Raw genomic sequence first — 56,600 nt, forward strand, 5'->3', positions numbered from 1 at the left:
TTAAGAAAAAAAAAAAGAAGAAGAAGAAGAAGGTAGCAGGAGGGGAAGAATGAAGGGGGGGAAATCGGAGGGGGAGATGAACCATGAGAGACGATGGACTCTGAGAAACAAACTGGGGGTTCTAGAGGGGAGGGGGGTGGGAGGATGGGTTAGCCTGGTGGTGGGTATTGAGGAGGGCACATTCTGCATGGAGCACTGGGTGTTATGCACAAACAATGAATCATGGAACACTTCATCTAAAACTAATGATGTAATGTATGGGGATTAACATAAGAATAAATTAAAAAAAAAAAAGAAAAGATCCTGTCCCCATCACGAATGCCTTCCCACTTTCCTTCTTTCACCCACTGTTCCTGCTGATCTTCCCCAAACAGGAACTGGGTTTGTGGAGAAGCCCAGCAGGCCTAGGGAGGCCCTGCAATTAACACAGACCTGGCGGGTGCCCATCCCCCCAAGTGCACCGCTACCCCTCACACCCACCCCCTCGCACACACGTCTGCCCGGTCCAGCCGTCCAGCTGCAGCGCTAACACCCACTGGCAGGAAAGCCCTGTCACAGAGGGAGGGCAGGGGAGCCCCTGCCCCAGACCAGAGGCGACAGCCTTCCACCTGCTGCCCCAACTGTGGGCCTGATTCAGCCCGGAAACCAGCTCAGTGTGCCAGACACAACAGGACCTCCTCCCCTTACCTACAGCCCCTTGGGGTTTGCAGAAGTGATAACAGGAAGTTTCCGTGTTAGGGGTTTTCCATCCGGGATCTGCTGCCGCCTCCCTCCTCGGCCACTGCTGCAGAGTGTGTGGGGTGCCACTTCCTGAAAGGATAAACACTTGAAGACGTAGGTCCCCTGAGCCTGTCCTGAGCGCTTAGTCTACTTGATACATCCAGAGCAGAATGGGTTCCTCAGCACGAGTCTAAAGCAGGAGCTCAGAATGAGGAGCCTCCCAAATTTCCTAGACTCCAAAGCTCTCCTGTTGGTCTCTCTGTAATTCCACTGGTGTCCCCTCTGAAGGAGCTAGATCTTGGAAATGAGACAGTTGCCCTTCTGCTTCCCCAGAGCACCCAATCCTTTGACAGAGGTGGCCGGTGCAGGGCGGAGGGCTCAGGAGGCGGGAGAGGTCTCCAGCCGCAGGGCCCCGAGCTCCCGCCGACCTTGGCATGACCCACAGAGGTCGTCTGGGTCTGGGGCCAGCCCTCCAGGGTGGTGAGCTGGCAGGTTGGGCTGCACTCTGGGAAAGAGGGAGTGTGCCTCAGGGAGCTAGTTGTCGGTTCAGGCCGTGAATAACGGGGGCCTCATCACCACCCCAGAGCTGCAGGGGCAGGAGTACCCGGCACAGGGACTGACTAAGAGAGCAGGTCCGGGCGGGTGGGTGACGGGCAGGGAGCAGGGAGGCTCCACCAGGAACCTGCACACAGGGCAAATCCTTCGGCCTGCTCTTTGGTGTTCTCCCTTCCCAGGCCCTTCTCCCCACATGACTCTGCTTCTCCAGGCTGACACGACCTCCCTGTCCTCTCCACCGGGCCCCTCTGCCTTATCGCAAAGGTCAGGCCCCTGGACCCTTCGCTGCCTGCCCCAGGCCTCAGATCTCACTTGGCTGGATGCCTGATTTCCTGTATCACTCAAGAGGCATTTGGCACACCCTTTCTCTGAAATCCTTGTCTTTATGACTGCCTTTCTCCAAAACAGGGCCCTAAATCCCTCCAGGGCCAAAGCCCTATCTCCAGCCCCAGCACATTTACCTGCCCCACGGGCAGAAAGGGCAATAAAAGCAGCTCTCCGTGAGAGCTTGCTGATGACAGTTAGGATAGTGACATCTTGCAGATCCAGTTCGCGGGCTGGCTCTCACAGGGGTCTTCCTGAGCATTTCATGTGTCCCTCTTCTAAGGCATTCGAGGCCCGTTCTGGCTTCTCTGGCCCTGAAGTTGAAGACAGTGCTTCCGTGCCTGGGACCAGCTTTTCATTTCCTCTCGGCCTTCTCCACCCATCTCAAAGTCGAGCCTGAAGTCCAGGGTCAACAGATAACCAGCCCACAAACATGAACGGCGCCCAGAAAGTGCTAATGGAGCAGATGGGTCGAAGGACAGTGTGGCACATCCTCCTCCCCAGCCCCCTCCAGAGGCTACGGCTCCCTGTCACCAGGCGACCCAGGTTCAAGGCCTCGGGGAAGAGTCAGGCAGATTCTTTCTAGTGCGATGAGATCCCTTGCCTCCAAAGGCCACCTCGGAGCCACAAGGGTCTGAAATTGCACACCACTCGCTGGGGTGGTCTAAGGTTGTAATCTCGATCCCAGGGAGGAGCCAGTGAAGACAAAACCAAACCAAACCAGCATCCCAGGATTCTGATTCAAGATTCAAATCATCAGCGGTGCGCCTGGCTCTCAGGACTTTTCAAACGCTCCTGGGTAAGCCTGAGGTGAAGCTGGGGCGGACAGCCACTGGACCAGACCAGAAAGTCACCATTCCCGAGCAAGTGTGGCTGGGGAGAGTGTGAAAGCATCACGGCTTGAGTGGGAACCAGTTCCTTGCTCAGCAGCTGCTCTGGGGGAAGGAAGGAGCCAGGGGTGAGAAGGGGAGCTGTGGGTCATAGTAAGGGAGAAGCCTGGGCCCATCCTGGGTTGGGGGCTTAGGGGAACAGATGTGCAGGGGACCCCAGGGGGACAGCTGAAGCACTGAAAAACAGTATGGAGGCAGGTTAAGAGCTAGGGGTGCTGGAACCAGCTCCTCTCGTTAGCTGAGTGACCTCAAGCAAGAGATCCAGCACCCCTGTGTGTGGGTCTCCTGTGGATCGGGACAGTGCCCCTCCTGGTCTCTGAGCCGGATGAGAATGAACACAGGTACTGAGCATACAGCAGGGCCTGGCAGACAGCCACCCCTCTGCACAACTTAGCTAGCGGTACCGCTACAGTATGGGGAAGGGACATTTCCCCCTAACCTCTAAAGAAGAGGCATACAGACCCCAGCGCCTTAGGAATCAATGGATGTGCAGGTCAGAAACTGCCTGAACCCATCAACAGGGGCACCCACGTATCCAGACAGCCTGGCAGGGGTTTTCAGACGCTCAGCATCCTTCTTACCCCAGCCTCACCAGCGTGGGATGCTGGCATGCATCCCAGGGGCACTGCGGTGCTCTTGGGATGTCTCTTTCCGTCTCTTTCAGCTGCCAGTTGTTCTGGGCTCTGAACAAAGAAGAAAGCTCGCCCTCTGGTGCACACAGTGGGGGACCCTAAGCTGGCCTCCACACTGGCCTGGCTTCCTTCATCCCACATGGAGCTCCCACAGGCTCCGATCTCCACAAATCCTGCCCTAGAACCTAGAGTTGTCTTACTTGGTTTCCGGCAGCCCCCTGGCCATTTAGGGCTGGTCTTCTTTGCCAAATACTCTTTCAGTTCTGCCTTTGGCCTCCCTCTGATCTTCCTGACCTTGACAGGAGATCCTGTTTTTCCCCTGTAAGAGCTCATCTGCCTTAGAAGGCCAGAAAGGGGGCAGGGGGCCATTTCTCCCAGTTGTCCCAAAGCAGGACCCAGACCTCTAGCTTTCCATGCCAGCATCCCTACCTGGAAGACAGTTCATGATGGGGCTTCCCCGGGCTGGGGGTTGTTTACCTGCTTGGGGCAGGAAGGCCCTGTCCCTTTCCTTGCCCCCTTGCTCTCTGGAGGGTGACTCGGTCTCCCGTGTATTGTTTTCTTTCCGGTGGAATTTTGCTCTTGAGGACTCAATGTTCTGTGTTACTACTCCGTGGCTACCACCACCACTGGGCCTCACATCCTGGTTTCCTCCTGTCCAGACAGCCCTGGCCGCCGGCCAGGACCTCGACCATTCGTGGCGAGGACAGGGGTTGAGGACAGTGAAGGGGGAAGCGGGAAGCGGGAAGCTGACCATCCTCCTTGGTCAGGGCCTCGGGCCTCTTCTGTGGGGCCTGCAGTGTGTCCGCTGTGGGTGGGCAAGCCCCCCCACCCTGCAGTGGGCCGTGTGAGCCCAGGGAGCAAGCCTGGGGCGGACACATGAGGAGGTTTCACACAGATGGGGACACACCTGCAACCTGGGACTTCATAATCCCCAACTGGTTTCCCCTGAGATTTGGTGCAAGACGCCTCCTGGCTCTAAGGGAGTCAAGGAGGCCTGCTAGACAGGCCAAGACTGAGGCCGGTCTCCAATGGGGGTCGCAGGGCAGGGGGCGGGGGTAGAGGTGATAGACAAGACTGTCGTCCGGTCTGTGCCGACTCCCCTGCCCATGGCACTTCCCGTGGGGTTGCATAAGGTCAGGAGAAGGGGCAGGTGTGGATGGGGGGGGTTCCTGCCTCCTCTTTGCTGCCCTAGACGCTGTCCCACACGGTGGCTCCAGGAAAGAGCCCAAGTACGATTCCTGGGGTGTTAAATGCACCCCAGGTCAGCCTGCCCTGCCAGCCCCGGAGCCCTTGTCAGGTCTGAACTGCTTCACCTTGCCACCTCGGCTCCCTTCGCCCCTGCAGCTCCGGCTTCTCCCGCCAGCACCCCTACCCCCAAGGTAGAGCTGTGACATGAATAAGTTACTCACTCTGCCTGCATCAGCCTTTACTCCCAGTCCTGCTATTTCCTGACACACTTGGGGCGGGGGGGTGGGCACAGCAAGGCCACCTAGGCAAGGGACTCAGGAGGAGGGCATGGTATAATTCTGGGTCCTGGATGAGGAAAGACCTGCTTCAGAGCCAAGTTCTTAACACGGTGATCATGCTTTCCTCAGGCATCCACGGGAAGCCTGGTCCTCTCCTGCCAGTGCCAGACATGGGCCAGAACCCTTGATGGCCTTCCTTGTCCCAGTGGGGGTCTTGTCCAACCCCACCTGCTGAGCTTCCGGGGTTCCTTACCTGAGGGCCCGATGAGCTGACCCCCCCCAGCACAGGAGTCCCAGTCTCCCCTTGGGAACCAAGGGGCTCAAGAGAGGACACACAGGAAGAAAAATGGAGAATACAAGTTTTTATTTTTATTTATTTATTTTTAAGTAGGTTCCATGCCCAGTGGAGCCCAACGCGGGGGTTGAACTCACGACCCTGAGATCAAGACCTGAGCTGAGGTCAAGAATCGGACGCTTAGCTGACTGAGCCACCCAGGCGCCCCAGAAATGCACATTTTAGAGTCAACTGAAACCTACAGACCACTTTCTCTGTATGGACAGATACACTCGATCACTTCACCCACGCCATCCTTTGAAATCCTAACGACACTATCACGAAAATGGCATCATCCTCCCCACATTGCCAAAGAGAAAATGGAGGCTCAGAGGAACAAGGGAGGCTCCTGCTGCTCCTCGGGCCACGTCTGCCTCTTTCTACACAAGGCGTCTTGTTCCAAGCCGTGGTGTCTATCTTAGGGAGATGGAAGCTCTAGGAAGGAAGTGTGATAACCAGAGCCAAGACTGTCTGGTCACACCAATGACCATCAGAGAATCCTGTGTCGAGAGAGAGCACCCTGCGCCCATTCTCCCAGACCCAGCTGCAAATCCTGAGAAGGTGATGGGAAGGGTTGTGGGCCCTGGTATATCCAAGGACACCAGCAGCCCGAATGCCTTACTGCTCATCAAGGCAGCTGCTTACCGAGTAGCCCAGGGTGACTCAGATGGAAAGACATGCAGAGAGAGTCTGCTTCCATATGGCAAGGAAGTGAGGGCGAGGAATGGTCAGTGACTCGAGAGGCCCCTGACTCTCCGGTGGCAAATTCCATCTGTGTTGTATCACGTAGGCTGCTTCATCCCTGGGACCCCTGCCACCCACAGGTCCCCCACTGACCCGGGGTCACTGTTTCTCTGGGCATTTGCTCAGTAAAACAGTGGTGTCCAGGGCCAGGAACAAGACTAGAACAAAAACATCTATTTCAAGGAGCCAGAAGGCGGGTACAGAAAGAGCAGAGGCCTGCTCATCGTTGGGAGGGCAAGACAGAGACAAGAAGCCTCAGCCAGAAGAGAAAAAATTGCTCCCTGGAGAGGAAAGCGTGGAGAGAGGGTGGGCGTGTTTTCTTCCCTTCCCCCCATGTGGCTCTGTGCCCCCTGGGCCCACCCCATCCCTATGGACCTCCCTGCTTCTCCACCAAGGCCATGCTGTCTCTCTCCCTCATAACCCAGCACCAGTCCCTCTGCCTCTGGGGAGCCTCCCGCCTACCCCATTCGAGCCTGCGCCTCACAGCCTGGCCCACAACTTGGCATAGAGACAGTTTTACATTTTAATCTAATGATCGCGTGCACATTAAATCTTCCGCTCCGGTAAATGTGTCTGTTCCTTCAGGGAGGGAGAAATGTCTATTTCTCTAAATCACACCGACGAGCATTCATTGTCAATAAATATTTGGCCATCTTGGAGAAGCAAGATTCACACAACAGCCAGGGTAAAATAAAACAGGATGTGTCCAGAGAAAGTTACAAAGGGAGTTTCAGGAATTCAGAGAACGAGGAACAAGTTCTGGTAAGGATGAAAGAAGTGAATCAGAGCTGGACAATCCACATATGTGAGTAAAGAGAAATGGAAGGTGTCCCTAGGGTGCCCCACAGGCCTGCACTACCTTGTTCTGGCTGACCCCAGCAGACTCGGTGGTCACAGCTACCCCAGAAATTGCACACCCCACCCTTCCCTACTCATCAGACTTCCCCTTATGGCCACACTGGGCCCCATTCGCTCCCTCTGCCTCTTTCCCCCAAGAGAGGAGGCTCATTCTTGCCTGGGGGGTGTAGTGGTTTTGGTGCTCATTGAACAGCGACATTATGAGAGAGCCCCCAAGGGGATACTGTGCCTTGGGCCCCCCAGGACATAAAAATCAATGAGACGGGGCAACAGCACAGTAAGCTCCCCAAGTACAGACGTGACCGCGGGACAGGGGAAGTGTGTGCAAGGGGTGAAGCGTCTGGGGACTCGACAAGGGATCGGGGATGTGGGTGGCAGAGAATGGGTCAAGAGGGCTAGGACTAGGGGCGCCTGGGTGGCTCAGTTGGTTGAGCGACTGCCTTCGGCTCAGGTCATGATCCTGGAGTCCCTGGATCGAGTCCCGCATCGGGCTCCCTGCTCGGCGGGGAGTCTGCTTCTCCCTCTGACCCTCCCCCCTCTCATGTGCTCTCTCTCTCATTCTCTCTCTCAAATAAATAAATAAAATCTTTAAAAAAAAAAAAAGAGGGCTAGGACTAGAAGAGTCGGTCAAGCTCAGTTTGGTTTTTACCTTTTACTAAAACAAGCTCCCCTCCTTCCCAGTATGTTCGGGGGATCGGGACGAGTGTCGAATGTCGGGGAGGTCCATGTGTGATTCCACAGCCCAGACAGCAAGATCTTCCTAAGATCTAAAATCTGCAAAATCAGCCAGGAGTTGCCCATCAGGCCGGGGGCGGAAGTGGGAAGATCTGGTCCGGAGCGGACAAGGGGGGCTGGCATTTGATGCCAACACTCACCCCAGGCCAAGGGAAGCGAACAAGAACATCTAACATCAAGAAGCTCGCATTGTATCAAAATTAACAGCTCGAGCCGTCTGGGTTCCTGTTCTGGCTCTGTCCCAACCAAGCATGGCTGGCTGCCACTTAGTGAGAGCCTAGAACACGCCACACGCTCACAGACAACATTCCATTGAATACCGACAACCTCGAAAGATGGGGCTCATTCTCAACCTCTCTATAAACTGTCATCTACATGCCTATCTACAAAAAAGAAAACCGAGGCATCCGAAGGTTAAGTTTTGCCTAAGGACACACAACCAGCAAGGTTTCAGATCCGCGTGCCCGGGCGGGTCTGACCACTGCAGTGACTGCTTTTCTCCCCCACCGGACGGCCCCATGTGGCCTCACACACCTCACGCCCCCTCTGTGGACCTCAGGGCCCGTGCCTGCGAATTTGGAGGACCAGACTAAATGGTTCTCAGTGCCCCCTGCTCTGAAACACTGGGATAGAACTGCAGAAAAGAAGCAGCCGCGGACAAGCAGGGCTGGGGCTAGGAGATGGGTTGGGGGCTTGCCCTTCTGCCTTCTTCAGGCTATAGGTTTATAGGAGTTTAAGGAAAGAAGGCCTGCAGTGGCCGGAGAAGGGAGAGGGGGTTGTGGAGGAGGAGGGGACATCGGGCATGGCACCAGTGTGAGAAGGGACCCTGGACACGCCAAGGTGGCCCGTCTCTGTCGGGGTCCCAGGGGCATGATCTTAAGCAAGCAGAGGCCAGGAGACAGGGCACTCACCCCAGCTCACTCCCGGGAGAGGGGCCGAGCCAGGCCAGCCCAAACACAGGCTATTTTTGGTGTTGTGTTGTTTGGAGAGCAACCAGGCCAGAAATAGTGCTGTGAGTTACTAGGACCCTGTCTTGCTCCCGCCCCCTGCTCTCCCAGTGAAATCACCAAGAATCGGGAGGCGGGCTCCAACATTCCAGGGAGCCTGTGTAACTGATAGGGGGCAGCGCTTTCCTCCCCACAGGAAGACTTGGAGCACAGCATTTGACTGTAAAAGGGCTTCTGCAAGAGGAGAAGCCAAGGAAGGGGGACTGAGTCAGAGAGAGCGGAAGAGAGAGAGAGGGAAAGTGGGAGAGATCTCCCGTGGTCAAGACTAGGGGCAGAAACCTGTTGACCAAGGGTTGAACAGGGAAGTCAAGAAGAGGAAGTCCTAGGGAGAGGAAGGGAAAGTGAAAAGGCCAGTGGGTGGTGGTGTTGGGAGAGCAAAGGAAAAGCAAAAAGGAAGAGAGGAGAGCAGGCCAGAGGGCAGCTGGAAGCCAGGAGGTGAAGGGTTTCGGGGAAGACCCGCTGCTCTGAGGCCAGAAGCGAACCAGGGCTGCTGGGGTTTGTGGGCGTGGGATGGGGGACAGTCACAGAAAGTGTGACTCTGGTCTAGTCACGAACCACCCGCTGATGGACAGATAGCAATATCTTTCCCAATTGGTTGGAACTGAAACTTCCCCAGAAATCCACACTCTTACAACTCACCCTCTTATCTCTGACCCTCTGGGAATCAGAGATGGAGCAATTTCAAAAGCAGGGACTTTTCTCTTTCTGTCTGACCCCTTACAAAAGAGCTACGGCTTGAGCAAGGTGATTGAATCAAGGCTGTTCGCTTGGAGTTCAGGAAAAGGAGGGAAAATGATGGCTTCTTGAGTCAGGATGGATTCTGAGAAGGGCGTCGCATGGAAGTCCATCCAGGGGCAGCGGGAGATCCGGCTGCACCGTGATGTGTGGAAGGTCTCCATAGGGCAGACAGGGTGGAAGCAAGCCCTGACCGCACAGAGGAGTGACAGGGACCACGGTCAAGTCTGGGTTTAGATCACCTAGCGGCCCTAGCTCTTCAGAAAGTCAAAGGAAGAGTCAGAATCCCCAGCATGGGATCCAGTGACACTGGGCCTTGCCTCAGTTTCTAATTCATACCCACCAGATACCTATGAGTTCCCTCCAGTTTGGAAAAAACCCTTTATTAAGTCGGCCCTTTGTGTTTCCAACATAAATCGTGTCCCCACTCTCCCCAACAGGACATAGAGCTGCTCCCTTCCATACCTGGGAACAGCGTGTCTTTTCTGGAATGGCGTCAGGGTCATCCATCAGGTCCAAGAGCAGGGATGGAACCAGTCACTGCACTGGCAGGACCCAGCTTGTCCACAGAAAACAGCAGGGGCTTTTACAGCTAAGGCCTGGCGGGGCGAGGGACAACGGCTCCCAGTATGGCCAACGGAAGAAGGGAAGGAGGCTCAGCTCCAGCGGCTGCAGAGGATGGGCAGCGCGGTGCCTCCAGGGACCCCCTTTCAGCCACTTCTCCACCCACTGCCCTGCTAGCTTGGGGCTTGGCTCTCCCAACCCCTCGTCCCCCTTGAGCCCCCAGGGGTGGAGGGCAGGGCACTGGGGGCGTTTCCAGGGGTAGGAGATGGATTGAGGGCTGCACTTCTGTCTCCACTTGAGAGAGGTCAGGGGTAACCACCTCCTCATGCTTAACCACTCTCTCAGGGACTCCAAACCAGACCAGCAGAGGAAAAGGACATAAACAAGAAGTTACATGGAAACGGTCCTGTACTGGAAAAGGGTGGGTGATCCTAACTTTCCGACTGAGGTTTGCTCTTCTTTCCCTACCGCCCCCTCCCCACTTGACTCCCAAGGACAACAGAGAAAACAAACGGAGGCAGAGACAGAGTACAAGTGGGAAAAGCCGGCCAGCTGTTGTTGCCCTTGGCATCTGCTTACTGAAAAATCCAAAACAAATATTCCGACGCTTCCACCCACTTAAACTTCCTGTGGTTCTGCTATCGGCTGTCTCCAAGGATACTCCCAGTCGAACCCCACCACCTACACCAAGCAAGACAGTGTGTAGACCAGCAGGTCAAGGGCTTCATCTCCCCACCCAGCTACCCCCTCTGCCCACAACAGCCTGGGCACGTGGCCTGACCCCGTCGAGCCCCCAGGTGCCCGAGTCCGGTCCCACACACCAACTCCCACCTTTCTAGCATCGTTGGGTCACTCCTCCACCTCCAAGCCCAATGGCCTAGAGGCACACCCCACAAACCTGCCACAAATTGACTCTCTCACTGGTGCTCCGGCCCTGCGGGTGTCTGCGTCTCGAGGAAAGGATAAGGTGCGCTTCTCCCCAGGCTCCTAATTCCTTGCCAAGACTTTACCCCGTTAATCCCTGGCCCCTTTCATCCTCCATCACCCCACCCAGCACACTCACACCCCCTCCAGACATGGCTGTTGGCACCCAAGAGAGCCCCGGAGGCACCGTGAGAGTCTGAACACGTGCGAGAGTCAGCTGTGTGTCATCGACGGGCTGGCGGGCCCTTGGCAGGGAAGAGGGAAAAAACAGAAGGGAGTCCTCTGCGTGCTCATGTCCTAGACAGTCAAAACCCAGACAATCACATGGCACGCTCCGTGCCCTCTGGCCACGGGGATGAGGCCAAGAGGAGGGAGGCGACCTGTTTCTCCAAAAGAAAAGGAAGAATGTAAACAGGGGAAGGTCATCGCAAACACCGGGTATTTGGGCTGGCCCTGCCCGGGGTCAACCTGGCAGATCATCCCAAAAGAGAGGGACACAGGCAGAGGGTAGCAAGTCCAGGGAGGCCCTTGGGCCAAGGCAAGCAGGGTTTGCCCCGTTGTTCCCGACCCCTCTTGCACACAAATACACACATGCCTCAGCCAGTTTGGCAGAGGGAGGTGCGGAGGGGGCCTGGCCAGACTTCCAGAGCCAGAAAGTGGGTGGGGCTGAGCCATGAGTTCATCTATTTCCTGCCCACGGCAGTATAAAGGGAGGCAGCAAGCTCCCGAGGAACACAGCTGCGTCTGGCTGCAGGGCCAAGAGCACTGTCAAGAAAGCCACACCCCCTCTGGGGCAGCAGAATCGCCACCGTCAGCAGCAGCAACAGGACAGACGCCTATCACAAGGCACCTTTGAGAACTTCAGGTAAGAGAGAAATTAAAAAAAAACAACAACTCTCCATCTCTTCCTCGGGTTAAGGCGAAGAACGCCCCTCCACGAAATGCCCTCCGTCCACGATCCCCGCTTTTCTTCTTTTCTCCCCCTGCTGGAGACCTGCAGTCCTGAGTTGATGGAGGGCGGCCCCACCAACAACCCCACCACCCAGAAACAAGGGCCTGGATTCTCGGTCCTTCTGCATCAGGACACCCTGCCCACCTCTGGAAAGGGGCTTTTCATGCCCGCTAATTTGAATGAATGAAGGGTTGTGAAAGCATTAGAAGAGAATTAAAAGCATTATGCAAATCAAAGGCGTTAGTATAATTTGGCCTTTTGTTCTGCCCCCCCCCAAGGGAGAGACACTGTAGGGTGCTGCCAGGGGTTTGGGAGAGTCCCACAGGTGGAACTGTGCTTAAGACTCCCTGGGGCTGAGACGGAGGGGACAGGCTCAGAATCGGGGCCATCAGGGTTCCTTAAGGACTCTCGCCCCCGTGTTCATGCATCACCCCACCTGCCCGTCTTCCAGAACTCTCCCCTCACCAGATCCTTTCTGCTTGCTCTAGGATGCGGACGTCTCCAGTCTTTGCCTGCCTAGCCCTGGGCCTGGCCCTCGTCTTTGGTGAAGCGTCGGCCTCCCGCCCCCGCCAGACTAGAGCAGTGCAACTGGCTACAGACTTCGGAGTGAAGGTGTTTCAGCAGGTGGCACTGGCCTCCAAGGACCGCAACATGGTTTTCTCCCCGTATGGGGTGGCCTCAGTCCTGGCCATGTTGCAGCTGACAACAGCAGGAGAGACCCGGCAGCAGATCCAAGAGGCCATGCAGTTCCAGATTAATGGTGAGAGATGGGGCAGAGCCGGGGTCGGGCGCTCACCCCGTCTTCTCGGGACAGGGGCGTCACCAACCAGAAGCAGGGGGAGGGCCAGTTCCTGCGCCACATCTCCCCAGCACACCCTGCATCACTGGGCCCTGGGTCTGTCACCGGGGGTACAGGCCAGGGGACGTGGTGTAAAGCAGATGTGCCTTACCACTTATTAACTGCATGACCTTCATGCCCCGTGGACCTGTTTCCTCATCTGCAAAATGGGGACAATAAAATTATCTCCCACACAGAGCTGTTGTAGGGATTCAATCGAATTATGCGGGTGAAATGCTTCTCATCGCTATTATTCTGATAAGAAAAAAATGTAGGGTTCAGAACTTAAAAGCAGAGAAAAATATTCTAACCCACAAAAGGGTCAGGACCTGAGATTTTTGAGGAAAAGAGGGAGACGCAGAAGAGATTAAGGTTTGGAAGGAAATCTCCCTCCATAGACCCCTGGGGGAGCAGAAGAGCCCCATCCAGATGGGCAGGATTGGGCCTCCCCTGGGGGAAGTTGGCCCAACTCGGGGGCCCTTGGCTCAACGTAAGCTGATGTATCCTTTCTGTCCTGTCCGGGCACAGAGGAGGGCATGGCCCCTGCCCTCCGCCAACTGTACAAGGAACTCATGGGGCCGTGGAACAAGGATGAGATCAGCACTGCTGATGCCATCTTCGTGCAGCGGGATCTGAAGCTGGTTCGTGGCTTCATGCCCCACTTCTTCAGGCTGTTCCAGACCACGGTCAAGCAGGTAGACTTCTCCGAGGTGGAGAGAGCCAGGTTCATCGTCAACGACTGGGTGAAGAGACACACAAAAGGTGAGCGGGTAGGGAGAGGAGGCTGGGCCCGAGGGCCTGCAGAGGAAGGGGATCTGGAAACAAATCTCCAGCATCCCAACCTCTCCCCAGCAGCGTGCTCTTCTCTGTAGTTGGGTCAGGCGCTTTAAGAATCAGAGCATCTTTGTTTTCATAAGTAGGCCATCTCACGAACCACCTCTAAGGGCAGCCCTAAAAAGTGCTGTGAGTTGTCATAAGAACGGTTACGACCACAAGAAGAATACACAGCTCTCTCAGCCTCCAGCTTAGGGAGCAAAGTAAGGGAGGACTCACTCTCTGCGTCTGATCTTGGGCAGGATCCCAGGGCCAGAGCATGTGCTGAGCGGAAAACCCTCCCGAGACTCCTGGGAAGATGGAACAGGTTGAACACAGCTAGACTGGCTCACTTACGCCCCCAGTCTGCCTCCTGACCGGATCCCCTCAGAGACACACACATCCAATCTGAGGACCGAAGGGAACCCGCTAAGAGGATTAAAGCCTATCTAGCCCCCTCATGGCTCACCTGGCTTTCTCGTAGGCATGATTGGTGACTTACTGGGCAGAGGGGCCGTGGACCAGCTGACGCGCCTGATGCTGGTGAATGCCCTCTACTTCAACGGCCAGTGGAAGACACCCTTCCCCAAGTCGGGCACCCACCACCGCCTCTTCCACAAATCCGACGGCAGCACCGTCTCTGTGCCCATGATGGCTCAAACCAACAAGTTCAACTACAGTAAGTTCAAGACCTCCTTCCAAAAGTCCCACCACTACTATACCTCATCCCCCTGGGGGGTTCCCTTTCCGGGGGAGGAGAAAACCCCGAATGTAGCCCAGCTTTGCCAAAGACTCCCCAGGCAGAAGCTGTTGGGATAACAGGAGCCTCCGAAAGTAGCTTTAGCTCATGTGAGAGGAAGCTGACATCCAGGAAGTCCCTCGAGCCCGCCTATGACCACGTGACCCCGGTCTCTGGTCCCCGAGTGTTTCTAGTGTGATTACAAGGGCGGGGGGGCGGGGGGGCTCACAAATCCTGCTGGGGGCAGGCCTGTGTGGAAGTTGAGCTGAAGGAGAGAAGACTCGGAATGAGTTAGTGGCTGAGTGTGGGGGAGAGGGGGGTGAAGGCCAAGAAGGCCCAAAGGAGACAGAGTTACCAGAAGACACTGAATTGGCAGAAGAGAAGGGAAATGGGGATTAAAAAACTCTGACTGGGGGAGCCTCCAAAGCCCAGGTAGAAAGCTGGCTTCCAGAAAGAGGAGATAGAACTCGTTGCAAACCCAGTGCTGGGTGAGACCCAACAAGAGGACTCATCTTCAGTGTGCCAATCTGCTGTCTTCGCAGCCGAGTTTTCTACCCCCGACGGCCGTTACTACGACATCCTGGAATTGCCCTACCACGGGGACACTCTCAGCATGTTCATTGCTGCTCCTTATGAGAAAGAGGTGCCTCTCTCTGCCCTCACCGACATCCTGGATGCCCAGCTCATCAGCCAGTGGAAAGGGAATATGACCAGGCACCTCCGCCTCCTGGTTCTGCCCAAGTAAGTCATCCCTCGCTCTCACCACCCTTGCCAACATCCCAACCCCCTCTACCTGCCCCCTTCCCATCCCGCAGGGCTCCCTGAAAGGACCACCCCCTCATCGAGTTTCCCAAATGTGACATTTGTAGGGCAGGGACGTGTGTGGGAAGCTGATGGGAAACACTCCGGCCTGGGTTTGATTAAGATTCCTCCCATCCTCCCTCCTCCTGTTTCCAGTGGAGGGCGGCGGGGAATTTTTCTAGACCATGCCCCCACACTTACCACCCTCAGAATACCCAGCCAAAGCCAGCCAAAGGAAGAGCCGGAGAAATGGTGGAGGTGGGGGGGATAGATCGGCCTGTGAAAGACCCTCTCCCACCCGCATCGGCTCAAGTCAACATCCAAACAATGGAGACAAAAGGAGCCCGAGCAGCTTCTTTCTAGCTGGCTTCCAACCAAGCAGATTTTAAAAATCCTTCTGCAGAAGCACAGAGGGTGGAGAAGGCTGAGGCTGGGTCATTCCAGAATTATAGGAAGCCTCCCACCACACTTACCCCAATTTCCAGATGCTTTAATGCCAGGCCTGGGAAAGGGGAGAATTTAGCTGGTTTGCGGGCTCTTGCCCCTCCCTGGCCCCCAGCCCTAGATAGTGAAACCCGAGTTAATGAGAGCCCTGATGGGAAGCAGGAGGAGCCCAAAGCCTCTCTGCTGGAGTCCTCTTCAGAATTAGCTCCCAGAAACACAATCTACAGATCAGGTTCCAGGGGGTGGGGAGATGGCAGAGAATGTTCATTTCTATTAGGTCTTACACGCAAATTTGAAAAGACGAGCCTCCCTCCACTTCCACATCTGTCCCCATCCTGTCGGGCCAGCCAGCCAGCCCAGGGAGGGGATACGATGTCAGGGACTGGGAGAGGCCGCAAGGGGCGGCCTGAGCTTGAGGTGTTTCCTGCTCCTGTTCCCAGGTTCTCCCTGGAGAGCGAAGTCAACCTCCGGGGGCCCCTGGAGAACTTGGGGATGACCGACATGTTTAGCCCACACCAGGCGGACTTCTCGAGTCTTTCAGGTAGGAGATTTTCCTTTCACTTTCTTCCGCTGGTGGACTGTGGGAGTGTGTCCCTGAGAACCCCAGCTGATCTGCCCTCGGATCCACTTGTGTTTCAGATCAAGAGGGACTGTATGTGTCCCAGGCACTGCAAAAAGTGAAGATCGAGGTGAATGAGAGTGGCACGGTGGCATCTTCCTCTACAGGTGAGTCAGGTTCAGGTGAGGCCTGGTGGGTCTCAGCCCAGGACTTCCAGGAGGGGCCCACATCTGGGATGGATCCTACGGCTCTGCTCTACCAGCCTCTTGCCTCTCCCCATGGAGCGGCACCCCCTCCCGCCCCCGGTGCCAAGGGCATCGCCCCAACCCCACCAGAGTTTCTCAGCCTAGAAGGTGAGCCCACTTGGCCTGGGAGCCCAGTTCCTCACCCGATGGCTCCAGAGGTCCCCTGAAGGTGAAAAGCGCCCCCCCCACCAAGGAAGTCTGGCTTCTCACGGTGGCTAGTCAGCTTAAGGAACTGGCTCACCAAGACGCTCTAAAAGGGCTCATCTAAATGGCTGTTGAGGAGTGGATAGATCTCTACGAAACTCCTGGAGGAAACCAGGCCTCCGAGAACTTCCCTAAACCGTTCAGGTTCACGGCCAGAACGACCAAGCCTCCTAGTCACCCCCCAGGGCTGCCATCAGAAGGCTGGTGTCAGGGGATTCCTGATGATCAGTCCAGGCGCCAGTGCCCAGTCCCTCTGTTCTAGATCATTGTTCCTTCTCTCTTAGCCATCATCGTCTCAGCCCGAATGGCCCCCGAGGAGATCATCATGGACAGACCCTTCCTCTTTGTGGTGCGGCATAACCCCACCGGTGAGCCGGGGCCGTGATGCTCCCCTGCCCTCTCCCCCACCCCCGCCCCATTTTCTCGCCCCAGGCACCAGTCTAGACAGGTGTAGACGCTCCCTCCCACCCCAATGGGACTCCAGACAAAGAATCCATAGCTCTGCTCCACCTCTTCCATTCAGGGACGATGCTCTGTCACCATCAGAGCACGGTGCCAGGACCCCAGCCCTAGCTTAGTCACAACAGCAGCTGGGACTCCAGACAGCTCACTCACGCTCTCACATCTCAGTTCATCCATAAACATGGGCCTGGGTGAGCTGTGCCCTTTCTTCCCGTTCTCATCTCCCACGCTTCTTCTGTCCTCAGGAACGGTCCTTTTCATGGGCCAAGTGATGGAACCCTGACCGTGAGAAAAGCAGCCCTCATCTGGGACAGAACTGGAGATGTATCCGAGAAAGAAGGAACTCCAAAGGGGAAAAATATATATATATTTTAATTAACTTTTCTGGAAGAAAAAAAAGGCATTTGCCTTTTTTTTTTTAAGAGGAAAAAAAGGTAAATCTTTCGAATCTGCCTCCCAGACCTCAGCCTCTCCCAGGAGTGGGGAAGAGGACTTTTCAGTAAAACTCTCTCATGGAGCCCCCAGGAGAGACTCCGAAGCACAGCTGGGTCTCCACACCAGACTGTAAAACTCTGTACAACCCACCAGCACAGCTGCTTCTGCCCAGCGCTCTGCCCCTCCGGGTCTTCGGACCTGGACCCTGCTGAGACCCTGGCAGGATGGCACCCCAAGGCTTATGGGAGCTTTTGTGTGCTTGGTAGAAACGATTTGTGTTCCAGTCACGTTGCTGTCACTCTCACACTGTCTTCCACTGCTAAGGAGGCTGGCGGCGAGCCAAAGGCCAGTGGGAGAGGCGCCCTTTCAGCTCGAGGTCTGTGCTGCCCCAGCTCAGAGGTCACGCGGATGGGCAGTGCCCCTGCCCACCCCGTGTGGAAACCCGCCCTGACTTGGCCGTCTCCCTCCCAAGAAACAGTGTGCGTATGTTCTTTTGGAGTGTAGGTGACTTGTTTACTCATAGGAGCGGGTTTCTGCTTCCCACTAACTTTATTTTGCAGGAATGGAGGAAGAAAAGTGAGATGTGTGTCTGGCTCTTGGCTCTCAACTCCTGGTGGGGAGGATGGGATGCCAGGGGTGTGCTTCAGTATTTATTACATCCTCGTCCTTGTGTGCTTGTGAGAGAGAAAGAGGATGCTCAAGAAAAACGTATTATATGACCTTGCTTGTAATGTTCCCTGGTGGTCTGTGTCTTGCATCTCAGGAGTCTGGCCCCTTAACTAGCTGCCCCTCTGGGCGGCAAGCGTGGTGGGGCCCACACTGCCACCTTGTGGCTTCCCGAGCCCGATGGCTCCTCTCCCTTCCTGGCCCTTCCACTTGATGGTTAAGACCCCCGCCAAGATTATCCACCTTTAGGGACCAAAAGGATGTGGTGGGTCAGAGAGACTACAGCGAGGACAGAGTGGTTTCAAAATTTTCCAATATATTTAGGAACAGGAGAGCAAGGGGCTGCACGACCTAGCAGGACAGAACTTTCCCCAATTACAGGGTGATTCACAGCCGCATTGGTGACTCACTTCGATGTGTCATTTCCGGCTGCTGTGTGCAAGCAGTGGACACGTGAGAGAGGGTGAGAGAGATTGAGAGAGAGAGGAGAATGAGAGAGACCATGAGCTCGGACTTAACTACCCTAGCTAGATAATCTTTCTGAAAACCAGCAAGCTAGAGGCCATGGTATGAAGACCAATTTGTTAAAGAATTGCACATAGATGTCGAATGAATGAATGTAATCCAAATAGGACCCTAATAACCTCCCTCCCCCACCCCCGTGCTCTTCAGTGAAAAATCTTTGTTCTTTGTTTGTTTGTTTCTCATAATGCACTGGACATGACAGCTACACACAGTACCCATAAGGATACCCAAATGTGGGGTCCAACATTCTTGAAGTTGTGTTGAATCATATGCTTTTTCACTTTTGATATATAAACGAGTAAAATATTTTTAAAAAATAATAAAATAAATTAATTAAAATATTCCAAAAGAGTCCCTGTCTTTACTTTCCACATTTCACACAGTACAAAATCAGAATTCCATCAGTCCATAGATTTCTCCACTAAAGGGGATCTTTATGCCCACAAGCCCAAGGCACGGAGACTTGCCCTGGGCAAGTCGCTGGGGCTGACCATGGGGCCTCTGCAAGAGGGCCCATGGGACATGTTGTGCAGGGCGAAATTCTCCCCCTGGGCGTCACCCTCAAAAAGGAAAGAGGGGTCCCTCAAACACCTTCCACCTGCCCTGACACCTGCTCATGCGCACTGTCCCTGTGGGTTCCCATCTCTGTTCATGCCATTGCCTTCCCTGTCAAATGCTCCCACCCCTGCGCCTACCCCACTCCCCACTTCTCAAAACCCAGACCAAGTCTGGCTCTTCAACCTGGTGTTCCCCATGGGTCTGGTCCACACCATCACTCTCTACTTGGCATTTAACAAGATTTCTTTTTCTGGGTGTGAAACAGTGCTCGTATTCATGTGTGCTCTTTAACTTTGAGTGTGTTACCCTCACCATCCCCATGTACAGATCGGGTTCCTTTGAAAACAAGGCTCTTTTGTGATATAGACTCTCTTAATATCCTCCTGAAAACGACATCCTGGAAAGTCTTTTATTCTCTTCCTCTAGTCTCATGAAGGCTCTTGCCAGGGGACATACCTCCCCCAATTAGTTTCTGTTCATATCTTCAAAAAAATCATCTTTTAAACTGAAAAAAATACCAAGAATTAGCTGTCGAAAAACTATATGCTGTCCAGCTCCAGAACCCTAAAGATAGGATTGATAGATCCAGCCCCCTGCAAACCTAAGTCTCTCTCTCTTTTTAATTTTTATTTCTTTTAAGGAATCTCTAAGCCCAACGTGGGGCTCGAATTCATGAACTCATGATCAAGAGTGAGTTCAGACTGAGCAAGTCCCTAGTTCTTGCCTTAATAGGAACTAATTACCATCTGGGGGCTCTTGCAAAATGCTGTCTGACAGTTAATAGGTAGTGAGCTCTCCATCACTGGAAGTGTTTAAGGACAGCCAGGATAACCTCTTGGTGGCGATGCTTCTGCAGTCAGGGTATATTTTTTTAAATGTAAAATGTATATTTTAATCTAAATTTAATTTTAAATGTCAGGTGACTTGTTTAAGTGATACCAAACACAAGCTCATAGTAAGACTCAGTTAGAAAGGTAAAAATGGGGGGTGCCTGGGTGGCTCAGTCGTTAAGCGTCTGCCTTCGGCTCAGGTCATGATCCCAGGGTCCTGGGATCGAGCCCCACATCAGGCTCCCTGCTCGGCGGGAAGCCTGCTTCTCCCTCTCCCACTCCCCCTGCTTGTGTTCCCTCTCTCGCTGTGTCTCTCTCTGTCAAATAAATAAATAAAATCTTTAAAAAAAAAAAAAGAAAGGTAAAAATGGGAACTTAATTGGTCCCCAGTTTCTTCTGTGTTCTTTTAGAACTTCGCTAAGCATTTATAAGCATATTTAAAATATTCTTCACTTTCACACAAATAAGATTATACATACCTAATTATATATATAATTATATATATATATATACATACCTACATACACACACACACACACACACACAGTGTTTGGCAACTTGCTTTATTTACCTAATGATATATTCTACACACCTGCCCTCATTCTCTTTACCAGTTGCATGTAGAGATGTACTGTAATTCCTTAATCACTGTTGATGGATTTGGGTGGTTCCATGGCCTTTTTTTATTGCCATTTTTTTTTAGATTTTATTTATTTATTTGACAGAGAGAGATACAGCGAGAGAGGGAACACAAGCAGGGGGAGTAGGAGAGGGAGAAGCAGGCTTCCCGCAGAGCGGGAAGCCCGATGCGGGGCTCAATCCCAGGACCCTGGGATCATGACCTGGGCACACGTTTAACAACTTAGCCACCCAGGCACCCCTTTTATTGCCATTTTTGTTACCAACAAGGCTGAGATAGACATCTTTGCACATTCATCCCAGTACATGTGTGCTTGTGTGTCCATAGGGTAACTTCCTAGCAGCAGGACTAAGGATCTTTCAAGAAACTCTCAACCCTCGAGGGCGCCTGGGTGGCTCAGATGGTTAAGCGTCTGCCTTCGGCTCAGGTCATGATCCCGGGGTCCTGGGATCGAGTCCCGCATCGGTCTCCCTGCTCCTTGGGAGCCTGCTTCTCTCTCTCTCTCTCTCTCTCTCTCTCTGTCTCTCATGAATAAATAAATAAAATCTTTAAAAAAAAAAAAAAAAGAAACTCTCAACCCTGCAGTCATGTGACTCTGGTAATACAAACATTTTCAAAAGGCACAAAACAGTCAAAAGTGATCATTCTGCCTGGTTAGAATCTTACTTCTTCTCAAGCTTAAATAAGCCTTCACAACTTTCCTAAATAAGCCCACTGCTGTGAATGAAGATAGATTTTAGGCCTTGAACTAAAGGAACCTTCACATTATAATTTTCTCTAAATTGTGTTAGACTTCCTTGGAGCAAGTTTAGATTATGATGTAAATCCAGAAAGGGCGTTCATTCAACCTACTCACTCCCCAATCATTCAACATTTGCTAAAGGCCTTCTCCCTGACCCTGTCATTCCTGTTTCCCTCTAGAGGGACAGTTAGAGACCTTCTTGGATGCCTCCAAAGTGGTACACTAAGATGTTCAAAGGGGATGCGGTTGTTTGGCACCTTCTCCTTATGTTTTCCTCTCTTTGGATTTGTCTTTTTTTTTTAGGCTTTCTCTTCTCCCCTAAGGGTCCATATAGTAAGAGGGACCCCAAAGCCCAATCAAACCTGAAAGGAAGGTCTCCTCTCTTCTTTTTTTTTTTTTTAAGATTTTATTTTTATTTATTTGACAGAGAGAGACACAGCGAGAGAGGGAACACAAGCAGGGGGAGTGGGAGAGGGAGAAGCAGGCTTCCCGCCAAGCAGGGAGTCCGATGCAGGGCTCGATCCCAGGACCCCGGGATCATGACCTGAGCCGAAGGCAGACGCTTAACCGACTGAGCCACCCAGGCGCCCCTAGGTCTCCTCTCTTCTTAGAAAGCCAATGGATTAACTGTACTGGAATTAAAATGTAAATTTTGGAAGGAAGGAAGGAAGGTGGAAGGGAAAGAAGGAAGGAAGGTGGAAGGGAAAGAAGGAAGGAAGGTAGAAGGGAAGGAAGGAAGGGAGGGAGGGAGGGAGGGAGGGAGGGAGGGAGGGAGGAAGGAAGGAAGGAAGGGAGGGAGGGAGGGAGGGAGGGAGGGAGGGAGATGGGGCGTAAGGAAAGAAGGCCAGTATGCATAGCCCACTGAAGCTACTCTGAGCTTTCGAAAGATGATCTCAACCTCAGTGAATGCTCCTTCTTTCCTTTCCAATTCTCTGGCAAGCTCTGTGGGACCAAGATGGAACTAGAAACTCGTCACAGAACTAGAGAAAAGGGGCCATAGAGGCCACTTGGCCTGCTTCTAGCTGGCTCAGACCAGAGATGCCCAAACTAGACGTGGCCTGATCCAGTTCACAAGATCACTGAGATTGGTAGCCAAAACTTCAGCTGGTACTAAAGTATTCCTCTTTCTGCAAGAATACTTCCTTCCTCTTGTATAGCTCTCCCTTTGGGCTCATAGTGGGGAGCTGGAGTCATGAAGGTAACGGTCCAAGAATTCAGGGATACAGGGACCCAGACAGATCTGTCCTCCTTACCCCTGAAAAGATGACCAATTCCATGAACTGGGCTAGCTGTTGAGGATTTACCCATCGGTAACAGATTTGCTTAGAAACTGAAAGAGTCTCAAAAAGCAGAGCAAGTTAGCCTGGTTCGACAGTGTACAGTTCAAAAACCCATCCATCCTTGCTGAGAAGTCTCAGAAGAGAAGGGTTCATCAGAAGGCCTCACCCCCGCAGAGAGAGTTTGCTCCGGGAGGTGCCCTATTTAACTGTGCCCTCTGCTTTTCTCAGATATTTTGGGGACAGAGATGATGATGCGGCCTCACAGTACAAAGCCTGCCCAGCCCTGCCTGGCTTCGCCCTGGCCCGCCTCCTCCACCCTTCCAAATCTCTCTTCCTCCATCTCTTTAGAAATGAAAAGCCAACAAGATTTGCTTCCAGCCATCATTACAGCACATTTCTTATAAACCTCACACAGTGGAATTATTTATCTGCCCACGTGTGGGCAATGAGTATGACTCATTCTGTAAATCCCTCCATGGTAAAAATATTCCATCAGAATGAAACTTGTCAAGGAGACACCATCTGTTTTCCAAACCACTCTTTTTTTTTTTTTTTTAGGTGGTTCCTCAAGTAAGTTTCGTTGCAATAGTAGCAAATACTTATGTCGAGATGAGGAAAGCAGGCAGAGAGGGGTTGAGAAACTTGTCACTATTATTATTATTATTATTATTATTATTATTATTATTATTATTACATAACAGCCCAGATGCCTCTGTGCTCTTTGTTACACTGTGCTACCCTGCTCTGTGGCATTTGTGAACACAGGTCTCCCTGCCCCCACGTGCCAGGCACCAGCATGCCCTTATACCTCCGCCTTCAGCCTGCACGCCCGCCTCCTACCACCACATAGCCTTTTCCTTTATTTCCTAGCCACCAGATGTCGCTTTGACTCCAGTGGAAAGCTCTTTTTGAAGCAAAGCAGCTGTAGCTTCTGCCAAAATCTGGCCAAGTTTGAGCCCCATACGATTTAACAAGTATTTATTTAAAAGCTTAACTTGATACTGGGTACTGTGAAGCCCTTTTAAAAAGCATAAGTGATCTTTCTTACTATCAAGTACCTAAGGAGAGTAGACACCAAAAAGCTGAAATGCTACCTGAGTCACTGCCCAAAGATGGTTGAAGGGAACACTGTCAAAATGATCGCCATGGTCTACACTAGAGTGCAAGGCTCATCAGGACTGGGACCTCGATGGAAACTTACAGGATGGATAAGGTGGATTTGGGTCTGTGGGGCAGGCATGGTAGGGCATTTCAGAAAACAGTGTGGACAAAATGACAAAGGAACAATATTAGCAAGTCATGTTCAAGGCACATATCTGAGGAGAAGGTTGGTCTTTAGACTGCTGTCTCTCTCCTCTGATAACCCAGCCAGTCAACTCTCCCCCTCTTCGAAACACCCTCTCCTGATCTAGTCAGGCAAGTCTGGCCTATGTCCCTTGAATCAGCCATGCTTTCTTGTTATCCTTCATGTCCCAGGATTATAGTCTGCAAGCCTACAAAAAGGTGGTGACATTTACCACAATGGGAAACCAAAAGATGGGATGGTTTCAGGGGAGGGCGAAGGAAGAAGGCACCTCAGTGAAGCTTGAGATGACAATGGAATTTTCTTTTTTGAAAAAAGGTTTTATTTCTTTATTTGAGGGAGAAAGCGAGAGAGTGATGGAGAGAGCACAAGCAGGGGGAGCTGCAGAGGGACAGGGAGAAGCAGGCTTCCTGCTAGGCAGGGAGCCCGACAGGGGGCTCGACCCAGGACCCTGGGATCATGACCTGAGCTGAAGACAGACGTTCAACCAACTGAGCCACCCAGACTCCCCAACAATGGAATTTTCAAATAGAGGATCCAGTGTACATTTATTCAACCAATATTGGGTATCTGCTGCTATACATCAGGAATTGTGCTGGGCACAGTAGAAACAGCAAAAGAAGACAGTTTATCCTCTAGCAGAAATAATAGACATTGGACATGCTACTGCTATATACAAAATTAGAATGTAGCATATTTTGGATTAGAAGATTTAAACATCTAGATTTGATAACCATGGATACCAATCATAATTGATGCCAATCAGCAAGCACTATGATGGAGGATGCTGTGAAGAAACAAAAGATGAATAAGATACCATCCTTGAAGGAGCTTCCAATCCAGCGGAAGAGACAAGGCGGCTTACATGTGCAGCCAGGGGACAATATGGCATGCTAACCAAGTTTACCAGACTTCTTAGTTACCAGGAACAGAAACCAACTCTAGCTAAGGGAAGCAGCAAAGGAAACTGGGGAGCTCAGGGAATTGCCAGGAGAGCCAGAGAACTGGAGGAAGGTCTCATACTAGAGACAGTGCCCCCAAATCACAGCGGTGCCCCCGCCCGAACCTTCACCGGGCACAGGACGCCGCCATTGGTGCTGCTGCCTTGGCGCCCTAAATTTCGACCCTGTGACCCTCTGCCAGAGTCTTACCTTCCCTCCATCACCTCATTCCTTCCCGGACCAAAGTCGGGGCAGATGCGCGGACTGGCCGAGTCCAGCCGACATGGCGATGCTGTGGTCGCAAAGAAGGCTGCAAAAGCGAATGTCAGGAAACTTCACATGCTTCACTGGGAGGCTGTCCCATCTCTCCCTAGGCTCATAAGTTGGGATTCCCAAGCCCTAGGAAGTGGGGTTAGAGCCTGGGAGGTGAAAGACAATGGCAAACATCTACCACAGAAGGTATTCTAACTGTCCAGACTGTTAGGAACAGTACATGGTAAGGTCCCAACTGCTCAGTTAAACAAAACAAAACAAAACAAAACAAAAAAACAAAGATGGCTACAAATGACATCATTAGGGAACTATGGACTATTTAAAAGAATGTGCAAAAAACGGTTGCAGAGGCACCTGGGTGGCTCAGTTGGTTAAGCGTCCGACTCTTATTCCGGCTTCAGTCATAATCTCAGGGTCATGGATCGAGTCCCACACTGGGCTCTGCGCTCAGCACAGCATGTTTGTTCCTCTCCCTCTGCTCCTCCCCCTGCTTGCTCTCTCTCTCAAATAAATAAATAAAATCTTTTTTAAAAAATGGGTGCAGAGGGCATCACAAGAGGGAGAAACACAGAGCATAAACTCATAGAGATGGAAGACTTCAGGCCACCCCTCCAACCACCACAGGAACCACCGCCTACAAGCAGAAGAGGAAAGGCTTGGGGAGGTTTCAGCATGGTTTGTAGGGTGACAATAGAAATGTCATCTGAACCTATGAAGGTGAATCTCCCCTCTAACCCTCCAGACTTATCTTTGACTCTTCCTCCTTTTCCTTTACTTGGATGAATTCTCGTTCCAATTTTAGTATATGTGCTGCCGAAGCGAGCACACCTGGATGAATTCTCAACGTCAGTTGATGGGCCCATTACAGGCATCTCTCCAATTTGTCCCTCTCCATTTCATCTTTGTGCCTGGATTCCCAAAGATGATCCTCCAGCCTTCCATTTATCCTTTCAAATTGTCCCCCGTATTACTATAAGGTTAACTTTCTTAAAACCATTCTCACCAAGTTATCCACCAGCTCAGGCAACCATAATGCCTCCCAACTGCCCACTGCATCAAATCTGAACTCCTCTGCAGACACAAGCCAAATTGGATCACTAACTCAGAGATTCGCTACATTCGTCCTTTGCTAACAGTGAAGAGATCCAGTCCACCGGCTACAAACTAGTTTGAACCACCTGAAGTCTAAGGACTCGGCATGAGCAAAATCCATATTTCTAACAATTCTCTCATGAATCTTCTCTTTTCTTCAGTGAGGCATACCACTTTGAGACAAGGAATTCTAGAAAGTATCAGCTTTCCAAGGAGTGTAGGAGTTCACATCTCTAGAGCTTCCAAATTTCCACCCGCTGTTGCTCAGCTCTCTGCTTTGCCTCTCTGCCTCACGGCTCATTACTTCCTTATCTACAACCTTCCCCCCAGCCTCCCAGGACCATATTTCTTTTCATTCGTTTTGCGTTCTGCCCCTCCTACACATCTCCTTTCCTTCTTTTCACTCCGTAATGATTTACCCTTCCTAACTCCAACAGCTGGCTTTATCGATCTTATTCTTGACCTAAAAACAAAACAAAAAAACCCCAAGATAGTTAAACCAACGTCTACGTCAGTGGCAAGCTGAAGGTGTACACGGAGGAAAAAGGGGATTGACAAAGAGGAAAAAGAAAAAGTAGAAGAAAGAAGTTGAGAAAGGGAGAAAGTGAGAAGCGATATCGAGTGTTGACTGTGTTGACCATGTGCCAGATACTTTCTGTACATCCTCAAAACAACCCTGCAAGGCAGGTATGCCCATCCTCAGTTTTCCAATAAGGAAACTGAGGGCTAAATGACTCACCTGAAGCCACACATCTAGTAAGGGTCAGAGACGAGACCCTATCCCAGGTGGATTAGGCCCCCTGTCTTGCAACGACAGCATATTCCTTCCATATCCAAGAGTAAGAAAAAAAGAACATAAAATGGAGACGGGTAAGGCCTTACCAACAATAGCTCCAAGTGCTATTCAAAAAATAATAGCATCATTTTCAACATGACAAAATGGAAGGTTTTCTCGTATCCCAACGTGGCAGTTGCGTCACTTGACCGCGAGGAAACACACAGGCACAGGCGCGCATGCTCACACACGCACGCGGTGGATGGAAAAGCCCGTATTCTAATTCACAGCCTTATCTTTACACTTGTGTCCAGGTTACATCTGTCCCTTTTCAGTTTCGACCCGTGCTACCCTTTTAAGATGCTCTTTATTTCTTCCCTTTTCGCCTTCATTCATGCTCCTCCCCCTTTTCCTCACATCACTTTCATATCAGCTCCTCCTTTTCTCTTTTGTTTCACATCTCCCTCATTACCTACACATTTCCCTTACTTCTGGCGGGTGCCGCATCTAGCAGGTTCTCAGTACATATCTATTTTGGGCTCCATACTTATCTCATGTCAGCCCCCCCACACCACGCTTTGTCTAGTCTTCCTCAAGTCCTCAAGTCAGGACTCCTTCCCTACATCCAGTTCCCACCCTGCGCCCTCTCCATCGCCCCGGCCCCTCCATCAGTCCTCCCTGCTTCCGATAGTCGTCCCCTCCACCTCTCACCCCTTTTCCCGCCTTTTTCCCCCAAGGTTCCGAAGCGCGAGGACCTCATTGTCCTCCTCCCCCATCCTCCAACAGGCCCACCAGACGGCCTTGTTACCATGACGACAGAGCTACTCAAAGCTGAAGTCGAGGACCTGGTTGCCATGGCTTCCGCTTCTCCGCCTCCAGCCCCGCCCGCGCGCCCCGCAGTGTTGGCGCCTGCGCGGTACTCCACTCGAAGGGCCTCCGAGCCCGGGCGGGACGGGGCGGGGCTTCAAACGAGAGGGAGGGAAGGAGGAGATAGGGTAAGAAAGGGAGGGGAGCTGGCGCGTACGGTGGCCGAAGAGGGACGCGCCGAGCCGGAGGCTGCAGGATGGTAGGCTGTGCGGAGAGGGAGGGGAGGGGGAACCGAGGGGCGTGGGCTGCACCTGCGGGGGTCCTTGGGGGCCGCCCTCTGTGAGGGCCGCCCTCTCTTCCTCCGGTCCTCAGAGGCCCCACTTACCTGGGCCGGTGGGCCAGCCGGCCTCGCAAGGAAGAACAGCTGGAAATGGCTTTAGGGAGAAGGGGCGGGGAGGGGGCGCATAGGTGGGGCGAGAGGGGGCTGACTAGGGGGCGGAGGGACCGTCCCGGGCGGGTGGGCCAGCCGGGGGGGTGGGGAGCGCGCGGGTGGCGGTCCAGGGGGTCCCGATCACTGCCGCAGGGAAGTCGCCCGAGGAAGAGGGGGCGCGGGGGCCTGCGGGCGAAGGAAGGCGGCGGGGTTGGCGGGTCACCAAGACCCTCTGTTCCGGTGCAGCCCAGAGGAACGGCGGCCCGCGGGGAGAGCGGTGTGTGGGAGGGGAGAGTTTCCGGGTCCGAGGAGTGGACGTCCTGCCTCGGTTTATCGCCTTGCTCTACTACAGGCTGGGGTGAGGTGGGAAAGCCAAGTGGGCTCGAGGTCTTGCTCTCCAGGACCCAGGCTTCGGATCCCCGGCTCCCGTGCTCTTGGCTCTCCGCCCCACATCCCATTCTCTTTCCGGAGCCCAGGCCTTCCGTCTTCCTGCTGGCTTCCCGCTCCCCCGCCCCCCAATCTCAGAGGCGCAGTGCTCCCTGGCGCCCCTCTGTTGCCCTCCCGCCACGCTAAGCAGCGTGTCCCCTTCCCCACCACCAAACCCCCTTGATTTCTGATTTAGCCTACTAAACAAGTACTGTTCCAAACACCCACGGATTCCAGCCCTTGGTAATGCCCAGGGAGAGGAGAACTGCAGGGAGAAGGAGCTAACTCCAGGGTGTAGACTGGACTCCCTGGAACTGGGAAACTGGGGGTGCACGGGGTACTGAGGGCTCTGCACTCCTCCCCACTCTATTCAGCATTCACTTTGTTCCACAAAGCTCCAGGAACCACGCAGGATGGCGGTGTCCTAACCAAGGAACTGAAAGGGAAATTGGTCACCTGGTATCTGGAGGGGAGGGGTGCACAGCAGGAGGCACCCTAAAAGGAATCAAAAAGAGAGGACTGCTGGTGGCCAGAGGCCTGGATGGCTGAGGAGAGAAGAGGGTAGAATTTACCCCTGGGCATACGCCCGGCACTGGAGGGCAGTGCATTGGGGACATCGGCAAGCGTGTATGGCTAGGATGGGGTGGAGATTTGAGGTAGCTTCTGGAGAGACAAAATACCCCATTTCACCATGGTGGTGGATAGAAGGACCACAGAAGAAAGCAGACATCTCTTTGACTTCAGCTATGAGCTGCTTGCCCCTGTACTAGGCATTTTACTGACCTTTGAAAGACAGAGGTAGGAAACAGGAGGTGAAGGAATAATAATAGTGACACTTAATGTGTTCTAGTGCTTACCATGTGACAGGCACAATCGCATATATCGACTCATTTAATCCCTCCAAACAGGTAGGTACTTTTATTACATCCATCTTACAGACCAGGAAACTGAGGCCCTGAGACAAAATAATCGCCCGAGGCAAATTTCTCAACTACCCAAGCCAGGATTTGAACCTAAATGACAGACTCCGAAGCTCTGACCTGCCCCAGAGGGAAAGGCACCTGCTGGTGGGAATACCCAGAGTTGACAGCAAGGGCTGATTTTTGAGCTAGTGGGAGCTGTGAATAGAGAAGCGTTAGAAGCATTTGTGGAACGCTCTGTGGCTGTGTTTCTGGAGTAAACAAACCCAGAGAACCAAATCTCTGACCCTCAGCTCTGCCCCCTGCCACTAGATGCGATTCATGCTGCTGTTCAGCCGGCAGGGGAAGCTGCGGCTGCAGAAATGGTACCTGGCCACATCAGACAAGGAGCGAAAGAAAATGGTCCGGGAGCTTATGCAGGTTGTTCTGGCTCGCAAGCCCAAGATGTGCAGCTTCCTGGAGTGGAGGGATCTCAAAGTCGTCTATAAGAGGTGACTTGCCACCTACTTTCACGCTGTCTGGATCCTGCTGGATGGGGGTCTGGCAGTGGGTTCAAATGGCTGAACAATAAGGTCAGGGAGAACTGGGAGCTAAGGACATCTGGAGGGCAGTGATGAACTCCAGCTTCCTTTACTTTCCAAAATTACTTGGAAGAAATTCTGGTTCCCCACTTGTTTCGCTCATGCCTGACACCTACTTGACGCACCTACCTCTGTCGCCAAGGCCTTATCCTGTCCATCACACATGTCCCTTGCAGCCTCATTCAACAGTTATAGATCCGGCACCACTTCTCCCCAAACAAGCACACACACACACACACCACCTCTCCCAAACACACACACACACACCCCGGCCACACACACACACACACACACACACCCCGGCCACACACACACACACACACACACCCCGGCCACACACACACACACACACACACACACACCCCGGCCACACACACACACACCCCGGCCACACACACACACACACACACACCCCGGCCAGTTCCTTCTCTGAGCAGATGGATTAGTTGGCTCTGGTTTTTGCTGAGTCAAACTGAACAGGTCAGAGGGCAAGAGGGAAAGAGCTTGCGTGTTTGCCTCTGTCTTGTGAGAACTGCCAAGAGGCAGAGCGAGTTGTTACTATTTGCATACCCCGGGGCTACCCTGCCTGTGTCCAGTAGGGACACAGGCCCTGCACTGGGAATGAGGAGAAATGGGAGGTTTGGGTGCACAACACCTGGGTCCTGAAGCAGGCCCAGCAGCCCCTCCAGCAACCCCACGTGTGCCCCTGCCCTCAGATACGCCAGCCTCTACTTCTGCTGCGCCATCGAGGGCCAAGACAATGAGCTCATCACGCTGGAGCTGATCCACCGGTATGTGGAACTCCTGGACAAGTACTTCGGCAGCGTAAGTCTCCCCGCCCACCCTGTCCGTACTCAGCAGTCCCCTCTTTCTACCAAACCCTGGGACCCTTCCCGTCGCTGCCAGGAAGATTTGGGAGAGGCGAAGTTGGAGCAGTGAGAACAGTAATTAATTCCCCTCTTTAAGCCTTAAGCCTATTAACCATATCCCTTAATCAGCCCCGGGGAGGGGGTACACACCGGAATCGGCCACTCCATCAGTCCATCTAGAGCTCAGTTTGGACGTCCCACAGAAGGTTGGAGACTACATTCAGATTTTCTCAGTGGCTTCTGACCTTGACTTTGCATTGGAATTTTCTGGAGAGTTGATTTTTTTTTTTTTTTTAATTAGTGATGCCTGGGTCCCATGCCCAGCAAGTCTGGATTAACTGATCAGGGGTATAGCCCAGGCATGGACAGTCAGCTCAGATCTTAGACGGGGAAAAGTAATAATTCCATCATTGATATTCCACTTAACAGTTTACAAAGTGCTTTCAGGCTTTTGTGCCTGCTCCTCATTTTATCCTGTGAGTAGGTGTTGTTATCTCAATTTTCAGAAGAGAAACCAGACTCAGAAATGAAATGTCCTCTCCATCTAGCTGCACGGTGGCAGAGCCATGCTTGGCAATCAAGTCTTTCCACCTGTGATCCAGAATCTCCTCCTTCCCTGCCCAGTAGCGCCCAGGGAGGGAGGCTAGCCTGGCCGCTGGTGGGAACAGTGCACAGATTTTGGGGGGAAGGCAGCAGGAACCACAGTCAAGGGTAGATTAGGGCAACTCATATTTCATGTTCACAGAGAAAGAGGCAAGAGAAGGAGAAGGAAAAGTCAAACTGAGTACTAAGCCTCGGGGTTCAGGGGCTCATAGGCCTGGGGCAGGAGCCTGAGGTGGGAGCAGTGGTCGGAAAGAAGACCATGGAGCCATGAGAAGAAAAGAGGTGGGCGGCTGGGGTGCAGGTCTGGTGGAAATGCCCCTTGACATTCAACTCTGCCTTCTCCCCGTTCTCCCAGGTGTGTGAGCTGGACATCATCTTCAACTTTGAGAAGGCCTACTTCATCTTGGATGAGTTTCTGATGGGCGGTGATGTCCAGGACACCTCCAAGAAGAGTGTGCTGAAGGCCATCGAGCAGGCCGACCTGCTGCAGGAGGTATGGGCCCGGGGCAGTGAGGAGGAGGAAGAGTACCATGGCAGAGGGGGCCCTTCCTTCCCTGGACACTTTGCCTGCCAGCCACAGCTGTGCCCTTCCGGCCACCAAGGGGGCCCCCCTCCCTGTGGCGTCTGGCCCTCACGGTGCCCGGTTGGCCAGCTTGCCCTCAAGCACTGACTGACTGCTCAGGGTGGGAGGTCGGGGTGGCAGGCAGCCTGCCTGTGCCCATTCTCCCTCCTTCTCCCAAGACCAAGCCAGATCTCCTTGGTCCCATACTTCTCTTGGCATTTAGGGTTGTTCAGGGAATTGGAGAGGGGCACACGATAGATAATTCTTTTTTCCCTGATGTGTCCCCCCACCCTTTTTTTTTTTTTTTAACACACACAGACACACTCAAAAGTCTCTGCTCCTCAGAAGCAAAGGGCTGTGGGGATTTGGGGGTTGGGTTAGAGGGTGCCTGGCTGTTGGTTCTCCTGCTATCTGACGCCCCCGCCCTCACCCCATTACTGCCTGCCCCCTCTCTGCTGTGCCACTGCTGAGACTTGGTGCAGGAAGATGAGTCACCAGAATCTGCAATGACAAGCAAGCTGGCCTGAGCTGGCTCTGAGGAGGGGGAAAGATGGGGGCTCATCGCTGCAGTAGGAGTAAGGGCAGAATTGAACTTGCCACCTCACTGGTCCAACTTCCCCTTCACACACACACACACACTCACACACTCACACACACATGCCCTGGCACACACACCCACCCCCGTTACTAGTGCTCTGCTCAGACCCTAATGACTCATTTCTCTGCAGTCTGGTTCACCTTCCCTCAGGGACCTGATGCCAACTTATTACTCCCTGCCCCCACTTTGAATCAAAGGACCCAACCATCTGGCACCCCCAGCCTCCAGCAAGCGTTTCCCACCCCCCAGTCCCAGCTTCACTCCCTTCCCCCTCAGAGACTGAGCCCCCTGCTCCCCAAGCTCTGGTTTTGGGTTCTCTGGGTGGTGGCGGACTCAACCTGGACCCCCTCCTTGCCACCATTGGCTCTGGGGGGTGGTCCCTGGAGACTGGGGACTGGAGACTTTTCCAGCTTTGAGCTCACATTGGCTTTTCTCTCCCCCCTCCCCGTGTCTCTCTGTGTTCCGCCCACTCGTGATTGTCCTTGTCTTGCCCCCCCCCATTCCCTGTCTGCCTCTCCTGGTGTCTCTGGCTCAGGAGGATGAGTCGCCTCGCAGTGTGCTGGAGGAGATGGGTCTGGCATAGCCCCCACCCCACCTGGGCACCGTGGAGATATGGGGAGCTGGTGGAGAGGCAGGGCATGAGTACCCCTTTTCTTGGTGGAACCCAGCTGCCCCTCCTCTGCTGCCTCACCTTCTCCTGGAGTGAGCTGTGGGCTCAGGACCCTCAAACATTCCTTCCCTTACCTCTATCTCCTGTTTCCCCTTTCCCCAATGAAGGTTTTAGGAGCTAGGGGGTAGGAAAATGTGACCAAAATGGGGGTGCTATTTGGCTTTCATTCCCTGCCTTTGAAGAACTAATGTTATCCCAGACTTGCTCCCCTTCCTTATAACTGTAAATATATAAATACGTCAGGTTAAAGGGAAAAGGTTTTCAGGGCTCTTCTCTTCTCCCTTGCCCCATAACCTACCTCCACCCTGCCCCAGTAGCCAGCCAGGGCAGCTTCTCTGCCTGGGGTAGGGGTGGGGGGAATTTCTGAGTATTGAGAGGGAAGGCCTTTCCCCTCATCTACCCTCCTCCTCCTTGGCTGCAGTGGGGACTCTGTCCAGTGCCAGGGGAGGAACAACATAGTTAATTTTTTTCTAACCTTGCCACTTCGAGGGAAGTGAGGGACGGGGGAAGGGCAGGCTTATGGGAGACTGTCCCTCCTTCACTCCATGTTCTGGGTGAGGCAGGAGCTAAGGGGTGGGGTGTGGGAAGTGTCTGACTTTATTTCCTTTCCTCTGAAATAAAAGGAAAAGCATTTCTGGACTTTGCCTGCTTAGGCTCTGTGAAGGAAGGAAAGGCTCCTGGGATCAGTCAGGAGGGGACTAGGATTGCCAGAGTTAAAGGGAAAAAACAAACAAACAAACAATAGAGGACATCCGGTGCCATTTGAATGATAATGAATATTTTTAGGATAAGCGTGTCCTATGCAAATACACTGGTTGTTTATCTATAGTGAAAATTTAACTGAGTGTCCTGTACTTTATCTGGCACCCCTATTCCAGATGGATTTGTGAGCTCAGTGCCTCTCTGAACATGGTGCCTCCAGCTCCCCGAGCTGCCTTCGGCCAGGGAGGAGCAACTCCTGGGGACATGGTTTCACTCCTGGGAGGATTCTTTGTGGAAGATTTCATTCAGCTGGTTTAGTTTTATTTGGAGAGAGGAATCAGGGGTTCAGGGGTATAGCCAACCCTGTATGCTTACCACAGGGTTGAGGAGTGGCTAAAAGCAGGGTGTTTCTGTAGCTGGAGGCCCCTCCTCCCTGTTTGTTGTGAAGTACACAGGACCAGGGAATTTAGGGGGCAGGTAAGGGAGGCGGGTGGGTGAGGTTGGAACAGGGGCTGTGAGGAGCCACCTAAGTGGCTGGAGGATCATGGATAGAAGAGCCTTCTAAGTGGACTGGAGCTGCCCCACCCTGGGGACCAATGACTTTAACCACCACCACCCCCCCCACCCCCACCCCCACCCCTAGGCTGCAGGTGGAATTTAGGCTTTCTTCATAGATACAGGCCATATTCTACTCTGAAATACGGCTGAAAGTGGTTCCACCACCCTGGCTTTTGAACAGGAGGAGATGGGTGTTGTGGCTTGGCGCTTCCCTCACCGCCCCTTGGGAAGGACCACGCAGGCCCAAGGGGACGGGTGAATAACGGAGAACAAAGTCCTAATAAAATAGTCACTTTTATTTCTTAGCAAAACTATTTCCTCCGTGAGGGGTATTTACAACAGAGAAGGGAAAGAATAGGTAAATTCACAGCGATCTGGAGAGGGTGGAGAGGCTCCTGGGAGGCCCAAAGGGCAGGAGACAGACACTTCTTCACACAATTAACTGGAACAGCTTTTTCCGGTTTTGGACGGGGACGTCCCGAGAGGGACTAGGTGGGGACAGAGGCCCGTGGGGGGAGGGGATTCGCACAAACCGCCCGCCCGCCTGGGGTGGCCCCGGGGGGCCTCCTTGAGTGAGTTTGGGGAGTTCGGGCTTCGAATCCGGGAAGCGGTCTGACAGGTCCCGGCGCAGCCCGGGGGCGGGGCGACCCGAGGGCGGGGGCGGGGCCTGGAGGCGTCCAGGGGCGGGACTGGGGTGCATGCAAACACCGAGAAGGGAGAGGAGCAACACGGAGGGGGGTGGCCGAGCGCGCACCGGCGGCGCACGGGGGCGAGACCAGAGCAGGTCACGGGCGCCGGAGCAGCACGTGCTCGATGTAATTCTCCAGCTCCTCCTGCTCCTGCATCCGGCGCTCCTCCGCCTCTGCCTCCTCCTGCGCGCGCAGCGCCTGGGCCTCCCGGCCAGGATAGTGGTGCGAAGGTGGCAGGGCGTGGTGGTAGTGGCGGCGGCGCGAGGCAGCGGGCGGCTGCAGTGTCCGCGGCCGGATGTAGTTGGGAAACGGGTGGTAGGGCCCGGGGGGAAACAACTCGTCCTCCTCGCGATCCCAGGGCGGGAGCACCTCGTTCCAGTCGGGCAGCTCGTCTCGGGCGGGGGCGGGGGCAGGGGGCGGGGGCTGCGGGGAACGGACGTGGGTGGGGGCGGGGGCGGCCCGGGGGTGCGGCACCGGCTCCGGAGGGGCGTTCTTCTTCCGCTTCCGCTTCTCCTCCACCTCCTCGATGATGCTGACCACGTCGTCCGCTGGCAGGTGGAGTTTGGTGGACAGCTCAATGAGGCTGTCGATCGTTTGAGGGTCCATCTCTTCGTCGTCGTCTTCCTCCTCCCCGCCCTCCTCTGCCCCCTCAGCCTCCTTCCGACGGTGGCCGGGCATCTCTTCCTGGGAGCGCTTGTCCTCGGCTCCGGCTTCCCCGTCCTCCTCCTCTGCGAACAGCAGCGCGTTCTGCCGCGCCCTCTCCGCCTCCTCCGCCTCTGCCTCCGCCTCCGCCGCCTCCTCATCCTCTTCCCCCACCCTCTCCGCCCCGCCGCGTCTCTCCTGCTCCGCCTCCGCATCCTCCCTCTCGCTCTCTCGCTCCTCCTCCTTCTCCTGCACCCCCCGACCCCCAAGGCCGCGCTGCCGGGCCCCGCCCTGCAGCAAATACTGGAGCAGCAGGTCGGAGGCGAGGTCTGCCAGCCGCTCTTCCTGCGCCGCGGCCTGCCGTGTGGCCTCTGCCTGGCGCCGCCCGGCCTCTACCTGCGCCAGACCTTGCTGTAGAAGGCGCTCCCCCGCCTCAGAGCCGCCCAGGAGTGAGCTCTCCGGACGGCGCGCCTTGGGGAAAGGGGCACCCAGGCTTTGGTACGCTTTGGATAGGGGTGCCAATGCCTCACCTAGATGTGTTTTGGGGGAGGACACTCCTTCCCCGAACTGGTGGGCTTCAGGAAGGGGCCCACTCTCGGGCATACGCGCCTGGAATTGCGGGGGAGCAGGGGGTGGCAGAGGCGCGCGCTCCGGGACGCGCGCCTGGAACTCTCCCCAGGAAGCGCGCCACACGCGCTCCGGCCCGGGGCTCTCCAGGTTGACTCGGGTCAGCGTGTGCGTGCGAGTTTCCGTCTCTGCTGCCGCTGTCTCTTGCTGGCGCTTGGCGTTGCTCGGACTGAAATCTCGCAGTTCCTGGAGCAGTGAAGCTAGCGCCTCGAGCTCTTCGGAGGGGTCGCCAGCCTCGGGACCATTCTCCTGAGTCTGAGGGCGAGGCGGGGCCGCAGGTGCCTGGGTCTCTGGCGCCGGGAGGCTGTGGGTCTGGCTGCGCACGGTCTCGGTCAGCAGAGCTTCTGCTGCTTCTTCCTTTGGCCCCTGCTGGGAGCCGCCGGGCGCCGGAGGCGAGCCGGGGCGGTCAAGAGCCTGCAGCAGCACCGCGGCCAGCGCCCGGGGATCCACGCCCTGGAAAAGCTCTCCCTCCTCCTGAGGCTCGGAATTTCGAGCGGCTCGGACCTCTGGGGCGCTAACATCCTTCGGCCCGGGCACTGCGTCCCCAGCTACCGGCTCTTTATGTTCAGAGCTGAGGGGAGGTGGCTGCGCCTCAGGGTGCCCCGGGGGCGCTGCTCCCAACCCCTTGATCAGTAGAAGGAAGCAGAAGAGGGTGGAAGCCGGCAACGTGAGCGATTTCATGACCAAAGGACTGCCGGAGACTGTGAAAAATAGAAGGGACCAAAGAAAGAGGGTTTCTGTAAGAATTTTCCGCTCTCTGATTCTATATCCCCTTCCCCCACCTTTAATCAGGAAATCCAGGGCTTCCCTCATCCCCCTAATAACCTTACCCAGAAGAGGGACGTTTAGGAGCAAAGGAGAAAGATGTTGTGCCGTTCTCTGGAGTCGTGTAAATGGGAAAACGCCCGCAACCCTCGCTCCCCCCAGTGCCTCCTCGCCCCCTTGCCTAAGCCATCTCACTGCCAGCGCCCACGTACTAAGCAGCTAAGATAAGGGGGAAAAAATCTCTGCTCCCTCCCCACAGGACTCCCCGGATGGTGCGTGGGCGACTTTAGCAGCAAGAGAAAAGCGGCGACTCCCCCATTTACCAGGGACCCTTACCGGGGGCTCCCCGCTGTGTTTTTAATAGCCCCATCCGGGAGGAGAGAGAACCCTCCCTCACGCCCACGGCTGCCGAGGGTTTGAGGGATGGACAGCGGAGTATTTACCAGCTGGTGTCACGATGCGGGAGGTGGAGAGGAGGGTCTGGGCGGGGTGGGGACAGGGGAAGATCGGGACGCGTCCGCCTCGGCTCCGAGCTGTGGCTGGGATAGGAGCGACGGTCGAGTTCTGGCGTCCAGTGGGTTGGGCTCAGCTGGGTCCGCGCGGCTCTGGGCGACTCGCTCGCTCCGGCTTCAGCACGCTGGACAGCGCCCGCGCCGCTGCCGCCTTATAAAGGGGAGAGCGCGGGGTCACGTGGGTTCGCCCCGCCCCATTGACGTCAATGTTCATTCATGGGGAAGCGGGCGGGCGCCTCGAGGTGGGGGGCAGCCCAGTGATTGGAGAAGGTGTTCTTCTCCCGGCCCGCGCCTGCGCGCCGGGAGCCTCGGCTGGAGGGGCGTGCGCTAGCCGAGCACCGGGGAAATGAATGAATGAATGAATGAATGAAATCGCCGGGGCGGGCGGGGCAGGGGGCTATGAATGAATGAAGGAGGGACGAGGAGAAAAGGATGAATGAATGAATGGGAGAATGAATGGAAGGGTGGATGCAGAGACGCTGCAAGGCGGGAGGGTGGGTTACAGAGCAACTTGCAGCTGCGGGAGCCCGCGTCGCTGAGCCGAATAGGATGGGGGCACTCCCAGAGTCTGACTGGGCATCAGTAGGAGATCCATACTGGGGAGGGGGAGGATAAGGATTCCAAAGCCGAGGAAGGGGCTGGACTCCCCCATCTCCCGACCGCGCGCACGGTCCACGGGGAACACACCCAAGGACGGCGTGAACCCGAGAGAGGAGGGACGGATCTGCGCGCCTGCGGGCGCTGTTCGTGGATCTGCGGTGCGGGGTGCCGGCCCTGGGCCGGGGCAGATGGGTGGATCTTGCGGTTTTGGTAATCCCATTGGAAAGGGTCCGAGTCGGAAGAAAGGGGAAAGACTGAGGATGTGTGTGCCTCTATGTCGTGTCTGTTCACAGTCGGTGCATGTTTGGAGAAAAAGGTGTGTCTGTCCTTCTGTCCAGCTCACTCTGTAGCGTATGTTGGCGGCCCGGCTTGCCCCTTGTCAGCCCACCTCTCCCCCCCACCCTCCTCCTGCTTCTTTCCCTCCCTCTGCTTCCCCCCAAAGGACGTTTGGAGGGCGAGAGCAGACCAGGTGGGGAGGGGGTTGCGCAGGTTGGGGGGGTGACTCAACTCCAGCTCTCTCCACTGCTTAAAGGGAAGGTTTGAACGCGTTGCAGAGGGGTGGGGGTGGGTGTGCAACGTCAGACATAGCCCCTCTCTACCACCAGACCCCTCGTCCGTATCTCCTGCCAGAGGCGTTGGGGTTGGGGGCTTGGACAGTTAGAGGTTGGGGGGGGCGATGACGCACAGATTGCGCAAAGAGAATCCATCAGCGAGCCGGGTCCAGTGAAGGGAGACCAGCCCGTGGGCGGGGGTGGGGGGAGGACGGAAATGGGGAGGGGGCAGGGGAGAAGGGAGGAAGGCAAGGGGAGCAGTCACTGCAGGAATGAAGGGGAGGAGGGAGGTTGGAGGGGGCTGCGGTGCAGGCAAAGAGCTGTGCGGGGGCGTGGGCAGGGAAAGGGGGGAGTGACAATGACACATGCCAGACACACAAGAACTGCGGACACAAGGGGTGCCTGTGGGCACACGCAGGGCACCCGCACCCTAAGACTCTGGAAACCGAGATCAGGGCTGTCTGTCAGGGGCTCAGAGACTCTTTCAGAGACAGTCCTCAACCCCCTCCTCATCTCTTCCTAACACTGACCCTCCTTCTCTCTCTCTCTCTCTCTGTCACACACACACACACACACACACACACACACACACTCACTCACGTGCTTTCTTCTATAGCCAGCAGTGGCTTCTCGGTTCCATCAGTGGCTCGACTTTCCCAGAAGAAAGCCCATCAGCTCTGCAGGGAAAGAGGTGGGGAGGAGTAGAGAGAGGAAAGAGAGAAGAGATGGGAGCAGGAGAGGGAGGGAGGAAAGAAGGAATCTGGAACAGGTAGAAGGAACAGGCTAAAGGAGAAAAAAAAAAAAAACCCACCAACACAGCACTGAGAACCAAGGTGACTGTGGAAATACCAAAGAAAGCAGAGAGAGGAGGGGGCAGCAGACCCCAAGGCTGTGCCTCGCCCCCCACCCCTTACACACAGTACTATCTAGGACCACTGCCTAACCTGGGGGCTCCCCCTCATTCCTCTTTCTCCTCCTCTTCTTCTCCCCTTTATCTTCCCAGCCTGGTTACTGTGAGCAGTGGAATGGGGAGGGGGTCACGTTACCTTCCCGAGGAGGATGAATCAGAGAGATGGCTCAGACATCTGGAGGGGGGAGGGGAAGCCATCCAAGAGAGAAGGAAGAGGGGAGGGAAGGAGCCAAGGGGGGCAGACTGAGAGGCTGATGGGGCTAACAACTAAGTGTAAGATGAGGGGAGACAGGCACCTAGAGAAACGGTTTGTGTTCCTGTGGGCTTGTATATGTGCACACACACCTATGTGTGCATGTACATATGTGTGCATGTGTGTTTGTGTGTGTGCAGAGTTTAATGAAACATATGGGAGGGGGGAGAAAGGGAATTGGAAGACCAATTGTGTATTTAATCAGATAGAGTGGATGGGCATGATAGTGTTCCACTTTAAATATGAAATCTTCTCTTGCAATCTGTGTGGCCATGTTTTTTTCGCCTGTTTCCAGATGTCATTGTATAAGTATTGAGTGCGTGTGGGTTCCGATCCTTCTGAGTGTCTGTATACCTGTGTAGTTGGGAGACTTTGAGTGCATCCAGTCTGGGCACCTGCTGGTGTCTGAAAAGTGAGCCTGGCTTGGTGTGTCAATAGTGTGTGTGTGTGTGTACACATGCCTCTTTGTGCATTTCTCTGAATCCTTCCCTGCTTTTTGATTTATGTTACAAGTTATGTAGATGTCTTTGTGTCTTTGATCTTGCCTGCCCCTCCCCCACATTCACTATCTCTAGATTTCTGTACAGTAAACCCACTCATCTGCTGCCCGCAAGTTCAGGTCCTTGCCCCCTTGTTTTCAGAGTGTTCCTCTATTCTTCCATTCTTCCCCAACTCTTCACCCTTTCCTTCCTCCACTCAGCCCAGAAGCCCAGGGGAGCTTCTCAGACCCTGACATCCCAAGAATCTCAGTCAGCATGGGGTAAGGGAGGGAGGGGGGCAGCAAGGTAGGGAGGTGGGCACCAAGCCAGGGCATCCACAGCAATAGGCTTGGTGATAACACAATCCAGATCATGTCTACATGGACTCTGAATCTCTGGGTCTGTTTCTGCCTGTCTTCATCTCAGTTCCCTACGTGGGTCTGCTCATTCACACACATCCCACCTCTCAGAGATGTGCTGTGCCCTTCATACCCTGCTGCCTCTAGGGGCTTCTGGAAAAGAGCTGGACTGGGGACAGTTGCCTGGAATCGGTAGAGGAAGGAGATGGCAGGAAAGATAGAGAATGGAGAGACAGCTAGAAAAGGCAGTGCTGAGATGGGGACCTGGAGGGGATGCCTGGTGTTTGCTGAGTTATTTGTATAAATCCTTCTCTTTGTCTTTGTTTCTGAATCTCTCATACTCTCCAAGAGGGCAGCAGGAGAAGATGGGGTCCAATGGAGTAGTGAACCAAACTGAAGATTTGGAAAGCCAGGGGAGGGGGGTGGACAGAGTACTGTGTCTTTTCCCTGAGAAGGTTTGGAAGAGAAAAAGAGGGCAGGGGCTTGGGGACCCCGCAGCTCACCGTCCCCCCAACTCTCCCTTCCCCCCAACCGGTGACTCACCTCTGCAGCCTTTCATTGCATCAGCGATGGGGGGACAGGCAGGGAGGGGGGCACTTTATGAGAGGGGCAGGGGTCTCCACTCTGAACTGAAAGAAGGTGCTGAAGGTCCCCCTGAAAATGGCCCCATTAAAAAGCATCATTGCCCTATCCCCTTACCAGCCCTGTTCAGTAGAGTGGGGAGTCCTGGGGAGGGGACTGAGAGGGGGCTGGGGGCCACTGGTGGGTCTGGGAATGATGAGTAATAGGAAAGGGGTGCTCACCCTGATTTTCAGTTCCAGGGTCCCATTCTCTCATACCCCCACCCACTCCTGAGTGGGGGATGGGAGACCCAGCAAGCCGGGGGAGGGCAAAGCCGCAGAGATGAGTCACCAAGAGAATGAGAGAGAAAGAGACAGAGATGAGGGGAGACACAAAGAGAGACAGCTTCTGGAGAGACTGAGAAGGGAAAACACACACGCCACGAAGGTGATATCCACAAACTAACCAGAGAAAGCGAATTGTGTATTTTCATAATTCTGACCCAGCCTCCTCCAACATCCACCTGTCACACACAAACATACTGTTGTTATTCAGAGTTACACTGATATTCTGAGACACACCCACTTACACAAACACAGTATCACACCTAGCCTGGCAGTGTCACTCAGACACATGCTGAAGATGGGACCAGGGTAATGGAGATTTGCGTTGAGAGCCCTCGTTCCTTTTACATGGAATGGTGGGAGGGATCCTGAAGGAATGTGACTTCAAAAATCCAAGATGCGGTTTCAGGGACTCAGAGGCTACGCCTTGCACACACGACGATACACAGTTGCCTACCTCCCCATCCACACATACATAGTAACATATCAAGCATCCTCCTCATCAAAAAGCCACTTGGAGTACCTGATTCTGGGGTGCACCAGGCACGTTGTCCCGAATACATCCCACCCGGACACCCTGTGACTCGTACACACATGTACAGAAACGCAGACACACAAAGACGCCCATGGACACACTCACACGGACGGAAACCACCTTGCGCTGCCTCGCCTGCGTCCGCGCGTCCTGGCGCCCCCGCGTGTTACTTTTCGGAATCGCAGTCTCCGGCGCTCTGGAGCTCGGCTCCCGGGGGGCGGTGCCCAAGCTCCCTCCACCTCCTCCCCCTTCCGCGCGGTGCCCACCCAGGAATCCGGAAAGCGAGCGCTCTGGCCAAGAGAGCCGAGAGCCGGGAGTTAGACGCCTGGATTGTGGGGCTGAGGGAGGCCGGTCCTGGATGCCAAAGGGAACTTGGGAGAGAAGCCCATAGAATTGGGAGAGCAGCGGGCTCCCAGGTCCAGGGGAAAGAGAGACCCGGGCTTGCCAGGGCGCCGCGCAGCTGCCCTCCTCGCTCCTGAGCAACCGCTTCTTTCTGCCGCTTGGCTGGGGTGGGGGTGGGGGCAGCCGCGGCCAGCAGCCCTCTCCAGCTCCAGGAAGTCATTAGCCCCATTGCCACAGGGCTTAGAGATCCTCTCTAATACAGGCTGCTGGGGAAGGGAGAGGGGGCGGATAATGCGTCTCACCCCTCCCCCACTGAGAAGTGAAACAGACACAGAGGGAGGGCTAAGGGTCCGTTTTATTGCAATACAGCGGCGGTGGAAGCGACAGGGAGGGTGGCAGCGTGGCCAGGCGCCCAAGGCAGCCAAGCAAGGCAGTGCCGCACAGCCGTGCCACGTCGCCACCAGCCTCCGGGACTGGGGGAGGTGATGAAGCAGCGGCTGTCCTCTTTGCCCACCTTCTTCCACCTCCAGGCGCCCTCCTCTGCCCACGTCTTTGACTCCATCCCCAGCGACCCCTGTGCTTGCTGTCAACAAATCCCCGCCGACTGTCCATCGACCAACGACAAGTTCAAGCACTCACGGTCACACGGAGTGCGGTTCTGAGGCATGCTCGGGGCGTGGGACACCTGAATTCTAGTCCCTGCCGGGCTCCCAGCTACTTTGAGTGACTTGGAAGGCACTTTGGTCTTTGCGAGCCTCTGTTTCCTCCCTCTGTGGTAGATGTGAGGATCCACAGCTGAGCAATTGCAGCTGTTACTACTTGCATTCAAATAGAAAACTGTCAAAGTCCAAAAAGCATAAAGAAACCGGAGGAAGGGAGGGATGTCCAGAAATATCTGGAGGTGGGGGTTCCAGGGGCGCCAGAAGGCAGCCTGGTTAGAACCGGAAGACAGCCCCATACTGGACTGAGGGATCTGCCCTCCCCACACCAAACTCTCCAGCCCAAACCCCTGGTCCACGGCCCAGTTCAGGCCACTGGTTGGGGGCATGGGAAGGGGGCCTCTGAAATAGCAACATGGTGCAAAGTCAGAGGGAGCAGGCTTGGAAAGATGCGACACCGGAGGGTCAACAGGGCATTATAATTCTAGGACACTGACAGCCTCTCTCACCGTATTGCACACAGAGTGGGTGATGAAAAGGTCACGGGGAAGAGGAATGGAGGAGCAGACAAATGGACCATGAGAGGAGCTAAGTGTCTGGGAGGCCCAGAGAGGAGGAGGATGGGGGCACAGAGAGAAGGAGGGAGAGGACACTGACGCAGAAGCGCAGAAGGCTGGGAGGGAGGCAAGGAGGGCAGGGCCGGGCAAGCCCTGAGAGTTTGAGAAAGGGCGGGAGCAAGAAAAGTAATGCGTGTTGGGCAGCTGGGCATAGCACATCCTTCTGTCCGCTTCCACCCGCGAGGGGGCAGAAGGGAGAAGCCAGGAAGGGCAGAGTTCACTGTCAGGCCAGGGCGACGGACCAGGAAAGGCTCTGAAGCCTGGGAAGGAATCCATTCTTTGGCCAGTAAAGGGGGAAAGGGCGGACAATAGCAGCGCAAGGGCCTCCCCCAAACCCGGCGGTTCGGATCAAGGCGTGGGCAACAGCTTTTGGGCGCGCTAGAGGCAGGATGGCCGACCGAGAAGTAAGGGTAAAAAGGTTAGGGAGGGCGCTCCGAGGAAGGCTGGGCTTCAGAGCCCGCCGCGGAGCGCAGGGGGAGGGGGCGGAGCTTGCAAACCGTGGCGGGCAGGGCTTTCTGGAGATCAGCGCCAGAGGGCAGATCTAAAGTGCTGCTTCTCTCCCCTCCGACAGGAGAGGCCCTAGCTGTCGGCCTCCAGCAGGTACTGCTCTGTATAACCCTTGACCAGCTCGAGCCCCAAGCCGGCCTGGCAGAAGTCAGCCAGCTGTGACCATCACTGGGGCTCTAGGAAAAGCTGGCACAGGACGATGAGGCCGGCGAGGCGCGGGGCCTAGCGCTGCAGGTGCCACAGAAGCGGGCTCTGCACCTGCACGCCATCGCTGCCGAAGGCGTTGATGTTGAGGTAGCGCCACGTGCAGTCACCGCCCTGCGCGATGGGGAAGGGGCGCGTGCACAGCGTGAGCACGCGCGGGCACGCGCGGCTGTCCACGCGCCACTCCAGGCCCTTGGCCGCCAGCAGGCGCGGGCTGCTCTCCCTCGGCCGGTAGGGCTGCCCGTCCTGGATGACGGTCCCGCCCGGAAGCTCGTCGCGCTGCACGGAGGGCGACAGCAGGAGGCGTGCCACGTCGCCACCAGCCTCCGACGATACGGCCTCGGTGGGCAGCCGCGAGAAGGTGCCAGAGACCCGCAGCACCGCGGGGTTCAAGGGTGAGCGCGGGGTGGGCGCGGAGGCCTGGAGAGCCCAGCGCCTCTTGGCGTCTTCACTCCCACATTCACACTCACGGGATCCCAGGAGGGCCCCTCGGGAGGACCAACCGTGCCGGGCCAGGTGGAGTGGGGTATGTGAAAGCCTGCCCCCGGCCCCCCGAAGGTAGCATGGAGGAACCAGGGGCGAGGCCTCGGAGTATGTGCCTGGATCCCCAAGGAGGGGCGGGTTCAGTGTGGGGCCTTGGGTCTCCGAGGGGAGGGGAAGGGTGGGAAACAGATCAGTCGGTAGGATAGGGGAAGCGGAGGGAAAGGACAAAGCCTCAGATTAGGATCTTTGGGTCCCTGAAGGGAGGCAGAATCAATAGAGGAGAGGAAGGGTCACGGAACTCCGGACGCCTGGGCTCCGCAGCCATCTGGAGTAAGGACTGAGGGTTTGACGGCTGGGAGTCGGGAGCTTTTTGACTGCCCCTGGGCAAAAGGGTCTGGGTCGGGACTGGGAGTCGGGGCTGGGCTCACGCGCGCCCCCCCCTCGGCAGAGCCTGCAGAGAAAGCAAGCCGGTGACTGGGCGAGGGGGGAGGACACCTGGCTAGCTGACCTCCCGAGCCCTTCTCACCTGCTTGGTGATTAGGCGGTATTTCTTCAGCTCCCGGGGGCCCAGCTGCTCGTCCCGGGTGACCTGTGCCACCTTGACCCCCGGGTGCTGTCGCGCCACGCCCTTGCGGCGCTCCCAGGACGCCACGCTCAGCCCCCGCACCAGCGCGGTCTCCCGGGCGTCGATCACGTGCACCGACTCCAGCGCGATCTGCGGACTGACGCGGTTAGGGGGCCCTCCGCCCCTGCCGGGGCTCTCGGCTCACAGGACTCGCCTCTTCCCACACGCTGAGCACTCCGTCGTCACCCCCCCGGGCGCCAGGCCAGACCCGGGCCTGCCCAGGGAGATCTCCTCAGCACTCGGGTCTCGAATTCCAGAGCCGGCAGAACGCCCATTCGTCCGGGTCTCGTCCACCTCTCTTTTTTTTTTTTTTTTTTTTTCCGTCCACTTCCTGAGACGCTCCAGCTCGGCTCGCACCAGGTCCCTGAGGATCGCCACACCCCCTTTCCCTGGCTCCACCCCCAGGAGCTTGCTACGCCCCCTAGCCCCTGCCACGCCCCCGCTGCTTCTTAGCTACGCCCCGACCCCCTCTCGGAGCCTGTCCCGCTCACCGCTTCCGGGTGCTCTTTGTGCGAGAGTTCAGTCCACTCGGGGGTCTTGACCCCACTCTTGCTCTCACCTCCAGTCTACCCTCTCTTGCCTGCTCTTTTCTGTTTATGCTTCTGCCCCCAGAAACTCAAACGAATCTTCAAAGACCGAAGCTGTCCCCAGTCCCTCCCTCCGGTTCCTCCGCTATTCCAAGTACTACACGTCCTCCGTTCTACGCTCATTGGCTGGGCCCCTGGATCCGCACGCCCTACTCTTTGGTTCCAAAGCAGACCCACTCTTCAGCATCCGGACGAGAGCCTCGCCTCCTCTCCTTCCTAAGATCCCAGTCACCCAAATGTAGCTTCACCCCCTTTTCAGCAGGGCCCCGGGTCTCACCACTCCGTTATGCTTGGCCAGCACCAAGGTGCCGTCGGGATCCCGGAGCCGGCTGTGGTAGCGGCTGAGAAGGTAGTCGAGGCCACCGTAGACGCCCCCAGAGATGGCCAGCACCTCCTCAAGCTCCCGTTCTGTGCCACCACGAAGTCCAACGGCTCGGCCTTATCCTCAGGCCCCCATCCGGACCTGGGGTTGGCCCCCAAGGACTTGGCCTTGGCCTCAGGCCCCGATTCAGCCCCCAGGGTCTTGGTCTCAGCGTCAGGCCCGGATCCAGATCTGGACTTGGCCGCCGCCTCCTGTGGCCGGGTGTCTGCGTGCGGCTCCGCATCTGGCTCAGCCTCCTTTTCAGGCTTAGGGACCTCTGAGCTGGCAGCACAACTGACTTCCAACTTCATTATCCTGCAGAAAAAAGACAACCCAGTATTGTGGTCAGAGCCCCTGTTTCCACATGTGGCCCCCTACACACCCAGTCCCCACAGCCCTGTCCTCCACAAATACCCCTTCTCTTCTGCTCTCCACACAGACCCTGGGAATACAGGGCCTCCTGCTCTGACCGGCTCCCAGAGCTCCCAACCCTTCCAGGGTTGGGACCTCAGCAGTCACAAATCAGGAACCCCATGAGCTCCTCAGACACTGTCCTGAGATCTCCTTCACCCCCAGGTGCTCCCAGGGACTCAGACAAGGGGCAGAAGGCCCTTGGAGGGGTCAGAAATTGAAAGGGTCCCCCCACCTCTCCAAGACCTCTGTAAGAACATGAGAAACCACCATCTCCACTCCCCCTACAAAAGGGGTCCCTGGGAAAAACAGGGGTTCAATCCCCCCTTCCTACCACTGCCAGTCACAATCCCAGGGCAAAGGGGGGTGTAGACTCCAGATCTTCCCCCTATTGCCACTCCAGTACCCTCCACTCCCACCTCTGACACATATATTCAAACATAAACCAGAGTGGACATTAGAAAATTTCAAGTCGTTCCTCCCAGGCTTATCAAACCCGCCTTTCCCTTCCTCCTTCCTTCTTCTCCATAGGGAGACCTGGCTCCACTCTAGGGCCAGATGATCATTTGGGAAAGGGCTTTGTTGGAGCTCCTGCAAACAGAATGTCACCTAGATCCCCTATGCCCCTCTTCCATTTACCTTCCCTCCAGAGAGTCTCTTCTGATTTTCTCTCTCCCTCTGTTCTTCTTTCTAAATTCTTCCTATAATTCTTACCCTACCTCCTACTCAAGATTTTCTGTGTCCTTCCTATTCTCATTTTTGGGTTAACTCCTCTGGATCTGTCACGGTTTGGCCTCCAGCTCTTCTGTTTTCCCTGCCAGAGCCAGGGCCAAGAGAAAGCCCCCTCCCCAAGTCCTAATGACTCTTCATTTCCAGACCTCTCTTCTCCAGACAAACCAGATCAACCAATTAAATCCGCTTCCTCTCTTTCAGCCAGTTATAATAGTCCCTTCCTATAACCTACCTTAAGCCTCATTAACCAACATCCCAGGAGACACATATATCAGCTACTTTGTGGGGGATCATGTTGGTTTGGTTGTTTTGTTGTTGTTAACAAGAACATGACCTAGGTTTGGGAGAGGGGACAAACAATGACACCAAGGAGTTTAGGGATGGTCTTAGCTTCCATGTCACAAACATAGCTTACATAAACACAGCATGCTTGCTATACAGTTAAAGCTTCAAAACAAGAGCCCCATTTCCCTCTTTCTTTTCAGCCTGATGCTGTTGTCTAAGGCCCTCCCAGGTAATCCTTACCTGGATGAGGTAAGACAGCATCAGGCCAATATCATCAGAGAAGAGGGGAAGCCAGACTCAGAGGATCTTAGAGCTCCTGCTAGAGCCACCAGAGACCTTCAGGTTCAACCCACTTCTTTCACAATGAGGAAACGGACACCCAAGGAGGTTAAGATCTGGCCTAAGGTGACTCAGCTTGGATCGAGCCAGGCTAAAGTTTAAGTTTTCCTGGCTCCCCGGCCAGTGGGGGAGACCTCTTTTGGTGTATTTGGATCTCCAAGCCCAGCCTGAAGAGCAAGGATAGGAATTACTGGGTCCTTCCTTGGCAGGAGTCAAAGGTCCCAAGTACTAAAGGCTAAGAACCAGAAATGGGATGCTGGGAGGAAACCCCAGTGCCCTCCCCCCACTGTCAGCACTTCCATGCCAACAACAAGCCTGGGGCCAGCTCAAGCATCAGATTCCTTGTGGCAGGCTCTGGGGATGATGGGTCTCAGAAAATGAACAAGTTAGCTTGTGGCTTCCATCTACATTTCCAGGCAAACTCACCAGCTGTTCACGGGTCCCTGAAAAATACTAGCTGGTAGTTCTCTGCTGAGCTCAGCAACTCCCCATTGCCCCCAAAAGGGACAGAATGTGAGAAACTTGTAGACAAGGACACATCCAACTAATTCAAGACATTAGGCTTCCATTACCCTCCTTCACTTTCAAGATGGGGGAGACTCTTTCCAAAGGGTGCATCTACCTACATCTTGGATAAGGTTGTTTGTAAGGGGGTCACAGGAAAGAAGGAAGAGCTTGCAAATTCATCTCTCTCATTTTCTTTCTGGGCACTCTTCTACACCTATTCCCTCAGAATAGCGCCCTCCAACCTGGCTCCTTGAACTATCATTCCCATAAGGTGTCTAGACAGAGGCAGCCCTGTGCTTCCAGGGCACTGTGGGAGATGTAGCTCAGGCATCTCCTGGACCCAGCTCCAGGAAGAGGGGCAGCGTTTCCCTTGCCCTCCATATCCCCGCATCCTTGGATCCATTCTTTCAATCTTATAAATATGAATGATCACTCCGGGAGGGGATGATTACAGTCCTCGCTGGGCATGCTGGGAGGCCCCCACCCCACCTCCACCGCACCCCACACACCTGAAATTTTGATGCCCTTGAGGTCGACAGCTTCTCGGAGCTGGAAGAGGGAGGAGAGGGAGCAGAGGGAGCAGAGAGCGGAGAGGCGGAGACAAAGACAAAGCTACACAAAGCGCCCAAAGAAGAGAGCAAAAAGGACAGGAAGGGAGGCAGGAAGGAGACAAAGGCGGACAGGGAGGTGTGGGGCAGGAGAGGATGGGAGAGAGGAGTGGGAGGAGGCACAGATACCAGACACAGACATGACACCTCGTGACTCGGGGTCCAGCGGATGCCAAAAAAGTCCTAGCACTGCACGCCCTCCCCAGGGAGACCTAAATAGAAAGCAGCGACACACCTCCTTCTCCCCACGGTGGGCGAAGGGGGAAGGGGTCAAGGGGAGGAGAAAGCCAGAAAAAGAGTCTGGAAGAGAATAGAGACCTCGGGAACAGAGGCAGGGAAGTCAAGATGAAATGGGGCAGATGCAGGGGATGAGGAAGAGCGGTGGGGGATGCCCCAGGGCCACAGCCATGGATTAGGGGGCTGTCCTGGAGAGTCTTCCCCAATCTTTCCTCTGCCCCTTTCCAGGAGTGAGGAGTGGGGGCGGCAGGCGGAGAGCTTCCAAAGGAAGCTGCCTACTTGGCAGGGGTCCCCGTGGGCGCCAGGCTCTGGGGACAGGTGGGAACGCAATGGCGACGGGGTCGGGGGAGGGATGACGGACGGGAAAGTGCCTTTGAACATCTAGGCAAAGTCCCGGTCCCAGTTATCTAGGTCACCGGACCCGGAGGGGTAGGGCTGTAGGGGGCGCAGCGGCTGTCTTGCCCTGGGGGGCTGTGGCCTTCTGCTGCCCCCATTCCGTGGAGGAGGAGCACGCCAGCCCCCAGCCCCCAAGGCCCGCGGCCCCCTACCTCGCCGGATCCGGAGCCCGGGCCGGGATGCCGAGACACGGAGCCGGGCCGGCCACGCGGACAGCGAACGGTGCCGGGAGAGGGGTCACTTCGGAGCCCCGAGGGTCGAGTTCGGGTGACGCGCGGGGACCGGAGCAGTCCCAACTCGGAGTTGGAGTGCGGGTGTGGGGTCTGCGTCGCGGCTCAATCCCGCACGCGGGCGCGCGCTCCGGGAGGTTCGGGGTTCGGGGGCTGCCTCCCGCAGCGACGCTCTGCTGGGCACGGGCGGCAGCTCCGAGGGGCGGAGACCCTAGTGGCGCGGAGGAAACCCGGCCCGGATCTGGAGTGGACTCGGGGCGGCCTGGGGGCGGGGGGGGCGGAGAGCAGGTGCCGGGGGGCGGCGTGCGGGCCCGGGAGCGGGCGCAGCTGGGTGACCTCAAGTCCCGCCGACGAGACTCCGCCCCTTGTCCCGGCTGGGCAGCGGGACTAAAGATGGGAGGTGCCTTGGGTTTTGACGGAGGGGGTGACTGCTGGCTGAGTTATCGCCCCACGCCCCCGGCACCTCTACGCTCTGTCCTGGTCCCTCCTCTCCTTCCCCCGCTTTCGCAGACCTCCCTCTTCCAGGGGCCACCCCCTCAAACTAATCCCGTTCCCCTGACCTCCCGCTGCCAGATAAGTCAGAGCTACTGGAAAGGGCACGCAGAGCCCTGGGGACCAGGTCGGAAAAACTGATGGAGGAAATTGGAAACCCTTGCAGATGGGGGTGCAAGGAGACACCCGGAGACAGAAGCAGAGAGGCTAGAGGGAGCGGAGCCAGGCCAAGACCGGCCAGAAGGGCCACCACTCCCCGGGGGGCACAAAGTAGCCTCGTCCCGCGGGTGCACGGGTGGGCTCAGCTCACGCTCAGCCGCTGACCGTCAGGCAACAAGGCCCCCCGCAGGGCAGCACGCAGAAAGACTCCAGGTACACCCACGAACCCACCCCCCTCAGCACATGAACACAGACCTCTGCACCCACGCACGTCCTGAGGATCTGCATACATGGTTCTGCACCCATTGCTAAACCGGGTGGGTGGAGGAAGGGTGGGAGGGACAGTCAAGTGTGGACTTGGAGCACTGCCCCCACCCCAAGGAGCTGGTGGTCCAGGCTCTTAACTCCTGAGCACGTCCCCTGCCCCTGGAGATAGAAACCACCTGCAGTTCTACCCTGTAAGGAACCAGATATGAAAAAAGTGAAGGATGTGAAAGTCCTATAGTAACTATAAAGTGCTGCAGGGAATATTAAGGTCTGCTGGGCATGGGGGCCCCTCTCCCTTGCCCTCCCTCCAGGGTCTGCCCAGCTCTCCTGCTCCCCCTTCCCACCAAAGTTGATTTCCCACCTAACTTTTCCCACTTTCTAAAAATACTTTCCAAGGTGATAACTCCATTACCTGCTAAACTGATCCAATGGGCTGTACTAATGTGATCAGGTGGAGGTTCGTGTCCCGTTCCTGGGCTTCCATACACATGGCCACACCAAGGATTAAACGGATGAGAGTCATCCCTGGAATTCTAGGCCCAGGTAGGCCAATAAGTAACTGACAAGTCACTTAACCTTCTTCTTTTTCTTGTCTTTTTTAAAAGTTTTTATTTATGTAATCTCCACACCCAATGTGGGGCTTGAACTCACAACCCCCGAGATCAAGAGTCGCATGCTCCACCGACTGAGCCAGCCAGGGACCCCTCTTCCTTTTTTTTTTTTTCTTAATAGGACTTCCCCCTATTTCTGATTTTTATTTTTATTTATTTATTTATTTTTTAGATTTTATTTATTTATTTGAAAGAGACAGAGACAGTGAGAGCAGGAACACAAGCAGGGGGAGTGGGAGAGGGAGAAGCAGGCTTCCTGCTGAGCCGGGAGCCCGATGCAGGACTCGATCCCAGGACCCTGGGATCATGACCTGAGCCGAAGGCAGTCGCTTAACCAACTGAGCCACCCAGGCGCCCTATTTCTGATTTTTTTTTTTAAAGATTTTATTTATTTATTTGAGAGAGAGAGAATGAGAGAGAGCAAGCACATGAGAGGGGGGAGGGTCAGAGGGAGAAGCAGACTCCCTGCCGAGCAGGGAGCCCGATGCGGGACTCGATCCAGGGACTCCAGGATCATGACCTGAGCTGAAGGCAGTCGCTTAACCAACTGAGCCACCCAGGCACCCCTATTTCTGATTTTTAAAACTGCTAACACACTGCACATCTCACAAAGCTGCAGTTAAGGTGGAATATGCTCAATTGTGGGATAGCTCCTCAAAAAGTTATAGGTGTTGGAGGACAAAGTCAGGAGTGGCAGGAGGGAGATGCAACCATGCTCTAATCCCTCCCTTTTCACTAGAAGCCTCGCCTTCTGCCACCAGAAATTCTGGGATTGGTCCAACGTTCACCACTTCTGTTCCCTCAGCCAATGAGAGTAGAAAGTTTCCCGAAGTTGCTAACACTTCATGTCCCAGTCATGCAGAATGAAGAAGTTGCTAACACTTCATGTCCCAGTCATGCAGAATGAAGAAGTCGCCACTCCTTGGTCCAATCAAAAACCATGTGGTTCCAAAATCACCACACTCAGACTGCTTCTGTCCCGACTCCCCTGGGAGATCAGGGGGTGGTGGTGGTAAGAGGTTGGAAGATGACTAATCTTCTGGCTACCCCTCCCGGGCAAGAGAGAACAAGAGGCTTTCAACATCCTTAAGTGCTTTGAGGATGCAGGGAGGGGGGCCATCACCTTGTGCTACTGGGCTTTAAAATCCGCCAAGGTTAAGACCAGTGGGGATGGAAGAGTGGAGTGATCTGCTTGCTGGTAGAGACGTGAGAGTCCTAGCTTCACATGTCTGGGTTCCAGGTCCCCCACCCCCACCCCCTTCTGGTGGTGAGCCACAGAACCACCCAGAATGTTTGCACAGCACTTCGGTTTAATTTTCACAACACTGTAGGATGGGTGAGGCTGTTTAGTCACTTTACAAATGAAGAAAGTGGGTTCTGAGAAGTCCCACGATGTGGGCTAGATCCCATAGCTGGCAAGGGACACTATGAGGGCCTCTGGCTGCAAATGCAGACCCCACCGCCCACTCACCCCTCAAAGGTCAGATGTACTTTGTGAAAATGCTTTGCAAACGGCAAAGCACGAAATAAACGTCAGTGCTGTTAATGCTGGAGATTTCCCTTAGTTGCTCTGAATTTGGTAAACACTGTCTCGGACTTTGGGATCCATACTGGCTTTGACCCTCATGCTGGGCTTGTTTATTTGGGTCTTTTATATTTGGAAGTGCCTATGTGTGTCTTCTCTCTGGACGGGTGTGCCTTACTGTCAGTTGGGTAGTATCATTGCTCCCTGTCCTTTCATTTGGGCCCATCCTCAGCTGCAGGGCCCTCCCTATCCCCATCATTGTCTTTCACCGCTCCCCTTCAACAGACCACCTTGGATCTTCTTCCCTGGCCTCTGAACACCTCCGCATCCTGGGATTCTGATGACCAGGACTTCCTCCTCCAGATTTTTGGGTTTTGGGTGAAGGCAGATGCTTAACCAACTGAGCCACCCAGGCGCCCTGTTGTTAAAGCTATCTTTATACCTCTGGTACTTCATTCAGGTCTTGGCACACAGTAAGTGCTTAATAAGTATATTATGAAAGAAGGAATGACTTCAGCTTAGTTCTAGAGTGGGGGAAGGTGAAACCACCTTTGATCATTTATCAAAAGTCACCCACTGGGTAGAGGTAAAACCAGACTCCTGGTATCTTAACCCCAAGCCAATGCACAACCCAGCCTCATGCTGCATTTCTAAAGGTTCAGTATGAAGGCTTGTGCCTAGAAGTCCCTGAAATTCCACATCTTCTCTCCCCACCCATCACCAGGTTCCTCTCTCCGGTCCACATGAACCAACATTGGTTGTAATGTCTGTCATTTATTTGCAAACATTAACGTCGCTTCGATGGGTCCATTTCTGCTCTCGAAGAGCTCAATTGAGCAAGCCATCAAAAAAAACCCACCACTCATTCTAGAGACTACCTAACACACCCCAAAAATAGAACAGTATAATGAAGCCTCACTAGCCTATCATCAGCTTCAACAATTATCAGCTCATAGCTGATATCGTTGGACACCGCAAGCACGCCGATATTTTGAAACAAGTTTCAGACATCATATCATTTCTGGTATTTCAGTAAATCTTCATCACGGTGATAGGGATGGAATTGTGTCCACCCCCCAATTCAAATGTTGAAAGTGTGACTGTATTTGGAGACAGGGGCCTTTAAAAAAAATTTTTTTTAAGATTTTATTTAATTAATTAATTTATTTATTTGACAGAGAGAGAGACAGCGAGAGAGGGAACACAAGCAGGGGGAGTGGGAGAGGGAGAAGCAGGCTCTCCGCTGAGCAGGGAGCCAGATGTGGGGCTCAATCACAGGACCCTGGGATCATGACCTGAGCCGAAGGCAGACGCTTAACGACTGAGCCACCCAGGCGCCCAGAGATAGGGGCCTTTACACAGGTGAGTAATGCTAACTGAGATCATAAAGGTGGGGCCCAAATCCAATAGGATTATAAGAGGAAGAGACACCAGAGATCCTTCTCTACCCTCGAATTTGCAGAAAAAGGCCTTGTGAGGAGGTAGAAAGAAGGTGGCTGTCCACAGGCCAGGAAGAGAGCTCTCACCAGAAACTGAATCTACCAACACCTTGATCATGGACTTGTAGCCTCCAGACCCATGAGAAATAAATGTCTGGGGGCGCCTGGGTGGCTCAGTCTCTTAAGCAACCGACTCCTGATTTCAGCTCAGGTCATGATCTCAGGGTCGTGAGATCGAGCCCCACGTCCGGCTCCATGGACATTTAAATGCTTTAAATTTTTTCCTTTTATTTGTTGGTCTTCAAAATAAAAAGTTGATGCCTCAACAACTTTCAGTGGTGATCAATTATTATTTTTAGAACCACTATGAACTCATGGGTTTTAAGCATGTTTAATATGATACAGTTACTGTCCCTTCCAGATGCTCAAGTTATCCAACTTTTTGGATAAACTGGTGCATCACAGTGACACAGAAGGGTTGTGATGGAGCTCTTAGGGATGCAGAGGTGGGATGCCCTGAACCAACCTGGCAGGCTGATAGGTTAAGGGAGGTGTCCTAGAAATGCCACCTTAACTGGGTATTAAAAATTCCCCTCCAGGAGCGCCGGTCTGGATCAGTCCTTAGAGCTTGAGACTCTTGATGTCAGGATTATGAGTTCGAGCCCCACGTTGGGTATAGAGATTACTTAAAAATAAAATCTTAAAAAAAAAATCCCCTCCAGAAGGATAAAGAAAGGCAAGGTCTCGCCAAGGAGGAGGGGACAGCCTGAGCAAAGCCCAGAGCAACAGCCTGCTTCACAAGAAGAAGTAGTTCTGGGTTGTACCCATCTTGTGGGCAGCGGGGGGAAGGTTTTAAGCAGGAGTGACACTTTTGCCTTGTGAGTAGAGACAGCCCTCTGGTGGCCACATGGAGGATGACAGGGAAGGAAAAAGCCAGAGGAGGCATCAAGTTACTCATAAGGTTTCCTCAGTTCATATATTTGTAAGTTAGACTCTTCCAGATCAGGAGGAGAAATCACAGTGTTGGGGTTTATCATTCGGCTACATTGGAAAAGGAGTGACACTGGGAAGTTCATTAACGGTTTTGTACTGTGGGCCCCAGACCTCTTGAAAATACAATAGACACTTCAGGAAGGTCTAGTGATCCGTGTTCTTGTATCTATGCACCTGCCACGCACACTTCCCCAAGAAAAGATCCCGTAGTGAATGCTCACCACCACCCAACATAATTTGCACAAAAGACCATCTCTGGGGGGGTTGTGCAGACCCCAGGCATAAGCAGAGAGGACTTCCGTGTGAATTTTTAAAAGGCAGCTGTTGAGGGCTGAATTGTTCCCCCCTCCCCACCCCAAAAAGATATATTGAAGTCCTAACCCTTAGTACCCGCAAAAGAGACCTTATTTGAAGATGGGTTATTTGCAGACATAATCAAATTAAGATGAGGTCAGACTGAATAAGGGTGGGCCCTAATCGAATCTAGAACTGGCGTTCTATAAGGAGAGGGAGATTTGGATGAGACACAGAGGGAGAAGGCCATGTGACAGCAGAGACAGAGACTGGGTGACATAGGTGTGGGCCAAGGATTGATGGCACCACCCAGGGCTGGAAGAAGGGAGGGAGGGTTTCTCTTCTACAGGTTTCAGAGGGAACAGACCCTGCTGACACTCGATTCTGGTCTCCAGAATTGTGAGACAATCAATTTTTGTTGTTTTAAATCACCAAGTGCGGGGCGCCTGCGTGGCTCAGTCGGTTAAGTGTCTGCCTTTGGTTCAGGTCATGATCTCAGGGTCCTGGGATCGAGTCCCACATCAGGCTCCTT

The 56,600-nt window shown here is 54.6% G+C and overlaps 4 protein-coding genes across 6 annotated transcripts; 2 read left to right on the forward strand and 2 right to left on the reverse strand.

Annotated features, from left to right (window-relative positions):
* The first annotated feature begins 11,192 nt into the window (after window positions 1–11,192).
* On the forward strand, window positions 11,193–16,964 carry SERPINE1 (serpin family E member 1). Its single transcript, XM_006733718.3, has 9 exons — window positions 11,193–11,353; window positions 11,929–12,200; window positions 12,807–13,040; window positions 13,576–13,770; window positions 14,373–14,571; window positions 15,516–15,616; window positions 15,715–15,801; window positions 16,368–16,451; window positions 16,791–16,964. Exons 2-9 carry the CDS (start codon window positions 11,930–11,932, stop codon window positions 16,826–16,828), a joined length of 1,209 nt encoding a protein of 402 aa, XP_006733781.1. The 5' UTR covers window positions 11,193–11,353; window position 11,929; the 3' UTR covers window positions 16,829–16,964.
* A 10,597-nt stretch (window positions 16,965–27,561) lies between these two features.
* On the forward strand, window positions 27,562–43,177 carry AP1S1 (adaptor related protein complex 1 subunit sigma 1). 2 transcript variants are annotated; one of them, XM_081819425.1, is made up of 5 exons: window positions 27,562–27,671; window positions 29,501–29,679; window positions 30,486–30,594; window positions 31,597–31,734; window positions 43,031–43,177. In XM_081819425.1, exons 1-5 carry the CDS (start codon window positions 27,669–27,671, stop codon window positions 43,160–43,162), a joined length of 561 nt encoding a protein of 186 aa, XP_081675551.1. In that variant the 5' UTR covers window positions 27,562–27,668; the 3' UTR covers window positions 43,163–43,177. The 2 variants fall into 2 exon arrangements, with proteins under 2 accessions (XP_081675551.1, XP_006733780.1); XM_006733717.3 differs by lacking the exon at window positions 43,031–43,177 and adding an exon at window positions 32,937–33,710.
* VGF (VGF nerve growth factor inducible) lies at window positions 34,607–37,707 on the reverse strand. 2 transcript variants are annotated; one of them, XM_006733716.3, is made up of 2 exons: window positions 37,498–37,707; window positions 34,607–36,990 (listed from the first exon to the last, which is right to left on the reverse strand). In XM_006733716.3, the coding sequence occupies exon 2, from the start codon at window positions 36,968–36,970 to the stop codon at window positions 35,117–35,119; it is 1,854 nt and encodes a 617-aa protein (XP_006733779.1). In that variant the 5' UTR covers window positions 36,971–36,990; window positions 37,498–37,707; the 3' UTR covers window positions 34,607–35,116. The 2 variants fall into 2 exon arrangements, with proteins under 2 accessions (XP_006733779.1, XP_030884454.1); XM_031028594.2 differs by lacking the exon at window positions 37,498–37,707 and adding an exon at window positions 37,120–37,257.
* NAT16 (N-acetyltransferase 16 (putative)) lies at window positions 42,838–50,395 on the reverse strand. The gene is given in 6 exon segments (XM_081819426.1): window positions 42,838–44,925; window positions 45,497–45,685; window positions 46,460–46,596; window positions 46,599–46,858; window positions 47,919–48,020; window positions 49,327–50,395. Coding segments are annotated over 4 exon segments (1,152 nt in total). The 5' UTR covers window positions 46,855–46,858; window positions 47,919–48,020; window positions 49,327–50,395; the 3' UTR covers window positions 42,838–44,355.
* Between the last annotated feature and the right edge of the window lie 6,205 nt (window positions 50,396–56,600).

This window comes from Leptonychotes weddellii, chromosome 5 (genome assembly GCF_054177405.1).
Source record: "Leptonychotes weddellii isolate Sample4059 chromosome 5, ASM5417740v2, whole genome shotgun sequence".
NCBI lineage: Eukaryota > Metazoa > Chordata > Mammalia > Carnivora > Phocidae > Leptonychotes > Leptonychotes weddellii.

Coding starts and splice junctions, on each gene's coding strand:
- AP1S1 (XM_081819425.1), top strand. Junction 30,595..31,596: donor TGGACAAGTACTTCGGCAGC/GTAAGTCTCCCC, acceptor CCGTTCTCCCAG/GTGTGTGAGCTGGACATCAT. Junction 31,735..43,030: donor AGGCCGACCTGCTGCAGGAG/GTATGGGCCCGG, acceptor TTCCACCTCCAG/GCGCCCTCCTCTGCCCACGT.
- VGF (XM_006733716.3), bottom strand. CDS start 36,970: ATGAAATCGCTCACGTTGCCGGCTTCCACCCTCTTCTGCTTCCTTCTA.
- SERPINE1 (XM_006733718.3), top strand. CDS start 11,930: ATGCGGACGTCTCCAGTCTTTGCCTGCCTAGCCCTGGGCCTGGCCCTC. Junction 14,572..15,515: donor CGCCTCCTGGTTCTGCCCAA/GTAAGTCATCCC, acceptor TCCTGTTCCCAG/GTTCTCCCTGGAGAGCGAAG. Junction 16,452..16,790: donor GGTGCGGCATAACCCCACCG/GTGAGCCGGGGC, acceptor TTCTGTCCTCAG/GAACGGTCCTTTTCATGGGC.